Source organism: Pelobates fuscus, chromosome 13, assembly GCF_036172605.1.
Source record: "Pelobates fuscus isolate aPelFus1 chromosome 13, aPelFus1.pri, whole genome shotgun sequence".
NCBI classification, from domain to species: Eukaryota; Metazoa; Chordata; class Amphibia; order Anura; family Pelobatidae; genus Pelobates; species Pelobates fuscus.
In genome coordinates, this window is record NC_086329.1 from 112,495,202 (window position 1) to 112,567,290 (window position 72,089).

Below are 72,089 nucleotides of genomic sequence, written 5' to 3' on the forward strand. Positions count from 1 at the left end.
TATTAGAATAAAAAGTTTTTTACACAGCTATATATATTATCTGAACACCCCATCACCAATTACCAAATTAAATGACTTAATAAATCCTGAGAAAAATAAAAAAATATTAACAAAATGTGTCGAGATTATAAATGCACTCAAATTGCAGACTCTCCCCATCCCCCTCTAAGACTAAATGGGAAAATGATTTTCAAACTAAAATTGATATAAAGGACTGGAATGCGGCTCTGCAGTCTGTTTACTCCACAACCTACTGTTTAAATATTATGGAAGCCCACTACAAAATAGTAAATAGGTGATATATGACACCGGCTGGGATAAGAACGTTTTTCAAACTCTGATACCCAGGGATGTTGGAGGTGCGGGATAAATGGATTAAGATCCTCGAACGTCCTTCACTAGAGTAAATAACCCAAAGATTGATAAGAAAAGATGTAATCGTATTAAAGGGCAACACAGCCTGACTCAGTGTATTAATTAAAACTAATAAATTATTAAAACAAAAAAAAAATATATATATATATATTGTTTTGCATTATCTTTAATATTATATTGTATCCTATTATGTTTGTGGGACCAAGACATACTTAAAAATGAGAGAAATCTCAATGTATCCTTGCTGGTAAAATATTTTATCAATAAATGAATAAAATTATTTAGCTCATTGCTGCGGTGAAATACATTGGGTGTTTGTATATTTAATATAATTTATGTAATTGCTGCTGTGAAATGCGCTGGGTGTTTGCATATTTAATATAATTTATGTAATTTCTGCTGTGAAATGCGCTGGGTGTTTGATACATTTATGTCATTACAGCTGTGAAATGCGCTGGGTATTTTAGGCCAGAAATCATTCCAGTTTGCTGTTTATGATTCATTTTGCAGAGTTTAATTTCCTTCTTTATGATCTCGTTGCCTCTCCAGTAAATGTTAGCCTGTAGGGCACATTTACCAAACAATCAACACATACACAGTGTCTCTCACTGAATCAATTTAGGAATTTCTAAAAATCATAACAGCAATTTATTAATCCTGAGAGATAGTGTCCCTGAGAGAGGTGTAACTGTATAATTCTAGTTACGCCTTAATTAGAGCAGGTACCATATAGAATGGCTTCACATTGCTCAGGGTACTTCCAATAAATGCTCTGGAACATAAGTTAGAAGACACCGCGTGAAGAAACACCTTTACTCATGAAAAAACCTCTGAAGAAAATGTAAGGATGAACCAGCAGTTATTTGTACCCCTGTCAGGTATGGAAACATATAAAACAACATCATTCTTTTCATATGTTGGGCTATAATTTTAAACACAGACACAGCTCGTACAGCTATTGTCTTTCTGATATCCATTGAATTTAGCTTTTTGGATATGCATTAGAAAAATACTAACACAACCCTCAGTAATATAATAATCGTATAATAATCATATAATACATGAAAGGGGGCAAAGAAGCCACTAAGCAAGAATATGAATGAAAGAAGATACACTTCAAAATATTGCATTTTAAAAATGGAATATGGTTACTCTTCAGGAAATGTGAAGAAAACATTTGGAAGAATAAAAGTTGTCAGCTGGTTGTTTTTTATCCATTTTTATTTCATTACTTTTAGTTTACAGTGAAGTACAGTAATAACCCCTGTTTAGGAATAAACCATATGAATGGCAGACATACACAGCATCTATAGGTGACTTCTCATCCCCAATACATGAGAGTGAGCAATTCACTTAACATATAGATTCAGTTGTGAATGATGTTATCACAGCTGTCAGTAATGGTATTACTGATATCCCATAGTGCCTGAAATTCTCTTTCTCCTCATCCAGCATGCTATGTGTAAATGTACATATATTGATGGGGCATGACCCCATACCAAGTAGAGGCTGATGTTGACACTGAATGTCCTGGCCTCTATGCCGAAGTCTCCCTAGCAGAAAAACTGAGGCTAAGATAAACAAAATCTACAATAATATAACATTCAAATTCATTATCATTATTATTATTATCAGTGTTATCATTTTGACTATTGCAATACATAGATTATGTTGTGTTCTTTATAAAGAGATAACAGTGGATTTTAATAATGATGTTTTGAGCCCTTCTTTTATTATGGGCTAGGGCCATTTAACCACTTTAATATCACTGTCTATATATTTATCCCACCAGCCAACATTGCTGGACAGTTATAAACATTTTCAAGATGTTGGTATTTTCTTGTTGTGTATGTTTAAACCCTACCTTACTAAATAAATTACAACTTCTGATAATTTTAACAACATACTTTAGTGAGATTTCTAAAGGTTCTTTTTAATAAGAAAAATTATATAAAAAGAAGCATATGACAGGAGGAAGGATTAATAAAGGTGTAACATGTTTCAGGCTTGCCAGCACTGGTGAATGGTTATATTGTCAGCTTTATTTACAACGTATTCACTTGGATGCTGGTCAGGATCCTGTTTAAGCTCATGGTATGAGAACCTTAATTATATGAAAAAATAATGAGAACCCAAGTGCGTAGAGCACGAGGAAAAAACAACAATTTGTTGTTGATCATAAACAAATTATCACAAATGTATCAACCTGCCATGCCTAGTAGATATAATTCATTGTTCATTGCAAACAAACTGTCAGTCAATATGGTGTGAGTCAATGTTCATTGCAAACAAACTGTCAATCAATATGGTGTATTGAATAAATTTAGCAGTAGTGAGTGTGGAACCGTGTCATTCTATAATTGGTTGGTGTGGTTGTTTGTGCATTATGCTGAAATAATGATCCAATACCTTAACTGGGCACCATTATGTGATAGGTAGGGTAGAAGAATATGTCGACCGATTGTCCCATCTGGCTGGTTTAAGAGTGGGGGAGTGAAAGAATGCAAGAGTGATCTATAGATTTGTCGATATATTGAATGTTTTAAGATAAGTTGTGGAAGTTAGACACTGTAGGTTCATTGAAGTGGTCTGGGTACTGCGTCCCTTTTGCACCTAGTGCTGCAATGTTAAACATTGAGATTTTTCCCCATGGGAAAGCATTAATTCAATGCTTTCCTATGGGGAGGTCTAATGCGAGCGCATCATTTGCCGCACATGCACTTTAGACCCTGCTCGTCGCGGGACAGAGGAAGAGGGCGATACTTCAAGCACTGTATTCCTGGCAGTACAGTATCCCTTTATGGTGGTGAACTCTCTTGGTCGTAGGAATCCATAAAACCTAGGTATATGGCGGTTTAATTACCATATTAGGGATATGTTCGAAAGGTGACATGTCTAACAAATCGGATAATGATTGGAACAGTTACTATGGATGTGTAGTCTCTTAGAGGGTAAAGTCGTGTCAGATTTTGGATTCCTTTCAGTAAGGTTTTAATTTGGTAGGCTGAAAGGAATCCTTTTGTGTTAGGGTGTTGTAACAGCATGTGATATTAAAAGCCCGCTAGGTGTGTCCTGAATTTGAAAATGGCCTACCATTTTAGTAAAAAGGTGGAAAGTCCTATCATAAGATTCCTAGTGTTACCCAAGAGTGCTAGGTGGGTAAGAATTGTCTCAGAATTGAGGGGCAGGAGTAGCCAGACGGTAAGCGGTGTCCAGAGTCCTGCGCAAAGCCTGCACGAGGAAACAAGACAGTGATCAGCTGATACATTAGTGACCACGCAGGACGTGAAAACAAGTGAGGAAAACTAGAAAGTGGCCGCCACCAATCTGAGTCTCGTAAAAAACATATATTTACCTAAGATGAAGACCGGCCTTTAGTACAATTCGGCAGGTAGCTAGGTTGTCTGAAAAACATCTCACCAAGTGACCTGCCCAGCAAAGACCCCAGGCAATTGCTGCCGCCACTATCGGGTATAACTGAAATAAGGCTGATGTTTGGAGAAGCTTGGTAGGGACTTAACTTCATTAGGCCAAAAAACTCAGATCTATTGATTGCAACAGATGGCTGCAAAACCAGTATTAGCCACAGGATCTGTCCAGAGCGTTGGGGAATTGTTGGAAATCACCTGGCTTTCCCGTTCCATGTCATGACAAAAGTGCGCCACATCAGTAAGTCAGACGTTGCTTGTGGGTCTAACTTGATGCAGGAATTATCTGAGGGATGGTCAGGGAACAAACAGAGTAGTCTGGAAAATGAAGGGTCTACCTTGTGGGATGATCCTCATGGCAAAATTGAGTTAAGCAAGCAGAGACTGTAGTTCTTTGTGGTTACAAGTACATAATCGCAGGTAGAGGTCAATGCTTGACATAATGCTCCCAATCTTATCATGAGGAAGACAGGACTGCTTGCTAACAGAGTCTAGTTGAATAACCAGAGAATGTATTACCATGTCTGGACCTTCTGTCTTCTTTGGGGAGACCGGTATACCCCGTGATTCAAAAAGACTGATTGCTGCTGTGAGACTGCTACGTGGGTGAGAGTTGTCTTCAATTGTGAGGAAGTAATCTAAATAGTGGATATTAGCCGGGCATCTGCACACATTAAGTAGTGACTATCACAAGGTTCCACAAATATATTGAATATCTTGGGGCTACTCTCGGAACTGAACTTGAGCCAGGAGAAAATAATATAAACCCCCCGCCACTCAATTCCATTGCAGGTGCCAAAGTTAGGGGTGGATAGCAAGTAGTTTAAACGCATTGATAATATCAGTTTTACTGAGCCATGCACCCACTTCAGCAACAAAAATGGCCCAGATGGTGTTGTTAATGGTGGAGTATTTCAAGGAGAATTCTTCTGAGGGCATGAGGGATATAAGACTAGGAAACATGGAGGAATGTGGAACTGATAGGTCAAAGATCAACCTGTGTTTATCTGAAGATTTACCAGTGTGACGAGAGCAATCTCGCCACATTGCATTGGAGAAGCCTGGTTGCCCGCCTGCTCCCTTTAGACTATGGTCCTGCATTTTAAACTTTTATTTTACCTGAAGAAAGGTTTATTTGTGCCTTTCTCCGGACTGTTAAAGATATGCTACCCCAGATAGCTATGCCATGGAGCCCAGCCGTATACTGAAAGACTGTATGAAAGACTTTGGCTCCATGGCGATTGAACTGTATGTATGTGATCTGAGCACCATTCGGTGATAATGTGCTCTCAGATCTAAGCTCTCTGGGGATATGTGGAATGTGTATGTTTTATGTACTAAATGTAACAGTATGTATTTTTATGTATTTTATTGTCCTTTGTCTGCCATGTGTGTAATGGAGTTTTGCCTCTGTCCTTGGAGATAATTGGATTCCTTCCCAATTATCTCCAGGCCAGAGGGGAGGGATTGTATGTTTGTGCTGGGTGTGTTTTACGGTTCTCCTGTAAATGATTGGTTGTACTGTGTCCCACCCTGTGGGATGTCCCCTTGCATGGGGACTTGCATAAAAGCCAGTGTGTGGCCATTACAGTTGAGACCACTGCTTGACCCACAACACGGAGCCTTGTCTCGTTCTTGGGGGGATTCACTGTATGCTGTTGAAGACTGATTGCCAGGCGTGTAAGCTGATTGTATGCTTTTCCTGTTCGTCTGCTGGCAGCTATTCGTGAGGTTCCAGTTCGGGAGTTTGGAGTGCTACCTTATTCCCTTGTATGCAGTTCGGGAGTTTGGTGCATTCACTTGTATTCCATTCGTGAGTTTTGGTGATTCTACAGTAGCTGTGCCTGTCTCTGAAAAGGGGATTATCGTCTAAGCGGTTTTAACCCCTTGTCTGCTGAAACGGTCCGTTACAACCAGTGACTATACCAATAGAATTTGTCCTCCAAGAAGTAAAAGGAGGGGTCCTAAAAGGCCTGAAAACAAATCCCTTTTCTAACCTTATCTTGATTTGTTTATCAATCGATTCTGTATCTGCTAGCGCAGTCTGCAAATGATTGCATTCCAGCGTACCAGATGGCAAGTGTATGAAACCCCTATGATAACCCACCAATAAGTTAGTTAACCAAGTGTTGTGAGGGGTGGTATTGTAATAGTTCAGCAAAATACATAACATTAATATTTGTGAGGTAGGATTTAGGGAACATTTTATTTAGGCACATGGATTTGGCATAAGCCCGGAAACAGTAGGAGCAAACGTGCGATAACCTGCAAGAACAGAAACCACAAGTACCAGCATTGAATTTATTGCAACTTTGGGACTTGCACAGAAAGCCAATGCCCCAACCTATCTTATCCTTAATTACCTTATCAGATTTCAAAGATGTGTAAGGAACCGAGTGGCCTTGTGAAACTTCTGCCATGTTAGGCCATAAGTTCGTTGACTGTGACTGCATAAGCCGAGCTCTGAGACCTGCAAAGTGTCTGCAGAATAACTCTGTATCTAGTCTACTCCAATTCATATTGAAGTTAAACTGAGTAAAAACTGCAGCCACTTTTACTGAAAATCAACGGTGGTAATCATAGAAGGCCATAACACCATATTTGTGCCCCAGATCCACCAGCTTGTGCATATACACGTCCAGTTCCTCTCATTTCTCTGGATAGACAGAGCAATACACATCCCTATCAGTACTATTACTATTAGTGGGAAATCTAATTAGTACTGGCAGACTAGCTATTGCCAAGCGGTGCAAAATTCCACTAAAAGGGTGACAGGTGAGGACCTGCTAGTTGCCAAGTGGCTTGAGAGACTCTAACTATGCATTGGCCCGAGAGGATTTTGTGGCCACTGAGCTTTGTGGCAGTGTGGTGGCCTCTTGGTGAAAATTAAAGCAGAAGATAGTATGGGAGTGAGAGGTGAGGCTCTCTCTATGCAACCTATGCATTGGACCGATGGGCGTATACCTCGGAGTATGAGGATGGGTGATGGCCTCACTGAACCACTAGCCTATGGCATAGAGGCCGGAAAATATACTCTATTGGACACCTGGAACCCTAAAAGCCAGTAACATCTGCTAATAGGGACTAAGAAATGTAAGTAACATGTAAATGTTCTACCTGAGACCGAAAGAATCTGAAATATTAATGCACAGCAGAAGTAGAGGAAGGGGAAGGGAGTAGTAAGGTACAGAAACCTAGGATAGTATCTAATAATGTAAAAATACATGTGGGCCAGATCGTGGACCCACGTAATTTAAAGTAACTTACTCGCATTGCTACATACGAGGTAAAAATGGCAAATGTTGCCACGAAATGATGAGTCACCTTGTGACTTGAAAAAGGCTGGACAGATAGTGTCACCTAAATAAAGTGAACCATGACCATAAAACAACTGAGGAGGCTTTAAGGTTATAGCATAATTACTGAACAAAATGGGACAAACCTAGAAGTGAGAACTTTGATGAGCTGCCAAAAGACAGGATCAAATGCCCCTGAATAACAGTTCTTAAATGAACCTGCGGGTATCATATAACAACACAAACCAAATAGCAGGTTTCAGCATTAAATATTAAATATAACTTCAACCTCCTGCTAAGATAATGCTGCAACATGCAAAATGTAAAATTAAACTGCAATATCATATTTAACCAGTAGGGTTAACTAGGAATAGTCAAAATATACAACCAATTAATTTAAATTTGTGTAGCCTCTGGACTTAGACTTGAAAGACATTCGGAAGTAATCGCACAAACACCCTCTACTTTAAACAGGTGTTTGTGCATTTCTGATATGTTTAACCCAAACAGTTTGTACGAATTGATACGAATGCCTAAAATAGCATGTATTGGCTGGTATATGAGAAGGGAGCCGAAAGTGGGCACCTGTTCGTGCGAGTGAAAGACCCGAAAGCACCATTAGCAATGAATGCATGTGTATTTGTGAGCCTGTACAAAAACAGCCAAACAGATGCGAAAACTTACTAAATATTAAGTAGTGGAATAGATCCAAACCGGGTTGACTCCAAACGATGCAATGGCTTGGGCATAAACTTACGGTTTGCTTCCAGTTCAGTCTTTGAGCAAGCTGAAGATGGAAGCAGGCTGGAAGCATTCATTAACCAATCAGGTAAGTAGTGTCACGTATTCATCCGCACTTAAAAATGTGGTTAATGGCATTTACCATCCTGACAGGAAAAGTTGTGTCGAGCAGCATTACCGTCCTGACAGGAAAAGTTGCGCTGAGCAGCAATCATGCACATGGAAACCTGGTAGTTGCTTTTGGGGTCAAAGGCCGGTCATATCCACAGGAGGGTTTGTGCTCCCCTCTAGCCTATGGGTGGCTAGCGGGGTGAAACCTGGTTCTTGTGAGAAGGTTTGGCTTTTACGGGAGATTAATAATAATAAAGGTACATTCAGATTACGCTGGTTTCCAAGTACGTCCTGGGAATGTTACCTTAGCCCAACATCCAGGGGTTGTTACCCAATCTAATGGTACTCATTTTATCTACCTCGGAAGGATGAAGGGGTGAGTCAACCCTGCTGGGATTTGAACCTGCAACCCAAGTGTTGAACAGATTCTGTTGATGATGCATTAGCCCACTGAGCTATTTAGTTGGTGTACTTGTTCCCTTTCTGTGGGTGTTAGTCTATCCCCTAGTTTTATCTGGCTGAGGGAATCGGTGCATTAATTCTTTTCCAATAGATCTGGCAAGGGTAGGCTGTCCGCATCGTCTGTGGCTGGGGCGCATACGGCCGCTATGTCTTCCGGCTTTTCCTGATACTTCCTGATACTCCTGTAACATGTTGACATGGAAGGCTTTACGAACCCTCTCATCTTTGTCACTGGCAATTACGTATGTGGTATCGCAGGGTTGGTCTACCACCTTGTAGGGGCCCTGCCAGGCCGCCTGCAGTTTGTCGTGTTTGGTGGGTTTTAGTACTAATACCTTCTGCCCTACCTGGAACGTACGTTGGCGGGCCCTCATACAATACCTTTTTTCTGCCCCTGGGCCATCTGGAGGTTTTCCTTAACCATCTGTGCTAACTGCTCCATGCGGTCCCGAAGCTCTAATACGTATGATACTATGGGGGCTCCCTCACGTTCCATTTCTCCCTCCCAGTGCTCTCTAATGAGAACCAGGGGGCCTCGCACCCTTCTCCCATATATAGTTTGAAGGGAGAAAACCCAGTGGATTCCTGCACCTCTCGATAAGCGAATAAGAGGTGAGGCAGAAAGTGCTCCCAGTCTCGGTATTCATCTGTGAATGTCTTCAACATTTGTTTGAGGGTGCCGTTGAAATGCTCACAGAGGCCGTTAGTCTGGGGGTGGTATGGTGAACTAAGTAGGGACTTAATCTTACAGACCTTCCACAACTAATGTGTAAGTTCGGCGGTGAGCTGGGTCCCTTGGTCTGATATAATTTCTTTAGGGAACCCCACTCTGGTGAATATCCCGACTAATGCACTGGCAACAGTGTCCACCTGGATATTGGGCAGAGCGACGGCTTCCGGGTAGCAGGTGGTATAGTCCACCACAGTAAGTATATACAGTTTACCGGATGGACTAGGTCGTTTGAGGGGCCCCACCAGGTCAACTGCTATCTGGCTGAAGGCTCTTCTATGATTGGCATAGATAGCAATTTCCTACCCTCTGACAAACATTGCAGGTCCGGCAATAGTGTCGCACATCCATGGAGACTCCCGGCCAAAAGAAGTGCTGGGCTACTCGATGGGATGTGCGAGTCATTCCCAAGTGTCCAGCCAATGTGATGTCATGCCCGATTCGAAGGAGCTCCAGTTGGTATTTATTTGGGACTACCAAATGGCGCTTCTGCGAGGGGGTGACTCCAGAGCTACGGGTTTCTGACACCCGATACAACTTATCCTGTTCCCATATATACCGTTCCCCTTCCAATCCCTGCTGACCTGTCTGTGCCTTAAGATGATACTTAAGGGAGGGGTCAGTCCTAGTCTCCCTTCCAAACTCTTCTTGGGTATCCCAGGCTAGGGTCATCATGGCCATGGTCATCCCGACCGGTGGGTTGTACTCGGGGATGCGGGCTTGAGCACTGGTGGTAACGGGATTGGCGGTGGCGGATGCGGCAGGAGCATAGACGGAGGTGAGTGGCCCAACAGTACTTCCGTTGGTATATTGTCCATGATTCTCACATGCACAATGCCAGATCCGGCCCCCCAGTTCAGATGAACACAGGCAGTGGTGAGCCGATAGTTGGCTTCTCCGGCTACTCGGACAGCAACAGTTTTTCCGGTGTGGTCAGGGTTGTGAACCAAATGTCGCTGTAGAAGGGTTAACATTGCCCCAGTATCTCGTAGGCCCTGGGTTGGTTGCCCATTGACTAGGACCTCTTGGCAGTGGTGTTGCCGAAGGTTCAGCTTTCAAACAGAGTGCAGCTGGGGTAGGTTGTGGCCTGGCTGGTGGTCGCCCCCAGTTTGATCTGGGTGGTTCAAGAGGACAATTGTTGCATATATGTCCCAGTTGGTGGCAGCCATGGCACCTGATCCAGCATTGGTTCTGCTAGAACCTAGGAGGTCCGGAATAGCGGGAAGGGACTGGAGGAACTGGAGCTCAGAACTCTGGTCTAGGAGGGGGTCATACAATGGTCTGCTCAGGGCGAGGATGTATCGTGGCGCCTGGAGTCGGTGTATTCATCAGCCAAGCGAGGAGCGGTCGTCTATCCTGTACCCACTCTTTCAGGGCCGGTTGTAAAGACCCTAGGAAATGTTCTAGTAGGAATAGCTGTAAAACCTCTTCCCCTGTTACTGCTTGGCAACCCTCCACCCAATGCAATGCAGTCTGGTGTAGAGTGCAGATCCACTTGGTATAAGAGTCTCCTCCTTTCCTCTTTGACTCCCTAAACTGTCACCGATATGCTTCAGGGTTCATGGCATACCGGAGCAGTAATGCTTCCTTCACCGTAGCGTAATTGGTGATGTCCTCCGTAGGAAAGGAACTAAAAGCCTCATTGGCTTTTCCTAACAATTTGCCGGATAGGATGATAACCCATTCCTCTGGGGGTATTTGGTGTAGCGCACGTTGCTGTTTTAAAATCGGCCAAAAAAAATAGTTTTTTTTCAAATGAGATGGGGAGTGTGATGACGTAGACCGGAAGGTGTGCGTGCCGTAAGGGGGAGGGAGCCGCTGGAGATGATTGGCGCGTGGTAGCAGCCTCAGGATACCACGCTAAGCAAAACACCGCTCAAATACCGCTAAAGACTAAAATACACCAGTGGAAGCTCGGCTCAAGTAATTTCCAAGCAATTCCTACTTACCTCTTATCTTGTCTTGCCTGTCAACGATACCCTCGCGGGTGATTTGGGGACACCGCCTTGTCTGGAGAGGATTTTCTTTTACCGCCGTGTCACGACTAGTAATGTGGTCCAGCACGCAGAAACTATGTAAACATATACATAGGTAAGAAAAGGAAAATAACAGGATAGAGCGTAAACCGGACCTTAGAATGGCCGGACTAATACGCTAGAGACAGAGAATGGTCAAAGGGAAAGCCGAGGTCAAGGAAGCCAGAAAATACTCAATACCGATAAAACAAGCCAAGTCAGGGAAACCAGAGATCAGAATAACCAGGGAAACGCCAAGGATCAAGATACCAGGAAATCAGAATCACGGAAATAGCACTCTCAGGAAATCAGGAAACTGAAACCACGACATGGCAAAGTAATGGGAAAAGCTAGGGGTTTAAATACCCCTCTCTAGGCTATGATTGGTCAGAGGGCGACCTCTGACCCCAAAACGTGCGTGTGCGTTGACGTTGTGACGTCACGCACACGTTGGTATAATTTTCGGGGGCGGAGCTACTCTTAGGCGCGACCACGTGGTCGGCGCCATGTTTGATTCTGGCGTGATGCCGGAAGAACGGAAGGAGCGGTTCCCGGCTCCTTCCGGGCTCCAGGTAAGCTCGTGTTGTCGGCGTGGCCGTGCCGGTCGGGCACGGCCGTGAGGCTCGGCGGGCCGGTGACCGCAACACGCCGATGGCGGAGCGAGGGATGAAGCTCCCAGTACACCTGGTCTGACTCGGTGCCGTGCTGCTTATTCCCCCGAGGTCATTGAAGGAGAAATTAAAAGGGCAAGTGTATTTCATAAAGATATTTTTAAAAAAAGTAATATGTAAAGGAGGGGAGAGAAAGAAAAAGAAAAGGGAGGGAAGGAGAGGAAAGGTGAAGAGGAAAGAAAGGGAAAAAAAACACAAATATAATATAAATATTACAAAATCTAAAGGAAGAGCAGAACGAAGGAGAGAGGGGGAAAGGGGAAAAGGAAAAAGAAAAAGGGAAAAGAGAAAGTAAAGGGGAAAGAACATATATGAGAGGGAGCACGAAATTAATTGAAAACAGAAAGAACGGAAATAAATATACTCTATATCCCCTATACCCCAATAATTAATTATACGGCTTCTCCCCATATAATTTCGATAGCTCTCAAAAGAACTGTTCTGATAATAAAGAGAGAGTAAGACCTGAAAGAAATTAACTTGGTATATTAGCTAAATTGCTAAAAATAATCGGAGAAATAAGACAAAACCAAGAAAACGAGAGAGAAGTCGACACAAAGATAAGCTCAGAAGTGTAACTTTGCTCCAAACAAGTAAAGAACCTCGGAAAATAAGTTTGAATTTAAAGAACAACCCCTCTCTCTCTCTTCTTAAAATGGCTTCTAAACGATCGCAGGAACCTAAAGTAACATCAAAAATGGAAAAGAAATCCTCAAAACAAGAAAAGAGACTATCCACATTTTTCTCTCCTCAAAAAACTCAAGACACTAATGAAGATCCCTCTCCAGACTCCTTTATTGAGACGACCGCGCCGCCCATAGAACTAGCGACTATTTCTATAGAAATCATAAAATCACTGTTGGATAATACTTTGAAAGAGATAAAAAAAGAGATCCAGGAAAATTCTATTGATCTCAAAAATGATATCTCCAAGGTATTAACTAGAATACAAACAATAGAAGAAAAACAAGATCATACAGAATTTCAGATTCAATCCTTTAAAGATGCCCATATAGAAATGGAGCGCAAACTGGAGCAATTGGAAGTTACAATAGCAGATTTAGAAGATCGGGCCCGAAGAACAAATTTAAAATTCAGAAATATTCCAGAAAGTATAACAAATGATAAATTGAAGGACTTTCTGAAAGAACTGTTCATCTCCCTCAAGTTATCACCTGATCCCCATGAATTAATAATGGATCGATGTCACAGAATCTTCAAGCCCACAAATATCAAAAATGATTCTCCAAGAGATGTAATAGTGGCGTTTCATTCATATGACACTAAAAATCTAATTTTGTCAGCCCTAAAAAATAACAGATCAACAGAAGGAAAATTCAAAGAGATATTCGCTATTCCAGATATCTCTTTTTATACAAGAGCTAAAAGAAGAAATTTCTCACCAATATTTCCAATGTTAATAAAACATAATCTGAGGTTCAGATGGCGACATCCTGCTTCCCTTCAAATATATTACCGCAACGAATGGACCTCATTTACAACATATGAGAAAGCCAATGAATGGCTGACACAACTAATAGAAAACTGAAAGTGAAAGACTGGATCGAGAGGGAAAAGGGGAAAGGAAAAAGAGAGGAAGAAAATGAAAAAAGGACTGAAAAATTAAAACATCAGACACTCACTATAAATTGCCCACTACTCCACAACGATTACTAAATGCTAAAACACTTTAATAGTACAGTCTTAGAAGGACATTAAAGGAAAAAAGGAAGAGAAAGAAAAGCGGGAAATATGGAGTTGGTAACTGTCCAGAGTATGCACATATCACAGTCTATTTACAGGACTATAAGATTAGACTTAGTGTAATTTATCACTACACATTAACTATTTTAATTACAATTGGTTTGAAAATAATTTTGTGGAATCTCTATATAAAGTACATATCGTAATTGAGTATAATAGTACAAGATTTGATCTAACACAATATAACACGAGAAACTATGCACTGTAAGTTAATGTAATATAACACGAGAAACTATGCACTGTAAGTTAATGTAATATAACACAAGAAATTATGCACTGTAAACTAGTGTAATATAGCACGAGAAATCATGCACTGCAAGCTAATGTAATATAGCATGAGAAACCATGCACTGTAAGCCAATGTAATATAGCACAAGAAATTAAGCACTGTAAGTTAATGTAATATAGCACTAAGTTAATGTAATATAACACAAGAAATTATGCACTGTAAACTAGTGTAATATAGCACGAGAAATCATGCACTGCAAGCTAATGTAATATAGCATGAGAAACCATGCACTGTAAGCCAATCTAATATAGCACGAGAAATTAAGCACTGTAAGTTAATGTAATATACCACGAGAAATTAAGCACTGTAAGTTAATGTAATATACCACGAGAAATTAAGCACTGTAAGTTAATGTAATATACCACGAGAAATTAGGCACTGTAAGTTAATGTAATATAACACGAGAAGTCATGCACTGTAAACTAATGAAATATGGCACTAGAAATGATGCTAAGCTAAAGTAATATAGCACAGAAATTATGCATTGAAAGTTAAAAATCTAAAATGTTTTGAAGTAGAGAAAAGGCACGGTGTTAAATTAAGGAAACAATTTAACTATCTATTTTTTTTAGCGGGAGGAGAGAGGGGAGAGGGGAGAGAGAAGGGAGAGATCCTTTTTTTTTTCTCCTCCTTTCTCCCCCCTCTCTTCTCTCTATTTGATATACTGTCCCCTCTCGTCTCCAACAAGGGATCCCTCCCTGTGGGTATCCATATGATACTTTAATGTTGGAATCTTGTTGTATTCCAATACGTAGGTGCTGCACAGTAGGCAGTATCTATATATGTATGATGCTTTTTAGCATCTTGAATTATTTGCGGTTTGTTTTTAAATGTAGTTGTATATATACTTGGTTGAAAACGAAATGGTTAATAGAAATTGCTAACTTACAGGGGATCGGTTGGAAATTAACTACTAAAAATGCTAAAACTGATATCAATTAATGTTCAGGGACTCAACTCCCCAAATAAAAGAGCTTATTTATATAATACCTTACTAAAAGAAAAAGCTCAAATCTCCTTTATCCAAGAAACCCATTGGAAAAAACAAGATAACCATTATTAGAACTATAAAAAGTTATAAAATTATTGCTGAAGCTTCAGATCAAATAAAAAAAAGGGGGGGTTGCAATATTGTTTTCCATTCTGATTAATTATTCATGCAATTATTCTGAATGTGATATAGAAGGGAGATTTATTATATGGATAGGAAAGATCAATGAGATTCAATATACTTTACTCAATATCTATTTACCTAATAAAGCCCCAATTAGATACCTATCGAAAATAATGAGAAGAGTAGAAACAATCCGTAAAAGAATACTGCTGATAGCAGGTGATTTTAACTGTGTGGCTGACCCTAAATTAGATAAACAAATAAAACCTGGTCAACACATAGATAGAAACCTTGCTAATCAAGCAGCTTCCCTAGGTAACCTGGCAAAAAAAATGATATCTTTGATCTATGGAGAATTTTCCATCCCATTGAACGTAATTATACCCACACTTCAACGGCTCATAAAACCTCAGCAAGGATAGATATGTGCTGGGGAGATTTGGATCTCTTAAAACGATTAAAAACTATCAAAATTGAGATTAATACATGGTCAGATCACGATCTTCTTATATTGGAAATTAAAGAAAATAGGAAAAAAGATTTTTCACCATGGAAACTTAATGATTTTCTATTAGCAAAAAAACTAAATAAAGAATACATAAAAAATCTTTCTGAATTGTTTTTTAAGGAAAATCTTCCTGAAACAACATCTAATCAAAATGTATGGTATACATATAAAGCAGTCACCAGAGGACATTTTATAAAGCTCACGAGCTATGAGAAAAAAATGAGAGGGGCGTCAATATCTGAACTTTATCTACAACTATATAAACTTCAAGCTCAAAATAACAAAAACTTTTCACAAGATACAATAATTCAGATAAAAAAAATATAAAAGCATGATAAATCAAAAGATGCTTGAAAGAATAGAATTTAATTTGAAACGACTTAAAATTAAATTTTACTATCGAAGTAATAAAATAGACAAATTACTGACAGATCGACTTAAAAAAAATAAAATGGAAAATAAGATTTATAAAATTATTGATGATGGAAAAGTTTTGCTGTCCCCAGAAGATATAGGCGATTCATTTAGGAAATATTGTGAAAAATTATATAACCTGCAACATACACCTACAGAGCAAGCAATAGAAAAATATCTAAATAAAATAAAAATTCCTAAAATTACCTTAATTCAAAAAGAAAAACTAAATAAAAAAATAACACAGATAGAAGTAGAAGAAGCTATAAATAATCTACAATTATCAAAAGCTCCGGGCCCTGATGGATTTTCAAATTTATTCTTTAAATTATTAAAAAAAAACTATAATACCTAATATGACTGCAATGTTTAATGAGGTTGCCTCTTCTGGCAAAATAACTCAAGAATTATTGAGAGCCAATATAAAACCTATTTTGAAACCTAATAAAACAGCAACAGAAATAACAAACTACAGGCCTATCTCTCTAATAAATATAGATATTAAATGATATGCTGCAATGTTAGCTAATAGAATCAACTTAATACTCCCTGAATTGATACATATAGATCAAATAGGGTTTGTTAGAGGTCGCCATGCGAGCGATAACTCTCGTAGAATTATCGATTTATTTGAATATGCTCATTTAACGGAGACGCCCCTTCTGACCCTGTCGTTTGATACAGAGAAGGCTTTCGACAGGGTCGGATGGGGATATATGAATAGAGTTCTGAATGCATTTGGTTTCAAGGGATGGATTGCACTTGCGACTAAGGCTCTATATAAAGGTCCATCTGCGAGAATAATAGGATATGATATATGCTCTGAATGGTTCGATATTAACAACGGAACGAGACATGGATGTCCATTATCACCCCTGTTATACGTTCTTTCAATCGAACCGTTAGTTATATCATTCAGAGAAAATCAGGAAATAAGAGGCGTGATGATTGAAGGAGTAGAAGCAAAGATATGCTTATACGCAGACGATGTATTGATCTCAATAACAGACCCGAAAATATCTCTCTTTAATTTGAAAGAGATTAAGAATTATGAGGACATATCGAATTATAAGATAAATCTTCATAAAACTATAGCTTTAACAATTACCGTATATACTCGAGTATAAGCCGAGTTTTTCAGCACATTTTTTGTGCTGAAAAACCCCAACTCGGCTTATACTCGAGTCAATAGTCTGTATTATGGCAATTTACATTGCCATAATACAGACTGGGGCTATGGGGGCTGTGAGAGAGCGTTACTTACCTCTCCTGCAGCTCCTGTCTGCTCTCTCCTCCTCCGCGCCGTCCGTTAAGCACCTCGGTCAGCTCACACTGTAAGTCTCGCGAGAGCCGCGGCTCTCGCGAGACTTACAGTGTGAGCTGACTGAGGGTGCTGACCGGATGGCGCGGAGGAGGAGAGAGCTGACAGGAACTGCAGGAGAGGTAAGTAACGCTCTCTCACAGCCCCCACAGCCCCCCCCCCCCACTGAACTACCAATGCTGGACCACCAGGGAAGGAGAGCCCCCCTCCCTGCCATGGATCAAGCAGGGAGGGGGGACGAAAAAATAAATAAATTAATAATAATAATAATAATAATACAATATTAAAAATAATAATAAAAAAATAATATAAAAAAAAATAATAATTACTATACAATAAATAATAATATAACAAAACATGATCAAAATAATAATAAAATAACAATCAAAATGCCCACCCCCCACCAACACATACACAAACACACTCTGCATCACACACACTAACACTGCATTCATATACACACACTGCACTCACACACACACTGCACTCACACACACACACTCATACACACACTGCACTCATACACACACTGCACTCATACACACACTGCATTCATACACACACTGCACTCATATACACACACTGCATTCACACACACACACTGCATTCACACACACACACTGCACTCATACACACACTGCACTCATACAAACACTGCACACACACTGCACTCATACACACACACTGCATTCATACACACACACAGGGGCGGACTGACCGGTCGGGCACTTCGGACATGGTCCGAGGGCCCGGCCGGGAGGGGGGCCCGGCCGCCCCTTTAAATGCTGCAGCCGCCTGAGCGCTCTCTTAGCTCTGCAGGCGGCTGCAGCTTCTCACCTCCCCTCCCCGTAGCGTGGCCGAGCTGCTCTGCGTCCGCGGTGCCGGCCGGAGTGATAGGAAGGTGCACACACACTGAGTGTGCACCTTCCTGTCAGTCCGGCCGGGTACAGGAAACAGAAACTCCTGTTCCGCGCGGAACAGGAGTTTCTGTTTCCTGTACCCGGCCGGACTGACAGGAAGGTGCACACTCAGTGTGTGTGCACCTTCCTATCACTCCGGCCGGCACCGCGGACGCAGAGCAGCTCGGCCACGCTACGGGGAGGGGGTAAAAAGAGAGAGAGAGGGGGAGGGGGGGTTAAAAGAGAGAGGGGGGTAAAAGAGAGAGAGGGGGGGTAAAAGAGAGAGGGGGGGTTAAAAGAGAGAGGGAGGGGGGGTTAAAAGAGAGAGGGAGGGGGGGTTAAAAGGGAGGGGGGGTTAAAAGAGAGAGGGGGTTGTTAAAAGAGATGGGTTAAAAGAAAGAGGGAGGGGGGGTTAAAAGAGGGAGGGGGGGTTAAAAGAGAGAGGGGGTAAAAAGAGAGAGGGGAGTAGGGGGGGTAAAAAGAGAGAGGGAGGGGGGTAAGAAGAGAGGGGGTAAGAAGAGAGAGGGAGGGGGGTAAGAAGAGAGAGGGAGGGGGTAAGAAGAGAGAGGGAGGGGTAAGAGGAGGGAGGGGGTAAGAAGAGAGAGAGGGGGTAAGAAGGGAGGGGGGAGTAAGAAGGGGATAAGAAGAGGGGGAGGGGGGAGTAAGAAGAGGGGGGAGGGGGGTAAGAAGAGGGGAGAGTAAGAAGAGAGGGGGGAGTAAAGGGGGTAAGAAGAGGGGAGGGGGGAGTAAAAAGAGGAAGGGGGAGTAAGAAGAGGGGGGAGGGGGTAAGAAGAGCGGGGAGGGGGTAAGAAGAGGGGGGAGGGGGTAAGAAGAGGTGGGAGTAAGAAGAGGGGGAGGGGGGAGTAAGAAGAGGGGGAGAGTAAGAAGGGGGAGTAAGGAGAGGGGGAGGGGGGAGTAAGAAGAGGGGGAGAGTAAGAAGGGGGGTAAGAAGAGAGTGGGAGTAAGAAGAGGGGGGAGGGGGGTAAGAAGAGCGGGGAGGGGGTAAGAAGAGGTGGGACTAAGAAGAGGGGGAGGGGGGAGTAAGAAGAGGGGGAGAGTAAGAAGGGGGAGTAAGGAGAGGGGGAGGGGGGGAGTAAGAAGAGGGGTAGAGTAAGAAGGGGGGTAAGAAGAGAGTGGGAGTAAGAAGAGGGGGAGGGGGGAGTAAGAGGAGGGCAATTGCCCCCTCCCCTGTCCGCAGGCACCGTGCGGGCAGCCGGCAGGGGAGGGAGGAAGAGAGGACCCGGGAGCTCAGCCTGCAGCTCCTCTGGGTCCTTCTTGCGCGAGCACAGATCGTTGCCGCGGTTACCACGGCAACGTTACGGCTCTTGCGAGAGTAAACAAGGGATTCCTGGTGGTCGCAGTGGTGAGAGTGAACTTTAGCCCCATAAACACACTGCCCCCACACACCATACACATTCACACACTGCCCCCCATACACACACACTGCCCCCACACACACCATACACATTTACACACATTGCCACACACACACATACACTGCCCACCCATACACACACAGCCCCCCATACTAACATTGCCACACACATACACAGCCCCCTCGTACACACATTGCCCCACACACCCTGCACATTCACACACTACACCCCCTCACACACACTGAACCTTTCACACACACTGCACCCCTTACACATTGCACCACTGCTCCTATACCCTACTACAGCCTCATATCCCAGCAGACCCCAGGTAAGTTGTCAAACTGTTCTTAAACGGTTTGACTACTTACTCTGGGAGGGGGGCCCGGCCCTCCTGGCACCATAACGACTACACAGAGTAGTAGTGGTTATTGTGCATGGATTATTTCTTTGAATAATCTACGAGTGCCCCAGTAGCCAGCAAGCCAGCCAACCCACAGGCCAGCCAGCCCACAGGCTGGCCAGTAGACAGCCAGCCAGCCTACAGGCCACCAGTTAGGCTTAAAGCCAGCAAACCCACAGCCTGCCAACCGCAGCCAGCAAGCCACAGCCTGCCAACCAGCAAGCCACAGCCAGCAAGCCACAGCCTGCCAGCCGCAGCCAGCAAGCCCACAGCCTGCCAGCCACAGCCAGCAAGCCCACAGCCTGCCGGCAGTAGCCAGCAAGCCCACAGCCTGCCAGCAAGCCCACAGCCTGCCAGCCGCAGCCAGTAAGCCCACAGCCTTCCAGCAAGCCCACAGCCTGCCAGCCGCAGCCAGCAAGCCCACAGCCTGCCGGCAGTAGCCAGCAAGCCCACAGCCTGCCAGCCGCAGCCAGTAAGCCCACAGCCTTCCAGCAAGCCCACAGACTGCCAGCCAGCAACAGTAATTAAGGTAAGAGGAGCCAACTTGGCCTAGGTATCAGCTATGTTGTGTTGCTATATTGTGAATAGGAACCAGAGTGTTGGAGAGACCCCCCTCCAGGCCCCATTAGACTCCATTGTAGTCTCTAATGGGACCTGGAGGAAATTCTTTCTAACACACTCTCTAAAGGACACTGAGATAGCCTCTGCTAGAATGCTCCCCCCCTCCATGGCCCATTAGCCCTCAATTGTAGTCTCTACTGGAGCCTGGAGGCGACTGTTTCCAGCAGGGACACTGAGATGGCCCCTGTTAGAAAGACCCCCTTCCAAGCCTATTAGACTCCATTGTAGTCTCTAATAGGGCCTGGAGGGGATTCTTTCTAACACACTCTCTAAAGGACACTGAGATAGCCTCTGCTAGAAAGACCCCCCTCCATGGCCCATTAGCCCTCAATTGTAGTCTCTACTGGGGCCTTGAAGGGATTATTGCACTTTTGTTCCTTGTGTCTAAAGATTGTGTAGGGTGTGGCTGGAGGCGGTGCATGGAGGCGGGACATGGGTGGCGCTTGCTGCGGAGTATGGGTGGGGCCTGTAAGGGGGCCCTTGATTTTGACTTGATTTTGCCCGGGGGCCCTGAGGGTTCTCAGTCCGCCCCTGCACACACACTGCATTCATACGCACACTGCACTCATACACACACTGCACTCATACACACACTGCACTCATACACACACTGCATTCACACACACACTGCATTCACACACACTGCACTCATACACACACTGCACTCATACACACACTGCACACACACTGCACTCATACACACACACTGCATTCATACACACATACACTGCATTCATTATTTACACACACTGTAAATAAATATTCAATTAATATATTTTTTTTAGGATCTAATTTTATTTAGAAATTTACCAGTAGCTGCTGCATTTCCCACCCTAGTCTTAAACTCGAGTCAATAAGATTTCCCAGTTTTTTGGGGTAAAATTAGGGGCCTCGGCTTATATTCGGGTCGGCTTATACTCGAGTATATACGGTAACATAAATTTTCGTATTTTAGCCTCTCGTCAAGAGAAATATAATTTTCATTGGACTAAAAAAGAGTTCCAATATTTGGGAATTATGGTTACGGCGAATCCTCAGAATATATTAGAAATTAATTTTCTAAAACGACTTAAACATACCAATAAGATTTTAAGGGAATAGCGCCCTTTGGAAATTTCATGGTGGGGAAGAGTCAACACAATAAAAGCATATGTTATTCCTAAATGGACTTATTTGTTTAATATGATCCCACTGAAAGTACCAAAACCATGGCTGGACATGCTCCAACATTCTTTCTCTAATTTTATTTAGAAAGGGAAAACACCAAGAATAAAATCCCAAGTTTTAACAAAGAAAATTAATCAAGGAGGAATGGCCTTTCCACTAATTAAAGATATATATAGCGCTAACATAATCTCCCATATACATAAATTTCACAGCTCTGACTCAAGTAAACAACCCTGGTACCAGATAGAATCAATAAGGATAAAAGAGAAAGATCTATCGCTTATGATTTGGGATGATAAAACTAATTATAATACACACTTAATGCAGGCCAACTCTATGATCGTATCTCATCTGATCGGAGAATGGCAACGAATTAAAAAATTACTCAAGATATCAACAAAGATAATTGAAGGAGTAAATATAAGGCTCATCGAAAGGATTATCCCTGATATGAATCTCTCTAAATGGAGATCTGAAAGAGAAATTTATGTCAAGGATCTCCTTCAAAATAAAAAGCTGTTGCCGTTTAAGGATCTTAAATCTAACCTAAACCTTCCTGATACAGAGATCTTTCCTTATTTGAGAGCTAGAGGATTTATAAATGAATCTCTACTAAGAAGAGATAGTGGCTTAAATAACTTGGTATATAAGATTTTCGAGAAAGAAACAACAAAATCGATATGCTCTATGGCTATGGATCTGATCAGACAAGTTTATTCAGACATTTATCCCACGGCTAAAAAACAATGGGAAAAAGATTTCAACATAGTATTGACTGATAAGGACTGGTGTACACCCATGAAAATATTGAGAAAACATATACATTGTTTAAACTTAATAGAAACCTTTTTTAAAGTTTATCATAGGTGGTATTTAGTACCAACGAGATTAGCTAAAATATCTATATCTAATTCATCTCTATGTTGGAGATGCCACAAGCATGAAGGAGATATGCATATGGTGGAGTTGCCCAATAATCTCTAACTTATGGGATTCAATATATCGCTTCCTAGAGTTTTTTAATATTAAGATCAAAAAGTGTCCACATATAGGCTTACTCCATCTTAAGTGGGATAGACTCCATTCTTTTATAGCGGCGAAGATATTAATCGCAAGAACCTGGAAACAAACTCATACACCTGACAGTAGACAGTTTATAACTCAATTATTATATAAGCTTGAAATGGAAAGAGGAGTTGCTTATTCTAATAATGACAGAAAGTATATCCATCACTTTGATAACTTGATATCTAAAATCAAAGATTGCTTCAGTTGATTTTACCATCTCTCTCTTTCCTTCTCTCCAGGGGTCAAGTCCTGGGTAAAAAAGTGCAGGAACTCACCCAAGATCCACTCCCCGCCCCCTCCGCCCCCTCCCCCCAACCCCCAAAAATGATACGCTTGTATGCAGGGGCTGAGTAAGGGCACGGGGCTGAGGAGGGGGACAGGAGCTGAGGAAGAGAAACAGGAGCTTAGGAGGGGGGGGGGCATGGGCTGAGGAAGGGGACAAGGGCTGAGGTAAGGGATAGGAACTGAGGAAAGGGATAGGAACTGAGGAAAGGGATAGGAACTGAGGAAAGGGAGAGGAACTGAGGAAAGGGATAGGAACTGAGGAAAGGGATAGGAACTGAGGAAAGGGATAGGAACTGAGGAAAGGGACAGGAACTGAGGGGCTGAGGAGGGGGACAGGGGCTGACTAAGGGGGACAGGGGCTGAGGAAGGGGGACCGGGGCTGAGGAAGGGGGACAGGGGCTGAGGAAGGGGGACAGGGGCTGAGGAAGGGGGACAGGGGCTGAGGAAGGGGGACAGGGGCTGAGGAAGGGGGACAGGGGCTGAGGAAGAGGGACAGGCGCTGAGGAAGAGGGACAGGCGCTGAGGAAGAGGGACAGGCGCTGAGGAAGAAGGACAGGTGCTGAGGAAGAGGGACAGGCGCTGAGGAAGAGGGACAGGGACTGAGGGGGGACAGGGGCTGATGCTCGTATGCAGGGGCTGAGTAAGAGCACTGGGCTGAGTAAGGTGGACAGGGGCTGAGTAAGGTGGACAGGGGCTGAGTAGGGGGACAGTGCTGTGGAAAAGGGACAGGAGCTTAGGAGGAGGGGGGGGACATGGGTTGAGGAAGGGGCCATGGGCTGAGGAAAGGGACAGGGGCTGATGAAGGGAGCAGGGGCTGAGGAGGGGGACAGGGCCTGAGTAAAAAGACAGGGACTGAGGAGGGAGACAGGGCCTGAGGAGGGAGACAGGGCCTGAGGAGGGAGACAGGGACTGAGGAGGGAGACAGGGACTGAGGAGGGAGACAGGGACTGAGTAAGGGAGACAGGGCTTGAGGAGGGGGACAGTGACTTAGGAAAGGGACAGGGACTGAGGAGGGGGGCAAGGACTGAGGAGGGAGACAGGGCTTGAGGAGGGGGGCAGGGACTGAGGAGGGAGACAGGGACTGAGCAAGGGGGCAGGGACTGAGGAGGGAGACAGGGACTGAGTAAGGGGACAGGGCTGAAGGAGGGGGCAGGGACTGAGTAAGGGGACAGGGCTGAAGGAGGGGACAGGGACTGAGGAGGGAGACAGGGACTGAGGAGGGAGACAGGGACTGAGGAGGGAGACAGGGACTGAGGAGGGAGACAGGGACTGAGTAACGGGACAGGGCCTTAAATAAGGGGACAGGGCCTTAAATAAGGGGACAGGGCCTTAAATAAGGGGGCAGGGACTGAGGAGGGGGGCAGGAACTGAGGAGGGGGGACAGGGCCTTTAATAGGGGGACAGGGACTGAGGAGGGGGACAGGGACAGGCCTGAGGAAGGGGGACAGGGCCTTAGGAAAGGGACAGGGCCTTAGGAAAGGGACAGGCCTGAGGAAAGGGACAGGCCTGAGGAAAGGGACAGGCCTGAGGAAAGGGACAGGCCTGAGGAAAGGGACAGGCCTGAGGAAGGGGGACAGGGCCTTAAATAGGGGGACAGGGACAGGCCTGAGGAGGGGGACAGGGCCTTAAATAAGGGGACAGGGACTGAGGAGGGGGGCAGGAACTGAGGAGGGGGGACAGGGCCTTAAATAGGGGGACAGGGACTGAGGAGGGGGACAGGGACAGGCCTGAGGAAGGGGGACAGGGCCTTAGGAAAGGGACAGGCCTGAGGAAAGGGACAGGCCTGAGGAAAGGGACAGGCCTGAGGAAAGGGACAGGCCTGAGGAAAGGGACAGGCCTGAGGAAGGGGGACAGGGCCTTAAATAGGGGGACAGGGACAGGCCTGAGGAGGGGGACAGGGCCTTAAATAGGGGGACAGGGACTCAGGAAAGGGACAGGCCTGAGGAGGGGGGCAGGGACTGAGGATGGGGCACAGGTACTGAGTAAGGGGGATAGGGCTTGAGGAGGGGGACAGGGACTGGGGAAAGGAACTGAGGAGGGGGACAGGGCCTTAAATAGGGGGACAGGGACTGAGGAAAGGGACAGGCCTGAGGAGGGGGACAGGGACTGAGGAGGGGGACAAGGACTGAGGAAAGGGACTAAGGAGGGGGGACAGGGCCTTAAATAGGGGGACAGGAAGTACCTTCCTCCCTCCCTGAGGCTTACCTTGGGCCAGGAGGGGTGGGACAGGATCTGGAACCTGCAGCCTGCAGTCAGTGGAGTCGTCCGGCCTCTCCTGATGATGTCAGGAGGAGGGGGCGTGACTTCCTCTGCTCCCCAGCGGTCCTGTGAGAAGAGCAGAGAAAGTCACGCCCCCTCCTACTGACATCATCAGGAGAGGCCGGACGACTCCACTGACTGCAGGGGGAGAGGTGAGTTTAAAAATCCGAGTCCCCAGTCAGAGACAGGGGATTCGGATTTGTGCTCTCCCTGCTCTGGCAGCCGCTTGTGCCAGCCCTGGGTCCTGCAGGACTAGTAATGGGAACGGCGTTCCTGCTGTGGAAATAGTGCAGGAACGCCGTTCCCACGCGTTCCTGCAGGACTCGAGCCCTGCTTCTCTCTCTACCATCTCTCTCTTTCCTCTCTTTCCTTGTTTAATGCTAATTATGCCGATACCAGCTGTGCAAAGCATATAGGGCATTGTATTTATATAATATTTCAATTGGTAGCCTAGTTCGAAATGGAAAGAGGAGCTGCATATTTTAATAACGATAGAAAGTATATTCAACACTCTGATAATATGATATCTAAGATTAAAGATCATCCTAGCTGACTTGCCCATCCCTATTATTTATTGTTTCATCCAAGTACTGTTAAATGTTTGTTATGTTTTGATGCTATCTAGGTAAAGTATATAACGTAAATTACCTATATTGTTTCATAAATGTATGTAGCTGTATGTATATGCATGTTCGAAATATCCTATGTCATTGTCTTGTCTGTTTTTATAACAATGTAATCGAAAAGGAATTTATTCCAATAAAAACAGCATTAAATATAAAATCGGCCAAATATCCATCAATTTCCCCATCTGTTTCTTGAAACACTTTAAAGGCTGCAAACGGTACCTTTTTCCGTTCGCCGGGGTTCGCAATTGGTAACACGCTGGGCTTTCGGGTCTTTGTGCAGCCATTACCTGGAGTTGGTGTGCCCTTTTCTCTCTAGCCTCTTCCATTGCTGCATTGAGGAGTTGGATGACCAGCTCAGCAGAGGTATTTTGTCCAAACTTCGTTGAACTATTTCCTGGATCTCCTCCTCCTCTGCGCTGGGTAAATTTGGTTCGGCCATAGTGGTGGTGCAGTCCAGTTTGACAAGCTCTGCTATCAATTCTCGTCATGGTCGGTTACTAGCCGGTCGTCCAGGGTTCTCTAGCAAGTCTTTCAAAGTCAGCCGCTTCAGCTTCTCATACTGACTCTCCATTAGCGCAGTACCTCCTTTGGGAAGACAGGACCATCCCGCCGCTGCAACCAAATGTAGCAGTTACCCTGATGAGTAGAGGGGTTGCCACCGCTAGAGGGTGTCCTTCTCCCGAGTGTGAGGGGTAGTTCACAGCATTCCAGAAGGCATCCAAGTAGAGAAGCTCTTACAAGCTGATAGCTTTATAATAATTTCCCCCAATAAGAGACAAGACTCTAGATTGAGGGTAAAGTAAGAACTGAAGGTTTAATGGCACATGCTGGTCTTTTATACAGTTTTCCCCACAAGGTTACCACCCAGGTGGACCTTGTGGGGCACAAGACATGACATTCACAATCCAATAAAAACAGAGTTTTATACTTAAACACTCCCAGATACTGTACACAAGCCCACCCCTCTGTTTGGGAGAAAATTTAGTTAATTACTGTATCATCTCAAATACATCATTACCCATTTTTACAAACACCGTGAAAACATATGGGAACCTCACAAAATATATATCCCCTGATAACCCTAATCTGGGGGAACAACATATTGAAAAATCACCCAGATCAATTCATGGGTTCAAGAGTTAGGTGGAAGTATCTTTTGACCGACCACATGCATGTTTTCATGCCCAAAACATGCATGTTCTCTTTCGTACAGTCAAAATCCATTAAAAGAGTCAAATGTGGCTGTTCGTATACATGAGCATTCAATGTAACTAGTTAGGTATATTGTATCTAATGAACTGCGCTCCGTTCGTGCAATAACTGTCGAACAGAACGAGAAGTGGAAAACCCAGCGGTGTTCGTGCCGACGAGCGTCCGATTTTAGTTCCATACACTCGACGACAAAACACTGCTGCATTCGTATCTTAAGATGGCCGCCGCCACGTGCTCGTGCATACGAACACTGACCACCCAGTTGATCACTGAGAATGTTAGGGAGCTTGTGGTTTTCAGAGGTGTTAATAAGGGCATTGGGGTTAACAAGCGCCACGCTCCGGACTGGGTAGTTGATCGTTCGGTAGATAATTCGTTATTTGAACAGCCATTAGCAAAAATAAAGGTGAATCTTTTCTATACGAACTGTTAGGCGAACAAAGAGTTTAAAAGTTTAAAATTCAGAGACAGAGGGTCTGTCACCATTTGTGTTTTCAGTTTCTACTGCTCATTGGCCATAATGATAGTTTTATTTTCACAAGTTATGTAAAACTGATACTGTGAAAATCAGACGTTATAAAAGGAAAAAAATATTGATATCAATATTAATGCAAAGCACTAACTTTTTACTTAATTACAGTAACATATTTATGTTTGCTTGTTTATATATTTATTTATGCTGCAGGTCTCCAGCATTCAAAGACCTTAGAAAATCAATCATCTTTGACTGAGTTCATCTTGCTTGGACTGACTGATGTCTCAGAACTTAAGGTGATCCTATTTGTTTGTTTTTTGATGCTCTACATACTAACATTAGTAGGAAATATATCTATCATGGTGGTTACCCTCATGGACAATAGTCTTCACACTCCCATGTATTTCTTTTTGTGGAATTTGTCATTTCTTGATATTTGTTATTCATCAGTAGCTGTACCTAAAATGCTTGTAAATTTCTTATCAGTTAAGACAAGTATCTCATTTGCTGGCTGTATCTCTCAAATGCACTTTTTTCATTTCTTTGGAAGCACTGAAGTTATTCTCTATTCAGCAATGTCTTATGACCGATATGTAGCAATCGGATATCCCTTGCGTTATACCAACATCATGAACAGCAAGGTTTGTATAAATTGTACTTTCATTTCTTGGTTTACTGGATTTTTCCACGCACTCTTACATTCTGTTATGACCTCAAGGCTTCCATTTTGTGGTCCAAACTTAGTGAGCCACTTCTTCTGTGATATTAAACCATTATTGAGTTTGGCGTGTGCAGATACTTTCCTTAATATTCAACTACTCAATATGGTGACGGGAACTTTAACCATAATAACTTTATTTCTAACACTTCTCTCCTACCTCTTCATTGGGAGAATTCTCATAAAGATAAAAACAACAGAAGGAAGGAAACGTGCATTCTCCACCTGTAGTGCTCACCTCACAGCAGTTTCCCTCCAATACGGAACAGCTTTATTTATATATATGCGACCATCTACACAAGACTCATTAAATCAAGAGAAAGCAGCTGCAGTACTGTTTGCTGTTATAACTCCACTGCTTAACCCGATTATATATACATTGAGAAACAAGGATATGAAGAAAGCATTGTATAGGGTATCAAAGAAACTGTTTTTATCATAAATTGTAAAATAAAATTAAGAAAACAAATACATTTCCTCCATAGATCTCTTGTTCAATTAGAGGTGAATGATGTTTTGAAAGTTGTGAATGTTATGCATAATAAGCATGTTTCATTTCCAGGCTGTTTCTTTAATGCTAAGTTGTGAAGTAGACCTTCACTTTAATGTTGTAGAGAGGTGGGTGCTTTCTTTTATCTTCTTTAGAAATGGATCTTGTTTTGTGTTTTAATGAGGACCTTCCTTTCATGTTCTAGAATCGAGGGATTCCCTTTAGTGTTCATGATTTTAGAACTTCTTTTCCAATTAATTCCATAGGAGAGAAAAAATGTCACCTGTCTGTCTTAGAAAAATAGCAGAATAAACAGACTCCTTAGTGTATACCGTGTACAAATATTTGTGACATCTGCTGGTCGGTTATGGTATGCTTGCTTTAAAATCAGTATTTGACCATCTCATCAGTTTGTCAGTTCCAATACTGTTTCTTATGGACTCCAACATGATATTTCTTGAGTGACAGACAATTCTGGAGTATAGAAAGAGTACACAGTCTAGGGTGTTACATACTTTGTATGCATATGTACTCGAAAAAATTGTCAAAGTAAATATTCAATAAAGAAAGTGCCTCCATTACCTGCCCTTGTTCACATTCACACAAATAATGGAAAAAAATTGCTTCAAACAGATGAGGATGATGGGATTTTACACCAATACAATTACGAATTGAAATAGGGCCCAAGTAACAAACCCTAAATCCCATACACGTTTTCTATGATCTACATTTTATTAAACCAGAGAAAAGATGTAACAAATATCAAGAGGGCTTTTCTGTCAGAAATAAACACTGAAAGCTTGGGTTTGCTCTTGGTAGATGAGATTCATAATTTGTTTTGGTATTTCATTCATGAGCTTGAAGCATGGTTCTGATTGTACCAGTGACTTTAAAAGGGGCACTTTCATAGGATGCTACCACAAACATCTAGAAGCAACAACAGCCCAGCCACAAAATGGTAGACTTATTGTGACAGTACAATCCTTTACTACGTCAGGCATTCCCTTCTTCCCATAACATAAAGTCGCCAAATAATCCACAGAGTAAGAAATCGCTGGTATCGCCAAATAATCCACACATGAGCCAAGGCTTAATGCTGGAACAAGACTGATTTACTGAGAAACAGGGCACACAATTTAAACAGTACATAACTCCTCCTCTGGGCCAGGCTAGATAATTGGGCACTTATCAAACGCAATTATCTAGTGGCCAGAAAAGTTAAAATTTTTAACAATTATTGAAAACATACAACATACATAACATATCAACATAATAATCATATCCCTGGGTAGCTGAGGGTGATGTGAGCAACATATGAAAATTTTGTGAGAAAAGGAGAACAGGCCAGAACAAGGTACACAGTAGTCAAATCAGACAGGCAAATAACACAGTAAAGGGATAAAGATAAACACAGAGTCAGTTACTGTCATGGGAGTCCTACCCCAACATGCAGGAAAGAGGAAACCTACAACAGGTGGATCCAAAAGACGTATTACCGAGCCTTAGAATGGCTGGACTATTAATACAACAAGAAACAGGGTCAAGATAAATCAAGGTCAGGATTACAGAAATACTCAGACTCAAGACAAAGCCAGGTCAGGATACCAGAGTATCATGAGTCAAGTACAAAGCCGAGGTCAGGATACCAGAAATCACAAGTCAAATATGAAGCTGAGGTCAAACACAGGAAATCAAAAGTGAATCACTTGGAGAACTTAACGAGGATCTAACACGATAGCGCAATGATTGGGGACCACAACAAGCCTTAAAAAGGTTTATCTAATTTCTGATAGGTCCATGTCATCACTGCAATCCAAAACAGATTAGATTTGCAATGATGATGTGGTCACTTTAAGAGTTTGCGTGATATCACATCCACATCTATACATAGACTTCCTGCCATGCGGTCATTTAGACCTCAAAATGAGGTCTGCAGGACTCGAGGGAGGTAAGTCCCCCTCATTGTGCCACGCAGCCATGTGGAGCGGTCAGACTGCACGGCAGGAGGGGGTCTGCATGGCTTGTTGGAGGCAAGTAATTCCACTGTAACAAAGCCAAGATCATTACCAGAAATTAACACAATAGATCAAGGAACACACTAAAGGATACTGGGACAGAAACCACAACAGAACACAATGTACAGGCCTTGGGAGTTTTAAACACCATGCCAGTTACTTGTGATTGATTCACCTCATGCCACACATCCAAAATGCACTGCATTGGGGTCCCGGAATGACGTGGACCAATGGTAAACTGAAACTACCAGGAGCTCCCATTGGCTGTTTAAAAGTGTGCTCACGTCACGAGCAGCACTCTTAATTATACGTTGCGGACCGCGCAACCGTTTGTTGAGGTCGGCGCACGTGGACAACTTAGGATGCAAAGACATTGCAAGTGGTGTTTGAAAAGAGTGGCAACAAGAGATCACAAGGCATGTCTGAGTAACTGCACCATTTTATGAATTACAATAATGGGTCACTTATTTAACATGAATAGTAATGTCTCCAGGAGGCCCCCTATTGTCACGTATTCATTGGCACATAAAAATGTGGTTAATGGTATTTACTGTCCTGATAGGAAAAGTTGTGCCGAGCAGCAATCATGAACATGGAAACCTGTGTAATTGCTTTTCGAGTCAAAGCCCAGTCATAGCCAGTCAGATCCACAGGAGGGTTTGTGCTGAGCAGCAATCATGCACATGGAAAACTGGTAATTGCTTTGGGGGTCAAAGGCCAGTTACAGCCAATCGGATCCACACGAGGAGTATTTAAACCCAATTCTCCTTTTGCTCATTGCCCTGTCGTGGTTTCATCCTGATGGTAATCCGAGAGTGCGTTCCTGATCTTGATTTTCTGATATTTGACTTTGGCTTCGTTTTGACTTTGACTTTTGACTTTCCCTCATCGTTGTGTCTGATTCTGTGTTCCTGACCTCGGCAAGTATTTTGACTATTCTTGGATATGTTAAGTCCGGCCATTCTAAGGACCGGTTATACGTTATCCTTAGTCCAAGGTGTGACACAGTTCTGTGAACTCGTAAAAAAGGAAAACTCAAAATGAAAGGTGCCCCATTGCAAATAATAATGTAGGTAGAGAGGAGAGAGGAAGGCCACTTAGTCTATACCTTGTAGGGGCCAAAGAAAGTCCTGCACCAGAGTCTGCCACAACAGGCCTGATGGCACGTGATTGTAATAGGTAATACTGCAGTAAGATACTGCTCACAGAGCAGGTACATCAAAGCAGCTGTCACTTTCAAAGAAGCTTGCTTGTTCAGCTGCATTGTGCCGCCACGTCTGTGGGGTGTGTGTTCAGTTGGCGCCATGATGGGTCTCACCGGGTGCTGGCATTACGGGCAGCCCTGATCAGGTGCTTGTGCCTCTAGGTTAATCTGGAGGTGCTGGACTGTGAGGTACGTGGCTAGGCTTGATAGCAGGATCAGTGGCCCACATGTGAGCCGCCAACTTCACACTATTACAAATGTGTAAGACAAAAACAGGTATATACACTAAAGTGAATAATATGCTACGTAAAATCTAAAAGTGTTCCCAGGTGTACCTCACAAACACCTTACACGAAATAAACACAACAAAAATGGGAAAAAAAAAACTAGTATACATATAAAATATAAAAAGCCACCTGGAAATGTGGACCAGGATGAGTAGGTCAAATTGGAGATCTATGGAGATCTATAATAATAAGAAACATGACATAGTGTAATATAGTAAGGAAACAATTAAATATGTGATGTTGGTAGAAAACTCACAAACATGTGATGATTCAGGCTTGTCACCCCACCAGGGGTTAAATGGACCGGGAAAGGTTCCAGATGGTATGTCTCCTTATATATGTAGGAAGGAGAAAAAAAACGCATATGGTGAAGTAAAATTAAAACTTTGTAAAAATGTATTAGAATGCACTTACAAACTGGAATAAAATCAGAAGCGTATCTCCACCCAATGTGGAATGTAGCAGCAGCTTGGTAACTTGAGCAGAACGCCAGGCAGCAGCATAAAACAAGTTAAAAATTAAATAACAATTATTTTGCTCAAATGTTCCACTTCGCTACTTCGCTGCAGACCTTAATCTAAGCAAGTGGATAAAAGCAGATATCTCTCAATTCTGATAATTACATAACAAATATCTTCATTTATATGGGCTTTCAATCCAGATTAGCATGCATAGAAACATAGAATGTGACGGCAGATAAGAACCATTCGGCCCATCTAGTCTGCCCAGTTTTCTAAATACTTTCATTAGTCCCTGGCCTTATCTTATAGTTAGGATAGCCTTATGCCTATCCCACGCATGCTTAAACTCCCTCACTGTGTTAACCTCTACCACTTCAGCTGGAAGGCTATTCCATGCATCCACTACCCTCTCAGTAAAGTAATACTTCCTGATATTTTTAAACCTTTGTCCCTCTAATTTAAGACTATGTCCTCTTGTTGTGGTAGTTTTTCTTCTTTTAAATATAGTCTCCTCCTTTACTGTGTTGATTCCCTTTATGTATTTAAATGTTTCTATCATATCCCCCCTGTCTCGTCTTTCCTCCAAGCTATACATGTTAAGATCCTTTAACCTTTCCTGGTAAGTTTTATCCTGCAATCCATGAACCAGTTTAGTAGCCCTTCTCTGAACTCTCTCTAAGGTATCAATATCCTTCTGTGTCTCTCACATTTAGGAGATATATGGCGTTATTCACTGAAGTTCAAAATGGGGCAAAACCAGCCGACTCCCTCTGGGGCCATTCAAAATGCAAAATTCAGACATTGCTTGTAATATTTAACCATGTTCAGATTTTGTAATTCAGGCTCCAAATGGGACTGAATATGGTTTGGATTTTAGTCAGACCAGAAACCAGTGGGCGACGGAAATCCCGATCAGATGCTTATCATTGGATTTCAAAAAACTTTATGCAAGAGAGCAGCCAGTCGGCAAATAGTTAAAAACACTTAGTGGCTCAAGGGGTAATTCTATGACAGCTATCAAGTGCTTGCAAGCCAGCCACCACATTAAATAGTCAAAAAAACTGAAATGTAAATAAAATGCTTAGTTTTAAATTACATTGTAGTTGTATGGTTGCAGATTTACAAAGCCATGTCTCAGGCTTGATATTTAGACCCAGTATCCTTTCTTACAAATGCTGTAACTGGAGTCTATAAGTTCACATTAAGAAATAAAACCCTTGGGACTTTTTATAAAAAAAAAAAATATATATTTTAGAGGTTTTACAGTGTTATTGCTAATGATGATTCCCGCGAGATTTAACTCAATTATTTTTAATAAATAGCTGGTAAAAAATATTCATTGTAGCTCAGTGTAAATAATTACAATATCCCATGAGATGACAATATTCTTTATAGGAGTCAAACATGCTGCATAACGTGGCCCACAGCTTACATATCTCTGTGACTTTATTTAACATAAAATGAAAAATCTCACTGCTCCTGTAATCTTATCTCACTCACACAAACCATTAGACAATGAGATCATGAATACTGAGCACACCATTATTTCAGCTATTGAAAGGTAAGGGAATTACCAGATGTTTTTTTTTTTTTTGTAAATATAATTTTTATTGATTTTTCAACATGCATCAAATATTGTATAGTGGGACTCGCAGGTCGCCTCAATAGTTGATATTGATTATGGTATTAGCCATATACAGTCGTGCTGTCTAGTGGGCGCAGATGCCCTGCAGTATGTAGGACTCGCAGGTCCCTCTTTGAGTAAAGTTTGAATTTGTATTCCATAGTAAAGATATCTTGAGGTTCGCTTGTCTACATATATGCATACCATTTAATTCTTGTATACATCGGTATTATTATCAATATCAGTATCAGATGGGCTCGCAGGCCCGCATTTTCGTTGGACTCGCAGGTCCTCGTATTCATACCAATGATAGTGATTTGTGTGTAGTGTTCCTGTAGTTGTGGAGGTGTGTAGTAGGGTAGGTCTCACAACAGCCGAGGCCCGGGCGTCTGCTACTCCGTATGTCTACGGGGTTGCTGTATTCTACTGATCACGTGTCCTTCATTTGGTCTAGTTGCCCCCTTTCCCAGCTTCCATGGGTGTCTGGTTAGTGGGTGTCTCGGTTATAGCGCCTCATCCCCTCTGTCCCTCTGAGGTGTTGTCCGCTTAGCTATCCAGTCTGTATCCCCCTATGTGGTCCCCGCGCCGGTGGTGCGCTTAGGGTGTCGTGTGTTTATGTATCTTATTTCTGTTTGGGTGGACGGTGGAGAGCTCACCGTTGGTGTGCTGAGGTTGCGAGGGGAGGCTCCATTATCTTTATGGGCTGTCGTTAACCTGACTCACTGTCAGTGAAGTGTCTACGTGTCATATTTAAGGCAGGGTCATTAACGTGTTAATGAATTCTGGCTTGGACGTTTGTAATATCCAGTGTGTCCAAGTGTCAAGGTATTTTTGGGAGGTGTCGTTTGCGGAGTTATTGAGTTCCTCTAGGGATCTTAGTTCCTCCATTTGTGCGAACCAGACTTTTAGTGGAGGGGTCACTTGTTGCTTCCAATATTGGGGTATGATGGCTTTGGCTACATTCAGAATGCGTATGGTGAGTGAACGTTTATATGCTGTTCTGGGAGCCTTGGTGTGATGTAAGAGCATGGCTGCTGGGCTGAATGGAGGTGGGTCATCCGAGTACTGGCCTAGTATTCTATGTATTTCCTTCCAGTACGGTGTGATCTTTTTACATTCCCACCATATATGTAGGAGTGTGCCCATTGCCTCTTCGCATCGCCAACATTGAGGGGGGTGTGAGGCGATTCGTGTATGTAGTGTCGCTGGAGTGTAGTACCAGTGTGTCAGTAATTTGTAGGCCGTTTCCTGTGTCTTGCTAAAATTGGAGCAGTGGTGAGTAAGATAGCATATTTTCTCCCATTCTTCATCATTTAGCGTGTGACCCAGAGTTGTCTCCCATTTTCCCATAAATCGCGGGTGTTCCGTCGGTATGCATGTTAGTAAAAGGGTGTATAGTATGGAGACTCCGTGTGTCAATGGGTGAGGGTCTAAACAAAGGCTCTCGAAAGCGGTGGTTGCTCTCGTCAGTATCGGTCCCTGTGGGAGGGAGGTGATATAGCTCCTAATTTGCTGGTATTTTAGGCGTGTCAGGAGTGTATGTTCCGTGGTGCCCCGCAGATCTGCTAATGTCTTAGTGCCTGCCGTTGTGAGGACGTGTAGAAGTCTGGGTAGCGGGTCCTGAATTAGGTCTTTGAATGCTCTTGGGTCTGCTCCCGTTGGGAAGTCAGGGTTGTGTGTGAGTGGCAGGAGGGGGGAGGGGTATGTAGTAAGGCCGTGTCTCCCTTTTGTGCGATTCCATTCCCATAGGGTCGCGTTTGTGTAGGGGGATTGCTTTGCGTTTCCCAGTGGGGCACCTGGTGGCAGCCATGGCAGTATCGCGGCCGGAGTGCCCGCTGCCTGTTCTTCCGCCTGTTTCCAAAGTTTGTGTGTGCCTGGTTTGGTCCTTTCCACTATCCGCATGAAATGACATGCCCTGTAATAGAGGTTGAAGTCTGGTAATGCCAGCCCTCCCCTGTCTTTTGGTTGGGTCAATAGAGCATGACGGAGCCTGAGTTTTTTCCCATTCCATACGTAATGGGTTAGGGCCGTGCGCAGTGAGGTGAAATATGAGCGGGGGATCAGGATGGGGATAGTTTGGAAAAGGTAGAGTAGGCGTGGCAGGAGGTTCATTTTCACCACCTGTATCCAGCCAAGAGATGTGGGGGTATGCCCATTCTTGCATTTCTGCGCACATTTTTGTCTGCATGGCCACAAAGTTTTCCTTGTATAGGTCCCCTTCCTTTTTCGTTAGCCATATTCCTAGGTATTTAATTTTATGTGTTGCCCACTGGAACTTGTAATGTTGGCGTAGTGGTTCTGCCCTGTGTTCTGGGATACTGACGTTTAGTATGAATGATTTGGCTAGATTAATTTTTAAATTGGAGAGTTGCCCGTATTCCTGAAATGTTTTCAGTATGTTTGGGAGGGTGATTTCTGGGTTGGTTACATAGAACAGTAGGTCGTCAGCATATGCCGTGACTTTATGGTGGGTTGTACCTTCTAGCATCCCTGTGATGTCTGGGTTGTTCCTGATGGCCACCATCAGTGGTTCTAAGGCCAGGACGAAAAGGATCGGGGATAGAGGGCATCCCTGCCGTGTGCCGTTTTTTATGTCGAACGGTTCCGATAGGGCGCCGTTGACAATCACCTGTGCTGAGGGTTGTGTGTATAGGGCCTCTATCCATCCCCTAAGCCCCGGGCCTAGTCCCATGTGCTCGAGTGTGTGGAACATGTATTTCCATCCTACCCTGTCGAATGCCTTCTCCGCGTCCGTGGAAAAGCAGGAGAAGGCCTCTTGGGGCGCGTTTACCGCTGTGCATCAGTGTGAGGGTGCGCATGGTGTTTTCTCGTCCCATTATGAATCCAACCTGGTCCGGGTGTACCAGGGTGGGTATGTGTGTCTGGAGTCGGGTGGCTAGTATTTTGGTCAGTAGCTTGAGGTCACTGTTTATTAACGAGATAGGACGGTAATTCCCGCAGTGTTCCCTGTCCTTACCGTCCTTAGGTAGTATTGTGATATGCGCTGTCAAGGACTGCTTGGGGAGGTGGCTTCCCTCTTTCAAGGCATTAAATGTATTTACAAGTGGAGCATATAATATATCGGCATATGTTTTGTAGTAGCAGATCGGTAGGCCGTCCGGGCCCGGACTTCTGCCCATTTTCGTCTGTTTTACTGCCAGGGCCAGTTCCTCCAGTGTTATTTCCGCGTCCAGGAGCTCTGCCGTGTCCCTATCTAATGTGGGTGTTGAGTGTAGGGTCAGGTATTCTTTTATTGAGTCCGTCAGGTGTTTGTCCGCGCGGTGTGTTTGTGGGCCGGGGAGTGTGTATAGATTGGCGTAATATGCTCTAATAGCTTCTTGTATTTTGTGGGGGAGCCTATGTAGTGTGTTTTTATTGTCCCTGATGCGGTCTATGTACGTCTGTTGCCGGCGTTTAGCGAGCATTCTTGCCAATAGCCGGCCGCTTTTGTTCCCGTGCAATGCAAAGAAGGCTTTGTGTCGCAATGCATCCCTGTGGTATCGCGTCTGGAGCATTTTAGTTAGGTCTCTGCGTAGGGAGAGTAACTGGCCTTGTAAGTCGGGTGTCTGTTTTGTTTTGTTTCGATTGTCCACCTACTGGATTTTAGTCAGTATATCTGCCATGGCTGCCTCCCTCTGCTTTTTCAGTTTAGCGCTTTTTTGTATGAAGTGACCCCTGATAACGCTCTTGTGTGCCTCCCATACTATCGGTGGGGATGTTTGGGACGGCTTATTAATATCAAAGTATTCTCTAAGGGTTATTCCAGTTTGAGTTTTTACCTCTGGCACCGAGAGTAGGTGTTCGTTAAGTCACCACTTGGCCATTTTAGGTCTGCATAGCGGAGACGCAATCGTGAGCGTCACAGGGGCGTGGTCCGACCATGTGGCCGTGCCGTGTTCCACCTGCAGTGCAAGAGGAAGGAAGTAGTGTGTAAGGAAGAAGTAGTCAATTCTGGTGTAGGAATTATGAGGGTGGGAGAAGAACGTGTAGTCCCGTTCATCTGGATGGTGTGCTCTCCAGCTGTCTATAAGTTTGTGTTTGAATAAGAGGTTTTTGATCGTGGTCAGATGTTGTGTTGGGATATGCGTGGTGCCTGTGGACGTGTCCCATTTCGGGTCTAAGGCTATGTTAAGATCACCTCCTACTATCAGTATTCCCTCTGCGAACTCCCATATTTTACGGAGGATTCCCGTGAGAAATCTGTGGTGTCTCTGGTTGGGGGCGTATATGTTGGCAAAGGTGTATATCTGTCCTGCGATTGTTCCTTTCAATAGAACATATCTACCCTCTCGGTCTGTTTGTAGGCCCCGCTCTTGGAATGGGGTTCCTCTGTGTATTAGTATCGCCGTTCCCCGGGCCTTACCCCCGTGGTAATCACTGTAATAGCCTGTGGGGTAGTGGTGGTTGTGTGGCTTTGGTCTGACTCCCTCTCTAAAGTGTTTCTCTTGAATGAATATTACTGACGCCCTTGCGGCATGGAAGTCTTTTAGGGCAGCTGATCTCTTTTCGGGTTTGTTTAACCCTCTTGCGTTTATGGTGACCAGTGTGAGGTTAGCTGGTGTCAAGGTCATGTTGGGTAGATCCCTATCGGTCTCGTGCCCAGGCTGTTGCTGTTTGGGGGGTGGGGGGGTTTTTGGTTGGTTGTAGGTAGGTTCAGGAAGGTGTGTGTGTGTAGTCTGTAGTGTCCGCCGACGTGTCGGCATTAGGGTAATCGCGTCTAGGTGGTAGCGGAGACCCTTGTCTTCTCTTGGGTCTTAGATGTCGCCCACCTGAAATTGGCGCTTGTCCCTAGTGGGAGTAGAAGGAGAGCCGAGGTCTCCTGTCGTGTCTATTCGTGTGTGGTATTATTTGGGTTAGTCGCTGTGCGATCCAGTCCCCAAAGTTACTTCACGTGTCTGTCAAAGTCCCATGTCGTCTCCCGTGTGGCTCTGTGTGATGGTATGTTGTCTGTACGTCCTCGCCTTTGGACGTGCTATGTATCTGTGCGGCAAGTAAAACATAAACATCATAATTTCACATCTAACATAAAGCAAAGCATCAACATGAAAAAACAGGCTTTACCCTCAGCAGTAACATCTAACCTCATCAGTCAGTATTCCTTAGTCTGGTGTCCCTGTTCTTATTTACATTGGTGCCCCTATTTACGGCCTCCAGCCAATACTCTCCTATCCTGTGGCCCCTTTGCCGTATTCCAGTTTCCCCATCATTCCCCTATGGTAAGCTCCTGTGTGCATTTGTGTTCCCTCCCCCTCTCCCAGTCCCTCACCCCGTCTTAGAGCCGTTAACGTCCCCTCTCCCCTAGCTTTTCTAATATTCGTACGCGGCTCCACTGGTGTGTTTATCATGCACTCGTGGATGGAGTTCGCTCTCCTATTACTTCCCCTTACTTCCCGTTCGTACCCAATGGTACCGCAGGAGCCCCACCTCCCCTCCACCCCCTCCTTGCTTAATATCCGAGCGGCGCGGACCCCCGCCCCCCGCCAGCTCCTGGGTAGGTCATCACTGGGTTTGTGGGGGGTGCGGTTGTCTGCGCCGGTCGTCAGCCCTTCTTGTCCCCCGGCCCCAAAATATGTCATGTATATCACATTTCACAACAACATAAACATGCGCCCCCCCCCGCCCTGTGGTATTGGTTTCTAGGAACATATCCTAGAAGGTGTCTGGAGCATGGTCTGATCCCTATGTGGGGTGCACTTGTATGAGGTGCCTGTGTTACCCATAGATTAGAGTCTACCTTAATGGCCCACGAACGGGCGCATAATCTCTGGGCATAAGGCTAGCTTTCAATATATCTGATCTTTTCACAGAGTATGTGAGATGGTAGGGACACAGTTATTTGTTTCTAGTAACATAACATTATAGGTGACAGGAGCATTTCTAACCCCCATGTGGGGTGCACTGGTATGAGAGTTGTGGGAGTCTCTTTGACCTAGCGGTCAGTGGCATACGGTACTTGCGGTTACTCGGAGGAGCCGTGATGTCCCTTGATCTGCAGCCGTACGCTGGAAGTCCAGGGCCGTTTCGTGCTAGTGGGTGGGTTACATGTGGCAGGAGGTATTGTGGTATGTCGTTGCGTAGCATAAAAAAGAAAAAACAGTTGTCCAAGTGCATGAGGGGTAGTCTTTCTTTCTGATGAGGCTGTTATGATGGCTGCTTCTACCTCCTTTCAGAGGCCCATTGGGCCAGTCGCTTGTTGGCGGGTGGTCCTCGGGATCTGGCTACCTGCTGTGTGGGTCTTCGTGCCATCGGTGGGAGTATAGAGGGCTAGGGGATCCGGCCATTGTAGTGGAGCCGGTGCAATCTGCAATTCCCTCCCCAGGGCATCCATATCCGCCTTTTCTTTTATCATGTATGGGCCTTTTGGTGTGTGGACCAGGAGTCCATTTGGGAAGCACCAACGGTATTTGACTCTATTCGCCTGCAGTTGTCTAGTAAATGGGCGTAGCGCCCTGCGGTATGCCAAGGTAGTGGGGGAGAGGTCTGGGTATAGCTGGATCTCAGTGTTGTCCATAAATATCTTGTCCTTCTCCCTTGCCTTCCGCAATATCTCTTCTTTTAACTGAAAGTTTGCTAGGCAGCATATCACGTCCCTGGGTATGCTCCCTGGAGGGCCTTTCGGCCTAAGTGCCCGGTGGGCTCTCACCAGTTCGATAGGTACCTGTGTTGTGTGCCCCAGCAGATCATTAAAGATCCCTGTCAAAGTGGATTGTAGTGGGGTGGCCTCATCTACGTCTTCTGGGATCCCTCGAACTCTAATATTTTGTCTCCTACCTCGGTTGTCGAGGTCTTCCATGTGGTACGCTATCTGTTGCATCCGCTGGGTGTTAAGTTGTATGACCCCGGTATTAGCAGACTGCGCCGCTTGCTTGTGGTCACAGTCCGCTTCGAGCGAGGATATCCTCTGGTTTAGGCCGCAAAATTCATGCATGGTTTGTAGTTCTTCTGAAATAGAAGCGCGGAGGCTATTGTTTGCCTTCGTTAGGTCTGCCTTGGTGGGTAAGCTGCGGAGGATGCGGATCCATTCTGGGTTGGAATCCGTGGGGTTCAGAGAGGGTGTCTCGGTAAGTGCCTCCTCTCCAGTCAGGGTGGGTGAGTGGGCCCCGTCTGAGGCCGAGGAGTCGTTGGAGGCCTGAGTATCCCGGTCCGTCGGGTTTGTCAGGAACCGCCGCATGGACGGGTTTGTGTTCCCCCTCGGGGTGTCCGCGGGCTTCGTGGAGTGTGATGCTCGCTGTGATTTGCCCATATTTGGGGCAATTAGGTGTCGTTGACGAGGTTCAAGTCATGAGCCTTGTGGGGAGCTTCGGGTTTACGCCGCCATCTTCCTCGGCTTCCAAGCCACGCCCCCCAGATATTTTTTTAATATTTACATTGATGTCAAATAATTCTGAAACTGGACGCTCTTTGTGGATTAATAAAATGAGAAGAATTGCTTGGTAGAAATGATTCCCCTGACGAGGTTTACCTGTGATAGCTGCCGTGGGATTGAGCAGCCCCGACAGTTGAAATAAATACTCCTTTACTACATCAGTCTGTAACCATCCATCCAGATCTTGGGGAACTTACAGGAACACCTGGGCACCAATACAACTTTAATGTATTTGATAGATTTTTGCCTCATTAGTATGTTGTAATTTTTTCATGCTCAAAGATTTATAGTTTTGCAGAAAAAAAAGAAATGTTTTGCAGAATGCTCCAATTCCCAGCTTGGCTGCAGACACACTGCAAACAGTGATCTCCTTACTATAAGCCTCCCTGGCTGACCTCTCCTACTAACGCTGGATTGTTTTCGGAACAATCGGTGCTATCAGTGACTGGGCTGTGTGAATATAGAATGCGTGGGATAGGCATAAGGCTATCCTAACTTTACGATAAGGCCAGGAACTAATGAAAGTATTTAGAAAATTTGGCAGACTAGATGGGCCGAATGGTTCTTATCTGCCATCACATTCTATGTTTCTATGTTTCTAATATATTAATAAGGAAAGCCTTTTTCTGCAGAGAGAGGGCATGGTTTAAGAGGGAGGCATTATGATGAGGCATTCTGCCAAATATTTATTGTCTTCATGACAAAAACTATAAAAGTTTGAGCGTGCAAAAAATGTGGCATATTAATGAGGCCAAGACCTGTCAAATGCGTTAAAGCTGTATCGGTGCCCAGAGTGTCCGTTTAATGCTTCTTTGTTAAAATAGACAAGCCATAATCTCCTATTTACTTTTGGTCAACTGTTATCCATCCCAATGGGTGTCTCCATACTGGAAATGTTTTGGTCAGTATGACTGTGGCCCTTTCTTTGGAATATAGTTCTTATCCTCCAAAACACTTATTTGAAAGAGATTTACATCCACGTAGTGGCAAGGGAGATTTCAAGGATGGAACACAAATTTGCTATATGACAGCTCTGATTGATAGTGCATAAAGAGCTCTGTTTTTTTCTGAGAAGTTGGCTGAATTATTGGGCTTTTCCCCAAGCAGCGAGCAATCTCAATCTATGGATATGTTGTCCTACCTTAGTTATCTGTTACTCTGGGTTCCATCTGTTTTTAGGCTGCTATTTCTTTTGCCTCCTTGGAGGATTTTCCTTAGAATTCCAGTCGCCCTAAGGACTGGTGAAGCCAATTTCTTTCCATATATCCTGCCAAGTTCTCTTTACCTATTACTATACATAGAGTTTACACACAGGATCACAGGATCTCCCCTGCCGGTCTATGCAGAGCAGGCACTATCCGAGTGCCGGCCCTGCTGCATTCCATGGCAGGCCGGTGGTGTGATCAAAGAGCTCCCTCAGAAGCCCACATGCAGTATATTGCAGCCGCCGTTGGGGGAGAGAGGGAGGGAGACAGGAGAGAAACCCAGAGGAGCTCTAATTTACCTCTCCGCCAGGTTCCTCTCGCGAGATTTGGAGCGTGGTTGCTCCCGGTCCCCACAGGCTAGAGTTCACTCACCACTAGGACCACCAGGACCACTCACCACTAGGACCACCAGCACGGACCCCCCTCCCAGGCTAAAGGTAAGAAGGTAGGGGGGATATAATCACACTCACACTAACACACTCAAAGCACTCTCACTCACACACACTCTCAGCACCCTCACTCACACACAGCACTCCTGACACTCACAGCACCCTCATTCACACGCACTCACAGCACCCACACACACACTGCACTCCTGACACTCACAGCACCCTCACTCACACACACACTGCACCCCTGGCACTCACAGCACCCTCATTGCACCCCTGACACTCAGACCTTAATCAAAGCAAGTGAATACAAGCAGATATCACCCAATTCTGATAATTACATAACAAATATCTTCATTTATATGGTCTTTCAATCCAGATTAGCATGCATAGAAGCATAGAATGTGACGGCAGATAAGAACCATTCGGCCCATCTAGTCTGTCCAATTTTCTAAATACATTCATCAGTCCTTGGACTAATCTAATAGCTAGGATAGTCTTATGCCTATCCCATGCATGCTTAAACTCCTTTACTGTGTTAACCTCTACCACTTCAGCTGGAAGGCTATTCCATGCATCCACTACCCTCTCAGCAAAGTAATACTTCCTATTATTATTTTTAAACCTTTGCCCCTCTTATTTAAGACTATTTTGTTTGCCGGCAGTTTTTCTTCTTGTGAATAGTCCTCTTCTTTACTGTGTTGATTCCCTTTATGTATTTAAATGTTTATATCATATCCCCCCTGCCTCGTCTTTCCGCCAAGCTATACATGTTAAGATCCTTTAACCTTTCCTTGTAAGTTTGATCCTGTAATCCATGAACCAGTTTAGTAGCCTTCCTCTGAACTCTCTCCAAAAGTATCAATATCCTTCTGTGCCTCTCACATTTAACACACTGCACCCCTGGCACTCACAGCACCCTCACTGCACCCCTGACACTCACAGCACCCACACACACACACACACTGCACCCCTGACACTCACAGCACCCTCATTTACACACACACACTGCACCCCTGGCATTCACAGCACCAACACACACACACAGCACCCCTGGCACTTACAGCACATTTACTGCACCCCTGACACTCACAGCACCCCCACACACTGCACCCCTGACACTCACAGAAACCCTCACTCACACACACACACACACACACACACACTGCACCCCTGCCACTCACAGCACACACACACACTTGCACACACACACAAACTGCACCCCTGGTATTTACAGCACCCTCACTGCACCCCTGAAACTCACAGCACCCTCACTTCACACACACACACACTGCACCCTTACATGCACATAGCACCCTCACTCAAACACAGCATCAATCACTCAGACACAGCACAAAAATGCACCCTTCACACACAGCACCCTCACACATACACTGTACTCCTCTTGCACACCTTACCCTAACACACACTGCACCTAACACACACTGCACCTTTACATGCACATAGCACCCTCACTCAAACACAGCACCCATCACTCAGACACAGCACCCACACACTGCACCTCTCACACACACACACACACACACTGTACTCATCTTGCACACAGACTGTAACGGATCGCCTGGCACCCCGACTGGGTATCTCCGTTAAAGGATGCTCCTAGCGCTTCCTGAGGACTCCAAGCACTCTGGCAGACACCACAATCACCAAACCGAAGAAGTATATAAATCCTCTCAAGCCTCTGAATGCTGTAGACAGTTGAATAGGAACCATACGGCTCCCTGTAACTTGGGTGCAGAGACCACGGTCCCATCTGCGCTGGTGTGGGGCTTACTGTCTCCCCTTGGTGTGCTAAGCTGCCGCTGGGGAGAGGGGATAACAGGCTCCTCTCCCTGAACCGTAGACTGACGCTGGGGAGCAAGGACGGCCCCTTCAGCTCCCTGTAGCTTGGCCGCAGAGACCACGGTCCCATCTGCGCTGGTGAGGGGCTTACTATCTCCCCTTGGTGTGCTAAGCTGCCGCTGGGGAGAGGGGGTAACAAACTCCTCTCCCTTACACACTTTCAGCCGCTGGGGAGAGGGGATAACTGGCTCCTCTCCCTGAACCGTAGACTGCCGCTGTGGAGGAAGGACGGCACCTTCAACTGCCTTTTTGTCTGCTCGACCCTGCAGATACGCTGCTGCTGTTTTCCTTGTGCTCTGTATGTATTTCTCCTCCGGGGGTTCTGGTCCAAAGAAAGCCAGCAGCATTTTCATCATAGCGTCAAACTCCTGTTGACTGTAACTGGGCGCCATGCTTGCCCTGCCGACGTTGCTTCTTTTGTAGATAGGGGCGCTGTACGGGTACTAGCGTTGCCCTCCCTTTGTAATCCAAATGAACTGTGTCTCTGAGCTGCTTTACCTCACACTAGGACGCCATCCCACCGCTGCCACCAATGTAACGGATCGCATGGCACCCCGACTGGGTACCTCCGTTAAAGGATGCTCCTAGCGCTTCCTGAGGACTCCAAGCACTCTGGCAGACACCACAATCACCAAACCGAAGAAGCATATAAATCCTCTCAAGCCTCTGAATGCTGTAGACAGTTGAATAGGAACCATACGAATAGGTTTACACTCCTAGCAGTCAACTGGAACAGCATGCAATAAATCCTTCCCCCAATAATGAGACGACACTTCACTTTGAGGGTAAAACAGGAACTCTGGACTGGCTCCTCCAGCCTGGCTTTTATTTCCATCTCACACATACAGGCCACACCCAGGGGGAGGCATAAAATGACCAATAGTGCCACGGGTGCAACCCACACATCCCCTCCCCTTAGTGTGACACATAATCCCATTATGCATACAGTTTAAAATATACTTTTTACACAACTTTCATAAATCTAAAACCATACATCACATTCACATAAAAATACATATCCACAATCAATCCATTCAGGGGAACAACATATAAAAAAATGGCATGGATCAGACCAGGGGTTCAAAAGTCAGTAAAGTATCTTTTAAAACCCCTAGCTTTCCAGCTCAGACCGTTTTTTACAGAGCCTTCTCTGTGCTGGAGAAGTAATCCAATTATCTCCAGCACAGAGACAGACTCCATTAACCACATGGTTACAGAAAGACATAAAACACTTTAAAATACAGAAAGTTACTTTTTATCCATAACACACAGACATTTCACATATCCCCAGATAGCTGGGATCTGAGCGCACAAAACTACCGAATAGCGCGCAGATCCTATTCACACAGTACAATTGCCATGGAGCTAAAGTCTTTCCCATAGTCTTTCATTATATGAATAGGCTCCATGGTATAGCTATCTGGGTTAACACATTCACATAAAGTCTGGTCCGTAGTCCAAAGGCAAGAGGCGGGCAAGCAGCCCCCTCCAAGGACACGTAGCGAGGTCGGTTTCGCCACACAGACTACCCTAACACACACAGCACCCTCAGACACACACTGCACCCCTGACACTCACAGCACCCTCACACACACACTGCACCCCTGACACTCTCAGCACCCTCACTCACACACACACTGCACCCCTGACACTCACAGCACCCTCACACACACACTGCATCCCTGACACTTACAGCACCCTCACTCACACACACTGCACCCCTGACACTCACAGCACCCTCACACGCAGCTTCCTCACATGCACATAGCACCCTCACGCAAACACAGCACCCATCACTCACACACAGCACACACACACTGCACCCTCACACACACACACACATACTACACATCTCACACACACACTGCACAATACACTTTCCTGGCATTTTTGTCTCCTGGTATCCCATCTATGGAGACACCAGAGACAAATTTCAAGCAAACACAGTGCAAGCATGTTATTAAATGTTTGTTATTCAAAGAACAAATACAGGGTCTTTTTCTCATGCTAGAGCTCTTCAGCAGAGCTCTGCGCATAGTCTGCCCTGGAAGAGCATTAAACCACCATGCTCACTTTGTGATGGGGCGTGCTTGTTATTGGTGATGACAAAACACACCCTAGCTGGCCCCGCCCCCTTTTTAGTGGGCCGCTGTAATTAAAAAATGCCCGGGCGGAATTTTCTTCCCAGTCCGGCCCTGTTCGGAATAAATTGGCAAAGTGCTGAGAAGGAGTAAAGTGTGTCTTACTGCTCTGTATGAGGGGTGAGTTGATTTAATGTTTTGTATATACGATGGCGATTTGCAAACATGGATGAGAGTGACTATAGATATGTATTCACATGTGTACATGAGTATATTCATGCCTGAAGGTGAGCATTTGTAAATGTATGAATGTGTGAACATGAGCGTGTCCATGTCTCAAGATGAAATAATGTCTGCATGCATGTCTGAATATTACCACATGAATACATGTATGAAACATATATTATAGTGTGAAAGTCATTGCATGTATATATATATATATATTCTCTGTCTTCTTCTCTTTCTCCACCTCTCACTAAAATTCTCAATCTCTCGCTCGCTGCCTGGGTGTTCTCTTTCACTCCGACCTCTCCTTCAAGCCTCATGTTTATCTATCGCCAAATCCTGTCATTTCCATCTCAAAAACATTGCGTGCATCCGCCCCTACTTAACGCCAGATGCGACTAAGGTGTTGGTCCATTCCACTGCCCTTTCTCGCCTTGACTACTGTAATCCGCTTCTCAGTGGCCTTACGTGCTCCCAACTTGCGCCGTTACAGTCCATAATGAATGCGCCGGCGAGACTCATCTTCCTGTCCGCCCGCACCTCCCGTGCCTCACCCTTCTGTCAGTCCCTACATTGGCTTCCTATAAAATATAGAGCTCAATTTAAAATTCTGGTTCTTGCTTTCAAATCTCTACATAATGCTGCTCCCACCTATCTATCCTCCCTTATATCCAAGTATGTCCCGTCTAGGCCCTTACGATCTTCTGAAGACTTACATCTATCTTTTGACCGTACTCCCACATCTGATGCTCGCCTTCAAGATTTCTCGAGGGCTGCACCGTTCCTGTGGAACTCGCTTCCCTCCTCCGTTAGATGCTCACCCTGTCTCCACTCCTTCAAAAAAATTGTTAAAAACCCACTTCTTCATAAAAGCATATCAATTAAACTGTTAATAGCTCCCAACTGATTCCTCTTCTGCAACTGTCACTAGTCTAATACTATACTTACCTTTTGTGTCATTTTACCCCACTCCCTCTAGCATGTAAGCTCATTGAGCAGGGCCCTCAACCCCTCTGTTCCTGTGTGTCCAACTTGTCTGGTTACAACTCACTCACACACACACTGCACCCCTGACACTCACAGCACCCTCACACACACACTGCATCCCTGACACTTACAGCACCCTCACTCACACACACTGCACCCCTGACACTCACAGCACCCTCACACGCAGCTTCCTCACATGCACATAGCACCCTCACGCAAACACAGCACCCATCACTCACACACAGCACACACACACTGCACCCTCACACACACACACACATACTACACATCTCACACACACACTGCACAATACACTTTCCTGACATTTTTGTCTCCTGGTATCCCATCTATGGAGACACCAGAGACAAATTTCAAGCAAACACAGTGCAAGCATGTTATTAAATGTTTGTTATTCAAAGAACAAATACAGGGTCTTTTTCTCATGCTAGAGCTCTTCAGCAGAGCTCTGCGCATAGTCTGCCCTGGAAGAGCATTAAACCACCATGCTCACTTTGTGATGCGGCGTGCTTGTTATTGGTGATGACAAAACACACCCTAGCTGGCCCCGCCCCCTTTTTAGTGGGCCGCTGTAATTAAAAAATGCCCGGGCGGAATTTTCTTCCCAGTCCGGCCCTGTTCGGAATAAATTGGCAAAGTGCTGAGAAGGAGTAAAGTGTGTCTTACTGCTCTGTATGAGGGGTGAGTTGATTTAATGTTTTGTATATATGATGGCGATTTGCAAACATGGATGAGAGTGACTATAGATATGTATTCACATGTGTACATGAGTATATTCATGCCTGAAGGTGAGCATTTGTAAATGTATGAATGTGTGAACATGAGCGTGTCCATGTCTCAAGATGAAATAATGTCTGCATGCATGTCTGAATATTACCACATGAATACATGTATGAAACATATATTATAGTGTGAAAGTCATTGCATGTATATATATATATATATATTCTCTGTCTTCTTCTCTTTCTCCACCTCTCACTAAAATTCTCAATCTCTCGCTCGCTGCCTGGGTGTTCTCTTTCACTCCGACCTCTCCTTCAAGCCTCATGTTTATCTATCGCCAAATCCTGTCATTTCCATCTCAAAAACATTGCGTGCATCCGCCCCTACTTAACGCCAGATGCGACTAAGGTGTTGGTCCATTCCACTGCCCTTTCTCGCCTTGACTACTGTAATCCGCTTCTCAGTGGCCTTACGTGCTCCCAACTTGCGCCGTTACAGTCCATAATGAATGCGCCGGCGAGACTCATCTTCCTGTCCGCCCGCACCTCCCGTGCCTCACCCTTCTGTCAGTCCCTACATTGGCTTCCTATAAAATATAGAGCTCAATTTAAAATTCTGGTTCTTGCTTTCAAATCTCTACATAATGCTGCTCCCACCTATCTATCCTCCCTTATATCCAAGTATGTCCCGTCTAGGCCCTTACGATCTTCTGAAGACTTACATCTATCTTTTGACCGTACTCCCACATCTGATGCTCGCCTTCAAGATTTCTCGAGGGCTGCACCGTTCCTGTGGAACTCGCTTCCCTCCTCCGTTAGATGCTCACCCTGTCTCCACTCCTTCAAAAAAATTGTTAAAAACCCACTTCTTCATAAAAGCATATCAATTAAACTGTTAATAGCTCCCAACTGATTCCTCTTCTGCAACTGTCACTAGTCTAATACTATACTTACCTTTTGTGTCATTTTACCCCACTCCCTCTAGCATGTAAGCTCATTGAGCAGGGCCCTCAACCCCTCTGTTCCTGTGTGTCCAACTTGTCTGGTTACAACTACCGTATATACTCGAGTATAAGCCGACCCGAATATAAGCCGAGGCCCCTAATTTTACCCCAAAAAACTGGGAAAACTTATTGACTCGAGTATAAGACTAGGGTGGGAAATGCAGCAGCTACTGGTAAATTTCTAAATAAAATTAGATCCTAAAAAAAATATATTAATTGAATATTTATTTACAGTGTGTGTATAATGAATGCAGTGTGTGTATAATGAATGCAGTGTGTGTATAATGAATGCAGTGTGTGTATGAGTGCAGCGTGTGTGTATGAGTGCAGCGTGTGTGTATGAGTGCAGCGTGTGTATGTATATGAGTGCAGTGTGTGTGTGTATATGAGTGCAGTGTGTGTGTGTGTATATGAGTGCAGTGTGTGTGTGTGTATATGAGTGCAGTGTGTGTGTGTGTATATGAGTGCAGTGTGTGTGTGTGTATATGAGTGCAGTGTGTGTGTGTATATGAGTGCAGTGTGTGTGTGTGTGTGTATGTGTGCAGTGTGTGTGTGTGTATGAGTGGTGCGTGTATGTGTATGAGTGCAGTGTGTATGTGTATGAATGCAGTGTGTGTGTATGAGTGGTGTGTGTGTATGAGTGCAGTGTGTGTGTATGTGTATGAGTGCAGTGCGTGTGTGTGTGTGCAGTGTGTGTGTATGTGTGCAGTGTGTGTGTGTGTGTGTGTGTGCAGTGTGTGTGTGTGTGCAGTGTGTGTGTGTGTGTGTGTGTGTGTTGCAGTGGTGGGGGGGTGGGCAATTTTATTATTTTATTTATTATTATTATTTATTATTTTAATATATTTTTTTCCTTATTATTTCTTCTTATTTTTTTATTTAATTATTATTTTTATTTTCGTCCCCCCTCCCTGCTTGATACATGGCAGGGAGGGGGGCTCCTTCCCTGGTGGTTTAGCATTGGTAGTTCAGTGGGGGGGAGGGGGCTGGCAGAGATCTTACTTACCCGTCCTGCAGCTCCTGTCAGCTCTCTCCTCCTCCGCGCCGTCCGGTCAGCTCTTCAGTCAGCTCACACTGTAAGTCTTGCGAGAGCCGCGGCTCTCGCGAGACTTACAGTGGGAGCTGACCGAGGTGCTGAACGGACGGCGCGGAGGAGGAGAGAGCTGACAGGAGCTGCAGGACGGGTAAGTAAGATCTCTGCCAGCCCCCTCTCCCTCAGTCTGTATTATGGCAATGCAAATTGCCATAATACAGACTATTGACTCGAGTATAAGCCGAGTACCGGTTTTTCAGCACAAAAAATGTGCTGAAAAACTCGGCTTATACTCGAGTATATACGGTACATGTCTGTTCGTCCACCCATTGTAAAGTGCTGCGGAATTTGATGGCGCTCTATAAATATCATAATAATAATAATAATAATAATATATATTCATGTTTGTAGCTCAGTGAATAAACATACACATGCTACCTTTTAATTTATTCAATAAATGTACATGTATATTCCAGTTATAAGAAAATATACTGTAATTACTCACTGTACATAAAATGGTAGTGTGACATTTTGTATTTTTAATTATAAATGCTACTGACTTTTCAGATCACGTATATTAAATGGATACAGAAAACCACACTTTGCGGACACATTTTGTCTTGTTTGGGCTCACAAATAAAGAAGAACTCCAGGTGCCTTTGTTTGTTTGTTTTTTGATACTCTACATGCTAATCCTTGCCGGGAACTTTGCTATCATCCTGGTCATCATCTTGGACCGTAACCTTCACACTCCCATGTATTTCTTCTTGTGGAATCTATCTTTGCTCGATATCTGCTATTCATGTGTTATTGTTCCAAACATGCTTTATGATTTTCTAATTGTTGAAAAGATAATTTCATTTGGTGGCTGTATCTCCCAAATACATTTTTTTCATTTCTTTGGAAGCACTGAAGTTATACTTTATTCAGCAATGTCTTTTGACCGATTCGTAGCTATAGGATATCCCTTACGCTACACCAACATTGTAAGCACTAAGGTTTGTATGTGGTTGATATCAGCCTCATGGGTAACTGGATTTTTCCATGCCCTCATACATGCTGTGATGACTGCAAGACTTCCATTCTGTGGGCCAAACCTAGTTAAACATTACTTCTGTGATGTGAAGCCAGTGCTGAGGTTGGCTTGTGCAGACACGTCTCTTAATGTAGAGCTTCTCAATAAGGTCACTGGTACTGTGGTCACAGCACCCTTATGTCTAACACTTCTTTCATATCTTTTCATTGGGAAATTTCTCATAAAGATCCGGACATCGGAAGGGAGGAAACGTGCCTTCTCCACCTGTAGCGCTCACCTCACAGCTGTTTCTATTCAATATGGAGCAGTTTTGTTTACTTATATGCGACCATCTACACAAGACTCCTTAAATGAAGAGAGAGCATCTACAATCCTATTTACAGTCATAACACCAATGCTCAACCCAGTTATCTACACACTGAGGAACACACAGATGAAGGAAGCAATGAAACGGGTTTTGAGGAGGTTGCTATTTTGAAGAATTGTAACACTTTAAAATATATGCCGCTTCAAGAAATCTTAATTAACTAATTTTATTAAGTTCAACACTTTTAACACATGAGCTTGGTTTTGTTTATATACCATGTACTCTGCTCATTTTGTCTCCGCTGTGAATATATGTATTATAGTGCACAGCCTCAATCCATGTACCAACACCGTGGCCTCAGCTGTACTACAGAGTTTTAAGTTTTATATTTATATACTGTGACTGAGTTCAAGGCATTGTTATGGATGGAGTGTATATTTCTCCAAAAGTATTGGAATATGTAAATTAAAAGCCCCAAGAAGGTCTGTCTGTTTTAGTCAGAGCAATTTTGCAATTTAATATGGGTTCCTGGGGTGGAGCATTTGGAGTGAAGGGAGGGCCAGTGCTCCATTCCACAGTTTATATACAGCACAGTAGGTGAGGAATCCAATCCAGGAGTTCTGGATCACCCAGGTAGCTGCTTACCTGTTGGCAATGGTAAGCACAGGACTTCTATAAAATGTCCCTGTCAGGGATTCACAGGGAGAAGGACAAGCAGTGAGTGAGACGGCATTTCTCCCTACAAGAGTCTTTGTGTTCTGAAGGAGAAAGGAAACATTTATTTGGGAAAAAAAAAGGTCTGTGCAAAAATTTGTATTGTTGGAAGCGGGTAAGCCACCCAACAGCAGTTAGAGGAAAACTTGTCAGTGAGTGCTCAGAAGAGCAAGGCTTTTCTTTTTGTTTGTTTTATTTTTGTTTAAATTGCCAGGCCTCTTAAAGGGACACTCTAGGCACCCAGACCACTTCTGCTCATTGGAGTGGTCTGGGTGCCAACTCCCACTACTCTTAACCCTGCAAGTGTAATTATTGCAGTTTTTTATAAACTGCACTAATTACCTTGCAGGGTTAACTCCACCTCTAGTGGCTGTCTATTAGACAGCCACTAGAGGTCACTTCCTGGGTTCTAGCACACGCTGTGTGAGGACCTCCAGCGTCGCTCATAACCCCATAGGAAAGCATTGAAATGATTTTTCAATGCTTTCCTATGGGGAGACGTAATGCGCATGTGCGGCATTGCCACGCATGCGCATTAGGTCCCCTCGGCCGGTGGGTGAGATCAGTGTCGCCCACCGGCCGACGCATTGAAGAGGAGGAGCGTCGCGGAGGCGGAGACAGCGACGAGGGACATCGCCGCTGCCTCAGGTAAGTCACTGAAGGGGTTTTCACCCCTTCAGTAACCGGGGATTGGTGGGTGGGAGGGAGAGGGACCCTCCAGTGCCAGGAAAACGGATCATTTTCCTGGCACTGGAGTTTCCCTTTAATAAAGAAAAAACAGCATTTACAAGAAATCTGATTTGTGTGGTGTTCCTAAGACTGTGTGATTGTATGGTCCCAGGTCAATATATATAAATATGATGTACATGCTTAGAAACCTGCAAAACCTGTAGGGGGACAGAAATTTGCAAACAAAACTCTTGCTCCCCCCCATTCCCTTTACTGAACTTGCATTCACACAGTGTGGTTCTTGCAAAAATATGTATTACACTATATGCCATGTGTATGCACTATTAGCATGGGGAGGGCTGGCAAGGAGGGAGGGTAGGTGTCAATTTCTCCTCTAGCCACAAGCATGGGAGGGCTGGCAAAGGGGTTATGAGATGCAGCCTCCAACCATGTTTTAAATTTTTATTTTTTTTAAATGAAAATTACTGAATGTCGGTTTGCACCATTCTGCAGAAGTAAATAGGGCATTTTCTACATCAGCACTGTATGGATCTGTGAATGAGCTGGAATGGTCCACTGCTATGTTTACCAGTCTGCCAAATAACAGTGAGTGTGTATGAGGAGTTTTCCAGGAACTCCAGAGTGAGCTGAGATAGTGATGTCACCGTTACAGAGACTGAGGGCCAAGCCAGCAGCTACAGATTCCTTAACTGGGCTGATATTTGGAAGGGCTCCAGGGATGTACCTAGAGCATTTGGCATCCGGGGCAGATCCATTGCTTGGCACACCCCCCCCCCCCCCACCCCCACCCCCCAAAAAAAAAAAAAAAACTGTACATTTTTTTTAATGTTTTAATTTTTTTTTTACAATTTGTAAACTTTGCAAAAACGCTGTCAGCCCCTCCTACAAAACCCTTGTACTGCCCTGCCCCTTTTACAAATCCTGTACTGCCCCTGTCTACAAAACCCCTGCTACCCCCTTCCACAAATCCTCTGCTTATCGCCCCTTATAAACACTCCTGTCCCAATACAAAACCCCTGCCCCTTCTACAAAATCCCTGCAGCCCCACACACTCATAGTGATGTACCGAACTGTTCGCTGGCGAATAGTTCCTGGCGAACATAGCGTGCTCGCCTTCGCCACCGCGGGCGAACACATGGGCGGTTCGTTCCGCCCCCTATTCGTCATCATTGAGCAAACTTTGACCCTGTGCCTCACGGTCAGCAGACACATTCCAGCAAATTAGCAGCAGACCCTCCCTTCCACACCCTCCCACCTCCCTCCCAGCATCCATTTTAGACCTCCCAGCATCCATTTTAGATTCATTCTGAAGCTGCATGCTTAGTGAGAGGAGGGAAAGTGTAGCTGCTGCTCATTAGATAGGGAAATTGATAGCTAGGCTAGGGTATTCAGTGTCCACTACAGTCCTGAAGGACTCATCTGATCTCTGCTGTAAGAACAGCACCACAAAAAGCCCTTTTTAGGGCTAGAACATCAGTCTGCTTTTTTTTTCTCCTGTGTAATGTAATTGCAGTTGCCTGCCTGCCAGCTTCTGTGTCAGGCTCAAAGTGCATACTGTGCCCATTTGCCCAGTGCCACCACTCACTCACTGGTGTCACAATAGCTTAACCCCTCAAGGACACATGACATGTGTGACATGTCATGATTCCCTTTTATTCCACAAGTTTGGTCCTTAAGGGGTTAAGCTTGACATTTAAAAAGAAACATTTTTTTTTCACTGTAATAAATTGAATAGTAGTTAGTTGTCTGCCAGCTTCTGTGTCAGGCTCAGTGGATACTGTGCCCATTTGCCCAGTGCCACAACTCATATCTGGTTTCACAATAGCTTATGCTTGACATTTAAAAATATTTTTTTTTTCACTGTAATAGATTGAATAGCAGTTAGTTGCCTGCCAGCTTCTGTGTCAGGCTCACAGTGGATACTGTGCCCATTTGCCCAGTCAGTGCCACCACTCATATCTGGTGTCTCTATAGCGTGCTTTTACAAAGAAAAAAAGTTTTCCAGTGTAAGCTAATAGCAGTCAGTGTCCTTAAAGCGGGTGTGTCAGGCCTTCAGCGTGTGCTCTGCAGACCCCTGCCAGTGTACTTTGACAGTTGCCACTCATATCTGGTGTCTCTATGGCATGCTTTTACAAAGAAAAAAAGTTTTCCAGTGTAAGCTAATAGCAGTCAGTGTCCTTAAAGCGGGTGTGTCAGGCCTTCAGCGTGTGTTCTGCAGACCCCTGCCAGTGTACTTTGACAGTTGCCACTCATATCTGGTGTCTCTATAGCGTGCTTTTACAAAGAAAAAAGTTTTCCAGTGTAAGCTAATAGCAGTCAGTGTCCTTAAATTGGGTGTGACAGGCCTTCAGCGTGTGCCCTGCAGACCCCTGCCAGTGTAGTTTGACAGTTGCCACTCATATCTGGTGTCTCTATAGCGTGCTTTTACAAAGAAAAAAAGTTTTCCAGTGTAAGATAATAGCAGTCAGTGTCCTTAAAGCGGGTGTGTCAGGCCTTCAGCGTGTGCCCTGCAGACCCCTGCCAGTGTACTTTGACAGTTGCCACTCATATCTGGTGTCTCTATGGCATGCTTTTACAAAGAAAAAAAGTTTTCCAGTGTAAGCTAATAGCAGTCAGTGTCCTTAAAGCGGGTGTGTCAGGCCTTCAGCGTGTGTTCTGCAGACCCCTGCCAGTGTACTTTGACAGTTGCCACTCATATCTGGTGTCTCTATAGCGTGCTTTTACAAAGAAAAAAGTTTTCCAGTGTAAGCTAATAGCAGTCCTTAAATTGGGTGTGACAGGCCTTCAGCGTGTGCCCTGCAGACCCCTGCCAGTGTACTTTGACAGTTGCCACTCAGATCTGGTGTCTCTATAGCGTGCTTTTACAAAGAAAAAAAGTTTTCCAGTGTAAGCTAATAGCAGTCAGTGTCCTTAAAGCGTGTGTGTCAGACCTTCAGCGTGTGCTCTGCAGACCCCTGCCAGTGTACTTTGACAGTTGCCACTCATATCTGGTGTCTCTATAGCGTGCTTTTACAAAGAAAAAAAGTTTTCCAGTGGAAGCTAATAGCAGTCAGTGTCCTTAAAGCGGGTGTGTCAGGCCTTCAGCGTGTGCCCTGCAGACCCCTGCCAGTGTACTTTGACAGTTGCCACTCATATCTGGGGTCTCTATAGCGTGCTTTTACAAAGAAAAAAAGTTTTCCAGTGTAAGCTAATTGCAGTCAGTGTCCTTAAAGCGGGTGTGTCAGGCCTTCAGCGTGTGCTCTGCAGACCCCTGCCAGTGTCCTTTGACAGTTGCCACTCATATCTGGTGTCTCTATAGCGTGCTTTTACATAGAAAAAACGTTTTCCAGTGCAAGCTAATAGCAGTCAGTGTCCTTAAAGCGGGTGTGTCAGGCCTTCAGCGTGTGCTCTGCAGACCCCTGCCAGTGTACTTTGACAGTTGCCACTCATATCTGGTGTCTCTATAGCGTGCTTTTACAAAGAAAAAAGTTTTCCAGTGCAAGCTAATAGCAGTCAGTGTCCTTAAAGCGGGTGTGTGAGGCCTTCAGCGTGTGTTCTGCAGACCCCTGCCAGTGTGCTTTGACAGTTGCCACTCATATCTGGTGTCTCTATAGCGTGCTTTTACAAAGAAAAAAGTTTTCCAGTGTAAGCTAATAGCAGTCAGTGTCCTTAAATTGGATGTGACAGGCCTTCAGCGTGTGCCCTGCAGACCCCTGCCAGTGTACTTTGACAGTTGCCACTCATATCTGGGGTCTATATAGCGTGCTTTTACAAAGAAAAAAGTTTTCCAGTGTAAGCTAATTGCAGTCAGTGTCCTTAAAGCGGGTGTGTCAGGCCTTCAGCGTGTGCTCTGCAACCGCCTGCCAGTGTACTTTGACAGTTGCCACTCATATCTGGTGTCTCTATAGCGTGCTTTTACAAAGAAAAAAAGTTTTCCAGTGCAAGCTAATAGCAGTCAGTGCCCTTAAAGCGGGTGTGTCAGGCCTTCAGCGTGTGCTCTGCAGACCCCTGCCAGTGTACTTTGACAGTTGCCACTCATATCTGGTGTCTCTATAGCGTGCTTTTACAAAGAAAAAAAGTTTTCCAGTGTAAGCTAATAGCAGTTAGTGTCTTTAAAGCGGGTGTGTCAGGCCTTCAGCGTGTGCTCTGCAGACCCCTGCCAGTGTACTTTGACAGTTGCCACCCATATCTGGTGTCTCTATAGCGTGCTTTTACAAAGAAAAAAAGTTTTCCAGTGTAAGCTATTAGCAGTCAGTGTCCTTAAATTGGGTGTGACAGGCCTTCAGCGTGTGCCCTGCAGACCCCTGCCAGTGTACTTTGACAGTTGCCTCTCATATCTGGTGTCTCTATAGCGTGCTTTTACAAAGAACAAAAGTTTTCCAGTGTAAGCTAATAGCAGTCAGTGTCCTTAAAGCGGGTGTGTCAGGCCTTCAGCGTGTGCTCTGCAGACCCCTGCCAGTGTACTTTGACATTTGCCACTCATATCTGGTGTCTCTATAGCGTGCTTTTACAAAGAAAAAAAGGTTTTCCAGTGCAAGCTAATAGCAGTCAGTGTCCTTAAAGCGGGTGTGTCAGGCCTTCAGCGTGTGCTCTGCAGACCCCTGCCAGTGTACTTTTACAGTTGCCACTCATATCTGGTGTCTCTATAGCATGCTTTTACAAAGAAAAAAAGTTTTCCAGTGTAAGCTAATAGCAGTCAGTGTCCTTAAAGCGGGTGTGTCAGGCCTTCAGCGTGTGCCCTGCAGACCCCTGCCAGTGTACTTTGACAGTTGCCACTCATATCTGGTGTCTCTATAGCGTGCTTTTACAAAGAAAAAAAGTTTTCCAGTGTAAGCTAATAGCAGTCAGTGTCCTTAAAGCGGGTGTGTCAGGCCTTCAGCGTGTGCCCTGCAGACCCTGCCAGTGTACTTTGACAGTTGCCACTCATATCTGGTGTCTCTATAGCGTGCTTTTACAAAGAAAAAAAGTTTTCCAGTGTAAGCTAATAGCAGTCAGTGTCCTTAAAGCGGGTGTGTCAGGCCTTCAGCGTGTGCTCTGCAGACCCCTGCCAGTGTACTTTGACAGTTGCCACTCATATCTGGTGTCTCTATAGCGTGCTTTTACAAAGAAAAAAAGTTTGCCAGTGCAAGCTAATAGCAGTCAGTGTCCTTAAAGCGGGTGTGTCAGGCCTTCAGCGTGTGCTCTGCAGACCCCTGCCAGTGTACTTTGACAGTTGCCACTCATATCTGGTGTCTCGATAGAGTGCTTTTACAAAGAAAAAAGTTTTCCAGTGTAAGCTAATAGCAGTCAGTGTCCTTAAAGCGGGTGTGTCAGGCCTTCAGCGTGTGCTCTGCAGACCCCTGCCAGTGTACTTTGACAGTTGCCACTCATATCTGGTGTCTTTATAGCGTGCTTTTACAAAGAAAAAACGTTTTCCAGTGTAAGCTATTAGCAGTCAGTGTCCTTAAATTGGGTGTGACAGGCCTTCAGCGTGTGCCCTGCAGACCCCTGCCAGTGTACTTTGACATTTGCCACTCATATCTGGTGTCTCTATAGCGTGCTTTTACAAAGAAAAAAAGTTTTCCAGTGCAAGCTAATAGCAGTCAGTGTCCTTAAAGCGGGTGTGTCAGGCCGTCAGCGTGTGCTCTGCAACCGCCTGCCAGTGTACTTTGACAGTTGCCACCCATATCTGGTGTCTCTATAGCGTGCTTTTACAAAGAAAAAAAGTTTTCCAGTGTAAGCTATTAGCAGTCAGTGTCCTTAAATTGGGTGTGACAGGCCTTCAGCGTGTGCCCTGCAGACCCCTGCCAGTGTACTTTGACAGTTGCCTCTCATATCTGGTGTCTCTATAGCGTGCTTTTACAAAGAACAAAAGTTTTCCAGTGTAAGCTAATAGCAGTCAGTGTCCTTAAAGCGGGTGTGTCAGGCCTTCAGCGTGTGCTCTGCAGACCCCTGCCAGTGTACTTTGACATTTGCCCCTCATATCTGGTGTCTCTATAGCGTGCTTTTACAAAGAAAAAAAGGTTTTCCAGTGCAAGCTAATAGCAGTCAGTGTCCTTAAAGCGGGTGTGTCAGGCCTTCAGCGTGTGCTCTGCAGACCCCTGCCAGTGTACTTTTACAGTTGCCACTCATATCTGGTGTCTCTATAGCATGCTTTTACAAAGAAAAAAAGTTTTCCAGTGCAAGCTAATAGCAGTCAGTGTCCTTAAAGCGGGTGTGTCAGGCCTTCAGCGTGTGCCCTGCAGACCCTGCCAGTGTACTTTGACAGTTGCCACTCATATCTGGTGTCTCTATAGCGTGCTTTTACAAAGAAAAAAAAGTTTTCCAGTGTAAGCTAATAGCAGTCAGTGTCCTTAAAGCGGGTGTCCGGCCTTTAGCGTGTGCTCTGCAGACCCCTGCCAGTGTACTTTGACAGTTGCCACTCATATCTGGTGTCTCTATAGCGTGCGTTTACAAAGAAAAAAAGTTTTCCAGTGTAAGCTAATAGCAGTAAGTGTCCTTAAAGCGGGTGTGTCAGGCCTTCAGCGTGTGCCCTGCAGACCCCTGCCAGTGTACTTTGACAGTTGCCACTCATATCTTGTGTCTCTATAGCGTGCTTTTACAAATAAAAAAAGTTTTCCAGTGTAAGCTAATAGCATTCAGTGTCCTTAAAGCAGGTGTGTCAGGCCTTCAGCGTGTACTCTGCCGACCTCTGCCACTGCACAGTGCCACTCATATCTGGTCTATGTCTCAGGCAGGCAGCATTACACACATGGACGTACGGTGTGATGATGATGATGTTGTACCCGCTGCTGCTTCCTTTGCTGAGTTGTCAGATACAAGTGAAGCGGTTGATGATGACGATGTGTCCATGGACGTCACGTGGGTGCCCGCTAGAAGAGAAGAAGAACAGGGGGAAAGTTCAGATAGGGAGACAGAGAGGAGGAGGAGACGAGTTGAAAGCAGGGGGAGGTCGTCGCAAGGAGCTAGTGGCATAGTCAGACAGCATGCATCGGCACCCGGGGTCAGCCCGACAGCACGCCAATCAACGCATGCTGTGTCCACCACCAGAATGCCGTCATTGCATAGCTCAGCAGTGTGGCATTTTTTTTGTGTGTCTGCCTCTGACAACAGCGATGCCATTTGCAACCTGTGACAAAATAAACTGAGTCGTGGGGAGTCCAACACCCACCTAGGTACAACTGCTTTGCGTAGGCACATGATCGCACATCACAAACGCCTATGGGATCAACACATGAGTACAAGCAGCACACAAACTCAAAGCCACCATCCTCCTCATGGTCCAGCATCTTCAGCCACGTCAACCACTGCTGTCCTCCTTGCCCCCTCTCAACCATCCGCCACTCCGTCTCTCGCCTTGAGCAGTTCCCGCTCAATAGCCCACAGTCAGGTGTCTGTCAAGGACATGTTTGAGCGTAAGAAGCCAATGTCACAAAGTCACCCCCTTGCCCAGCGTCTGACAGTTGGCTTGTCCGAACTATTAGCCTGCCAGCATTTTTCGTTGATATGCATTTTTATTTCTTCTTAGATAACAAAACAATTCTGATACGACATTGGCAGGGCTATTCACTTGTGTGATCTGTCATGAATTGTCATTTGAATGTTAATTTGAACTGTGGGGCACAAGAACATGAATCGAAAACATCTTTAAGCCAACTATGTTTTCACTAAGCTAGTGAATAACTAACATTAACGAGTCGGATGAAACGCACTCTGCACTCGAGGTATGATCTGTTTAAATGACCCCACTCGGGCCCTAAATGGTAAAATGTTTCACATGGGCATACTAAAGGTACACATGGCAATTAAAATCAGAAAATATGTAAAACATTTTTAGATATACTGGAAATTAGTACACCAATACGAGTAAGCACTGTACTTTCTGTACTTTCCGGATTCATGTTTGCACTTTTTTTAAAGAATTTGCCAGGAATCTATTTTTGAAGTTGTTCCCCTCCTCTTGACACGATCAATGACCTGAGAGTCTCTGTAAGCAGGGTTGACCTGTTAGTCCCGTTTTCCATTCAAGTTGTGCATGGTGTCCCGGCTAGGTTTCCAGGGACAAATGTTGGAGCCTCGGCGTTGCCCCAATAAGGAGGAAGCGTGGAGTTTGTTGGAGGCTTCTATGTGAGTAGCGAGTCTGGGGGGAGACCCAGTTGCCCCAGGATTCCCTCTGCCTCCTGCATGTTGCGTACGGTATGCCTGGCGTACGCATGGCGACTTCTCGCTTCAGTAGTTAGGACACGCCCCCCTAGCCCGCCAGCTTTTACCATACAAGCTGGTAGAGTCTGAGGCGTTCAAAAAATTTGTAGCTAATGGGACACCACAGTGGAAGGTACACGGCTGAAATTTCTTTTCAAAAAAGGCAATCCCCAACCTGTACTCGATTGTGCAAAAGGAAGTAATGGCATGTCTGGCACACAGTGTTGGGGCAAGGGTCCATCTGACCACTGATACCTGGTCTGCAAAGCATGGTCCGGGCAGGTATATCACCTACACTGCGCATTGGGTAAACCTGCTGACGGCTGCCAAGCTGCCCCCCAGGTCCCCAGGTGCTATTCCACATCCCTATTCTGCTGTGTGTCAGTGTGTATCATGGTCTCTGAGGACAGGTGTGAATCCATATCTTCCAAGTGACTCTATGTAGGGGGAACAGTCTCTATTCTGCTCTGTGTCAGTGTGTATCATGGGCTTTGAGGACAGGTGTCAATCCATACCTGCCAAGTGAAACTATGTAGGGGGAACAGTCCCTATTCTGCTCTGTGTCAGTGTGTATCAGGGTCTCTGAGGACGGGGAACAGTCTCTATTCTGCTCTTTGTCAGTGTGTATCAGGGGCTTTGAGGACAGGTGTCAATCCATACCTGCCAAGTGACCCTATGTAGGGGGAACAATCTCTATTCTGCTCTGTGTCAGTGTCTATCATGGTCTCTGAGGACAGGGTACCGTCTCTATTCTGCTCTGTATCAGTGTGTATCATGGGCTTTGAGGACGGGGAACAGTCTCTATTCTGCTCTTTGTCAGTGTGTATCAGGGGCTTTGAGGACAGGTGTCAATCCATACCTGCCAAGTGACCCTATGTAGGGGGAACAATCTCTATTCTGCTCTGTGTCAGTGTGTATCATGGTCTCTGAGGATGGGGAACAGTCTCTATTCTGCTCTGTATCAGTGTGTATCATGGGCTTTGAGGACGGGGAACAGTCTCTATTCTGCTCTTTGTCAGTGTATATCAGGGGCTTTGAGGACAGGTGTCAATCCATACCTGCCAAGTGACCGTATGTAGGGGGAACAATCTCTATTCTGCTCTGTGTCAGTGTGTATCATGGTCTTTGAGGACGGGGAACAGTCTCTATTCTGCTCTTTGTCAGTGTATATCAGGGGCTTTGAGGACAGGTGTCAATCCATACCTGCCAAGTGACCGTATGTAGGGGGAACAATCTCTATTCTGCTCTGTATCAGTGTGTATCATGGGCTTTGAGGACGGGGAACAGTCTCTATTCTGCTCTTTGTCAGTGTGTATCAGGGGCTTTGAGGACAGGTGTCAATCCATATCTGCCAAGTGACCCTATGTAGGGGGAACAGTCCCTATTCTGCTCTGTGTCAGTGTGTATCAGGGTCTCTGAGGACGGGGAACAGTCTCTATTCTGCTCTTTGTCAGTGTGTATCAGGGGCTTTGAGGACAGGTGTCAATCCATACCTGCCAAGTGACCATATGTAGGGGGAACAGTCCCTATTCTGCTCTGTGTCAGTGTGTATCAGGGTCTCTGAGGACGGGGAACAGTCTCTATTCTGCTCTTTGTCAGTGTGTATCAGGAGCTTTGAGGACAGGTGTTAATCCATACCTGCCAAGTGACTCTATGTAGGGGGAACAGTCCCTATTCTGCTCTGCGTCAGTGTGTATCAGGGATCATTAGGATAGGTGTCAATCCATATCTGCCAAGTGACTCTATGTAAGGGGAACAGTCCCTATTCTGCTCTGTGTCAGTGTGTATCAGGGGCTTTGAAGACAGGTGTCAATCCATACCTGCCAAGTGACCCCATGTAGGGGGAACAATCTCTATTCTGCTCTGTGTCAGAGTGTATCATGGTCTCTGAGGACGGGGAACAGTCTCTATTCTGCTCTTTGTCAGTGTGTATCAGGGGCTTTGAGGACAGGTGTCAATCCATATCTGCCAAGTGACCCTATATAGAGGGAACAATCTCTATTCTGCTCTGTGTCAGTGTGTATCATGGTCTCTGAGGATGGGGAACAGTCTCTATTCATGGACTCTGAGGACGGGGAACAGTCTCTATTCAGGGGCAGTCTGTATCAGAGGCTTTGAGGACAGGTGTCAATCCATATCTGCCAAGTGACCCTATGTAGGGGGAACAGTCCCTATTCTGCTCTGTGTGAGGAGGAGGAACGGGAAATGAGTAGCTCGGCATCCAACCTTGTGCAAATGGGGTCTTTCATGCTGTCGTGCCTGTTGACGGACCCTCGTATAAAAAGGCTGAAGGAGAACGACCTGTGCTGGGTGTACACGCTACTAGACCCCCGGTATAAGCAGACAGTGGCGAAAATGTTACTGAATTACAAGTCGGAAAGGATGCAGCATTTGAAAAATAAATTAAAAAGTATGCTTTACACAGCGTAAAAGTGTGATGCCACAGCACAACGGGAATCTAACAGGGGAAGAGGTGAAAGTCATCCTCCTCCTCCCATGACCACGCCATATCTGCCAAGTGACCCTATGTAGGGGTAACAGTCTCTATTCTGCTCTGTTTCAGTGTGTATCGTGGTCTCTGAGGACGGGGAACAGTCTCTATTCTGCTCTGTGTCAGTGTGTATCAGGGGCTTTGAGGTCAGGTGTCAATCCATACCTGCCAAGTGACCCTATGTAGGGGGAACAATCTCTATTCTGCTCTGTGTCAGTGTGTATCATTGTCTCTGAGGACGGGGAACAGTCTCTATTCTGCTCTTTGTCAGTGTGTATCAGGGGCTTTGAGGACAGGTGTCAATCGATATCTGCCAAGTGACCCTATGTAGGGGGAACAGTCTCTATTCTGCTCTGTTTCAGTGTGTATCGTGGTCTCTGAGGACGGGGAACAGTCTCTATTCTGCTCTGTGTCAGTGTGTATCAGGGGCTTTGAGGTCAGGTGTCAATCCATACCTGCCAAGTGACCCTATGTAGGGGGAACAATCTCTATTCTGCTCTGTGTCAGTGTGTATCATTGTCTCTGAGGACGGGGAACAGTCTCTATTCTGCTCTTTGTCAGTGTGTATCAGGGGCTTTGAGGACAGGTGTCAATCGATATCTGCCAAGTGACCCTATGTAGGGGGAACAGTCCCTATTCTGCTCTGTGTCAGTGTGTATCAGGGTCTCTGAGGACGGGGAACAGTCTCTATTCTGCTCTTTGTCAGTGTGTATCAGGGGCTTTGAGGACAGGTGTCAATCCATATCTGCCAAGTGACCCTATGTAGGGGGAACAGTCCCTATTCTACTCTGCGTCAGTGTGTATCAGGGATCATTAGGATAGGTGTCAATCCATATCTGCCAAGTGACCCTATGTAGGGGGAACAGTCCCAATTCTGCTCTGTGTCAGTGTGTATCAGGGTCCCTGAGGACAGGTGTCAATCCATATCTGCCAAGTGACCCTATGTAGGTGGAACAGTCCCTATTCTGCTCTGTGTCAGTGTGTATCAGGGTCTCTGAGGACAGTTGTCAATCCATATGTCAAGGTGTCAATCCATATATCAAGGTGTCAATATGTCAAATGTCAGGTGTCAATCCATATCCATTGTGATTTAGGAATGTTAGGTGATTTATGCCCTTTATGGATTAAAACCATCTCTGCATCAACTGTGTAATTTTCCATGGGAGTTTTGCCATGGATCCCCCTTCGGCATGCCACAGTCAAGGTGTTAGTCCCCTTGAAACAACTTTTCCATCACTTTTGTGGCCAGAAACAGTCCCTGTGAGTTTTAAAATTCGCCTGCCCATTGAAGTCAATGGCGGTTCGCCCGGTTCGCCGGTTCGCGAACGTTTGCGGAAGTTCGCGTTCGCCGTTCGTGAACTGAAAATTTCGTGTTCGCGACATCACTACACACACATTTACAGGCAGGCAGTCACACACACAGTTACAGGCATACAGTCACACACAGTTACAGGCAGACAGTCACACGCACACAGTCACATGCAGACAGTCACACATACAGTCACAGACAGTCATGCACACAGTTACAGGCAGACAGTCACATATACATTGACACACACACACATGGTCAGGGCCAGACTGGGAATGAAAAGCAGCCCTGGAAAAAAATTCCATACCAGCCCCGTAATGCATCGCGCCAGCATAGTACGCAGATATGGAAGCGGAAAAAAAACTGAAAACTATCACTCAAACATGAAACAAATCGTTTGTGCGTGGAGAGAGTGCTGTTTGTGTGTGGAGAGAGTGCCGTTTGTGGGTGGAGGGGTGCTGTGTGCATGAAGGGGTGCTGTGTGCGTGGAGGGGTTCTGTGTGCGTGGAAGGGTGCTGTTTATGTGTGGAGGGGTTCTGTGTGCGTGAAGGAGTTCTGTGTGCATGAAGGGGTTCTGTGTATGTGGAGTGGTGCTGTTTATGTGTGGAGGGGTTCTATGTGCGTGGAGGGGTTCTGTGTACGTGAAGGGGTTCCTTGTGTGTGGGGGGGTTCTGTGTGTGTGGGGGGTTCTGTTTATGTGTGGAGGGGTTCTGTGTGCGTGAAGGGGTTCTGTGTGCGTGAAGGGGTTCTGTGTGTGTGAAGGTGTTCTGTGTGTGTGAAGGGGTCTGTGTGTGTGGGGGGTTCTGTGTGTGGGGGGGTTCTGTGTGTGTGGAGGGATTCTGTGTGTGTGAGGGGGTTCTGTGTGTGTGTGTGTGTGTGGAGGGGTTCTGTGTGTGTGGATTGCTGCTGTTGGTGGGGGGGGGGGTGTAGTGTGTGTATGGTGGGGGGGGTTATAGCATTGATATATTGATATATTTATAAAAATAAAAAAAGCTTTATATTACCCCCCCTCCCCCTTACCTTTGGTCAGGGGAGAGGGGGAACGGCTGGTGGTCCAGTGGTGGCGCGTGCTGTTCAGCCTGCAGCTCCTCTGGCTGTAGGCTGACTTCGCTCTCCTCCCGTGAGAACAGCAGGCAGGTCGGAGCGTTGCCATGGTAACGCACGGCAACGCTCCAACCTGCCTGCTCACGGGAGGAGCGTTCTAGCTTGCAGGTTCCTGTCAGACCGGGTAGGGGAACAGAAGCTCCCCTACCCAGTCTGCCTGCTCGGCCACGCTACATTCTGTGACCGGCAGGAGGGGAGCACATGATCACATCCCCTCCTGCCGGTCACCCTGTAATTGCGGCCCGGGCTGGTGCACACTAGGCGGCCGCTCACCGGCCCACTAGTGTGCCGGCCCACCGGGAAATTTCCCGGTATCCCGGTGGGCCAGTCCGGCCCTGCACATGGTCACAGGCAGACAGTCACACACACACACACAGTTAAAGGCAGCAGCAGACAGTCACATGCACACAGTCAAAGACGGATAGTTATAGGTGTGCGCAGCCCATTGCATAAGGGTGTGCACCCTAAAGCACAAACACACGCTGCTTATTATATATATATATATATATAGATATATATATATATATATCTATATATATATATATATATACATACACATACATACATACATATAAATATACATACACACACACACACACACACACACACTACTGTGTGTGTGTGTGTGTAGGCGCTGTGTGTGTGTGTGTGGGCGCTGTGTGTGTGAAGGCGCAGTGTGTGGGCATTGTGTGTGTGTAGGCAGTGTGTGTGTGTGCAGGCAGTGTGTGTGTAATGGTGTTGTGTGTGTTTGTTTGTGAGGGTGGTGTGTGTGTGTAAGGGTGCTGTGTGTGTGAGGGTGCTGTGTGTGTGAGGTTGCTGTTAGTGTGTGTGTGTGTGTGTGTGTGTGTGTATATGTGTAAGGGTGTGTGTGTGTGAGGGTGCTGTTAGTGTGAGGGTGCTGTGTGTATGTGTGTGGGTGCTGTGTGTATGTGTGTGCTGTTTGTGTGTATTGTGTGGAGGTGGGTGGGCCGTTTAGTTAATATCCACCCTTCCTTCTTACCTTATGTAAGGAGGAGGGCCGTGCTGCTGCCTGCGGGGCTAGAGTTCACTCTCGAGAGATCTGAGTGTTGCCGTGGCTAGAGCTCCCCGGGTCCTCTCCTGCCTCCCTCCATGCTGCTGTGGGCCGGTGAGGGAGATCTTTGATCTCCCTCACCGGCCCACGGAAGGAGGCACATAGCGCGTGCCGCAGGGTTTAGGGTGTGTGTCACGTTTAAACATTTGTTATGAAGGAACACAACTGCAGATTTCGTATAGTTTGAATATTTATTAAAGAAAGTAAAAGGTAAAGACTTTAATTCCACTTTACAGGTACTGTAGCATTAAGTAATAAACGATAAATGAAGTCCACAGTTACATGCACTGTAGCTTTAAGGAGTAAACGGAACTGAAGCAGCAAGAGTCCTTTAGTAGTATTAGTTAATTAGATGATAAGAAGTTACAATAGCTGTTCCATAGACTTTAACTGAAGAAAGATAGATGCAGCTAACTGAGACAAGTATGTGTTGAAGTTAGCTGTAACGGTTGGCTTTAACGAAGGACTTTGGAGACAGGAAATTACAGCTTTAGATGCAACGTTTATCAGAGAAGTTTTACTTAGCTTCCGGCTTATAGAACACTGGTTCCCGAGATTCCTCAGAGGCAGATTATCCTGCATGGATAGAGTTCAGCTTTAGCCGTGGATGAGGAAAGGTGAAGGGAACTTTGCAGAGTCTTTCAGTCCGGTCTGGTAGCAGAGGCTTTCACAACGAAGTTGTAGCCGGGTTGTGAGTAAGGAACGTAGTTCAATAATCCAGCCCTGATCAGCTGGTGCAGTCAGATTAAATAGGGAGACCGAGTCATGAAGAGGTGTGGCTAAGCTCCGTGGAACCAGGAAGTAAGGGGATATTATAGTTAAGGCATGACAGTGTGCCCAGGCACACCCGGCACACCCTGTGCGCATGCCTATGCAGATAGACACACACACAGTTACAGGAAACATCAAACAGTCACAGGCAGACCGTCACACATACATAGTCACATGCAGTCACACACACAGTTATAGGAAGACAGTTACACACACACAGCCAGTTACAGGTAGTCACATACAGTCATAGCCAGACAGTCACGCACACAGTTACAGGCAGACAGTCACATATACAGTCACTCACACACACAGTCACAGGCAGAGAGTCACACACACTTACAGTCACACACACACGCAGTTACAGGCAGACACACACACAAACACACAAAGTTACAGGCATGCAGTCACACACAAATACACACAGTTACAGGCAGTTACACACACACATGCAAACACAGTTACAGGCAGACAGTTTTACACACACACAAACAGTCATACAGTCACACACAGACACACACAAACACACACACACAGACACACACACACACACAGAGAGACATACACACAGACACACACACACAGAGACACACACACACAGACACACACACACACACACACAGACACACACGCACAGTCACACACACACAGTCACACACACAAAGTCCCACACACACAGAGACATACACACAGACACACATACACACAGTCACACACACATATACACACTCTTACTTACAGACAGTGGGCTGTAGGAGGAGTGGATTCCCTGAAGTTATTCCCTAAAGCCTGTGCTCCATGTGCAGCAGTAACCAGTAAGGGCAGTATTGAGCCCTGCCCCCGCTGCCGTTTGGCATGCAGTCACACACAAATACACACAGTTACAGGCAGTTACACACACACATGCACACACAGTTACAGGCAGACAGTTTTACACACACACACAGTCATACAGTCACACACAGACACACACAAACACACACACAGACACACACACACACAGTCACACACACACACAGAGACACACACACACACAGACACACACACACACACAGACACACACGCACAGTCACACACACACAGTCACACACACAAAGTCCCACACACACAGAGACATACACACAGACACACATATACACAGTCACACACACATATACACACTCTTACTTACAGACAGTGGGCTGTAGGAGGAGTGGATTCCCTGAAGTTCTTCCCTAAAGCCTGTGCTCCATGTGCAGCAGTAACCAGTAAGGGCAGTATTAAGCCCTGCCCCCGCTGCCGTTTGGCTCTGCCCCCGATTTGTGTTAGCTCCACCCCTACTTTACCTCCGTGCAGCCAGTTCAGCTGCTCTTAGCGTGTGAGATCTGTTCTGGCCACCCGGCACCCTAATTAACATGGTGGGGTACTGTGCTGCCACAGCTCACACAGCCCGCTCCAGCCCCCAGACCAGGGCCATGACACCCCCCACCCTGGTGGCACCGGGGCAGACCGCACCCTCTGCCCCCCCTTAGTACGCCACTGAATGGCTCATCCTCCCAGGCAGGTATCAATCCTTACTCATATCTCTTCCTGTCCAGCTTCTCCCAGGAAGGTTTCCTTTCCAGCTTCTCCCAGTCAGGTTTCCTGTCCAGCTTCTCCCTCTTCCCGTCTAGTGTCTCCCAGGCAGGTATCACCCCCTATGTTGTCCAGCGTCTCCAACGCATGTATCAATACCTCTTCTTGTCTAGCTTATCCCAGGCATGTATCAATCCCTCTTCCTGTCCAGAGTCTCCCAGGAAGGTATCAATCCCTTTTCCTGACTTTCTTTTCCTGGGCAGGTATCAATCCCTCTTCCTGTCCAGAGTCTCCCAGGCAGGTATCATTCCCTCTTCCTGTCTTTCTTTTCCCAGGCAGGTATCAATCCCTCTTCCTGTCCAGCTTCTCCCAGGCAGGTATCAATCCCGCTTCCTGTCTTTCTTTTCCCAGGCAGGTATCAATCCCTCTTCCTGTCTTTCTTTTCCCGGGCAGGTATCAATCCCACTTCCTGTCTTTCTTTTCCCAGGCAGGTATCAATCCCTCTTCCTGTCTTTCTTTTCCCAGGCAGGTGTAAATCCCTCTTCCTGTCTTTCTTTTCCCAGGCAGGTATCAATCCCGCTTCCTGTCCAGAGTCTCCTAGCCAGGTATCAATCCCTCTTCCTGTCCAGCTTCTCCCAGGCAGGTATCAATCCCGCTTCCTGTCTTTCTTTTCTCAGGCAGGTATCAATCCCTCTTCCTATCCAGCTTCTCCCTCTTCCTGTCCAGCGTCTAACAGGCAGGTATTAATCCCTCTTCCTGTCTTTCTTTTCCTAAGCAGGTATCAATCCCTCTTCCTGTCTTTCTTTTCCCAGACACAGGTATCACTCCCTCTTCCTGTCTTTCTTCTCCCAGGCAGGTATAAATCCCTCATCCTGTCTTTCTTTTCCCGGGCAGGTATCAATCCCTCTTCCTGTCCAGCTTCTCCCGGGCAGCTATTTATCCCTCTTCCTGTCTTTCTTCTCCCAGGCAAGTACCTCCCAGGCAGGTATCAACCCTCTTACTGTCCTGAGTCTCCAAGGCAGGTATCAATCCCTCTTCCTATCCAGCTTCTCCTGCGCAGGTATCAATTCCTCTTCCTGTCCAGTGTCTAACAGGCAGGTTTTAATCCCTCTTCCTGTCTTTCTTTTCCTGGGCAGGTATCAATCACTCTTCCTGTCTTTCTTTTCCAAGGCAGGTATCAATCCCTCTTCCTGTCCAGCTTCTCCCAGGCAGGTATCAATCCATCTTCCTATCCAGCTTCTCCCGGGCAGCTTTTAATCCCTCTTCCTGTCTTTCTTCTCCCAGGCAGGTACCTCCCAGGCAGGTATCAATCCCTCTTAACCAACGGACATCCACTGACTCTGTGGAAAGGCAGAGACGAGTCCCTCCAGGTCATATCCCATCCCTTAGATGGGCCCAATAAACGTAGGAATGGCCGATTAACCAGACCCTTCGGCCGGACCCTGTGGAGAAAACACAGGGGAAACGGCAATCAACCTGGTCGTGCGCACATAGGATCTAAACCTCCTAGACTCCTATTTCTCAATCCTTTGGATAGCCTGTTTGGAGAAGCCTAAATGAGAAGC

General features: G+C 45.4%; 2 protein-coding genes across 2 annotated transcripts; both read left to right on the top strand.

Moving 5' to 3' along the window:
* The first annotated feature begins 22,038 nt into the window (after window positions 1–22,038).
* Window positions 22,039–28,790, top strand: LOC134582742 (olfactory receptor 12D2-like). The gene is made up of 2 exons (XM_063439382.1): window positions 22,039–22,492; window positions 27,841–28,790. The coding sequence occupies exons 1-2, from the start codon at window positions 22,039–22,041 to the stop codon at window positions 28,788–28,790; spliced, it is 1,404 nt and encodes a 467-aa protein (XP_063295452.1).
* Window positions 28,791–51,900: 23,110 nt separating this feature from the next.
* LOC134582882 (olfactory receptor 12D1-like) lies at window positions 51,901–52,833 on the top strand. The gene has a single exon (XM_063439557.1). The coding sequence runs from the start codon at window positions 51,901–51,903 to the stop codon at window positions 52,831–52,833; it is 933 nt and encodes a 310-aa protein (XP_063295627.1).
* Window positions 52,834–72,089: the final 19,256 nt, after the last annotated feature.

Excerpts from the sequence above, each read along its gene's own strand:
- LOC134582742 (XM_063439382.1), top strand. The coding sequence starts at position 22,039 with ATGATCGTATCTCATCTGATCGGAGAATGGCAACGAATTAAAAAATTA. Across the intron at positions 22,493-27,840 it reads ATTGACTGATAAGGACTGGT|GTCTCCAGCATTCAAAGACC; the intron begins GTACACCCATGA and ends TTTATGCTGCAG.
- LOC134582882 (XM_063439557.1), top strand. The coding sequence starts at position 51,901 with ATGGATACAGAAAACCACACTTTGCGGACACATTTTGTCTTGTTTGGG.